The sequence below is a fragment of the Numenius arquata genome, chromosome 12 (assembly GCF_964106895.1).
Source record: "Numenius arquata chromosome 12, bNumArq3.hap1.1, whole genome shotgun sequence".
Classification (NCBI taxonomy): Eukaryota; Metazoa; Chordata; class Aves; order Charadriiformes; family Scolopacidae; genus Numenius; species Numenius arquata.
The window spans coordinates 6,681,972-6,752,479 of record NC_133587.1 but is presented as its reverse complement, the minus strand read 5'-3'; the positions used below and the strand labels follow the sequence as shown (position 1 = coordinate 6,752,479).

The 70,508-nt window shown below is 42.2% G+C and overlaps 4 protein-coding genes across 5 annotated transcripts; 3 read left to right on the top strand and 1 right to left on the bottom strand.

Annotated features, from left to right (window-relative positions):
* The first annotated feature begins 19,486 nt into the window (after positions 1-19,486).
* On the top strand, positions 19,487-28,702 carry FAM210B (family with sequence similarity 210 member B). The gene is made up of 3 exons (XM_074156797.1): positions 19,487-19,690; positions 23,847-24,019; positions 25,421-28,702. The coding sequence occupies exons 1-3, from the start codon at positions 19,520-19,522 to the stop codon at positions 25,635-25,637; spliced, it is 561 nt and encodes a 186-aa protein (XP_074012898.1). The 5' UTR covers positions 19,487-19,519; the 3' UTR covers positions 25,638-28,702.
* A 505-nt stretch (positions 28,703-29,207) lies between these two features.
* AURKA (aurora kinase A) lies at positions 29,208-35,574 on the bottom strand. The gene is made up of 9 exons (XM_074156795.1): positions 35,549-35,574; positions 35,160-35,247; positions 33,779-34,058; positions 33,102-33,180; positions 32,203-32,394; positions 31,692-31,830; positions 31,157-31,305; positions 30,528-30,702; positions 29,208-29,916 (listed from the first exon to the last, which is right to left on the bottom strand). The coding sequence occupies exons 2-9, from the start codon at positions 35,211-35,213 to the stop codon at positions 29,725-29,727; spliced, it is 1,260 nt and encodes a 419-aa protein (XP_074012896.1). The 5' UTR covers positions 35,214-35,247; positions 35,549-35,574; the 3' UTR covers positions 29,208-29,724.
* A 671-nt stretch (positions 35,575-36,245) lies between these two features.
* CSTF1 (cleavage stimulation factor subunit 1) lies at positions 36,246-45,300 on the top strand. Its single transcript, XM_074157330.1, has 7 exons — positions 36,246-36,902; positions 37,519-37,689; positions 38,305-38,500; positions 39,896-40,173; positions 41,003-41,200; positions 41,789-42,179; positions 43,684-45,300. The coding sequence occupies exons 1-7, from the start codon at positions 36,783-36,785 to the stop codon at positions 43,941-43,943; spliced, it is 1,614 nt and encodes a 537-aa protein (XP_074013431.1). The 5' UTR covers positions 36,246-36,782; the 3' UTR covers positions 43,944-45,300.
* A 6,041-nt stretch (positions 45,301-51,341) lies between these two features.
* On the top strand, positions 51,342-70,270 carry CASS4 (Cas scaffold protein family member 4). Of its 2 annotated transcripts, XM_074157430.1 has the most exons (7): positions 51,342-51,353; positions 60,163-60,591; positions 63,389-63,493; positions 64,552-64,701; positions 66,478-67,815; positions 68,604-68,663; positions 69,373-70,264. In XM_074157430.1, the coding sequence occupies exons 1-7, from the start codon at positions 51,342-51,344 to the stop codon at positions 69,784-69,786; spliced, it is 2,508 nt and encodes an 835-aa protein (XP_074013531.1). In that variant the 3' UTR covers positions 69,787-70,264. The 2 variants fall into 2 exon arrangements, with proteins under 2 accessions (XP_074013531.1, XP_074013532.1); XM_074157431.1 differs by lacking the exon at positions 68,604-68,663 and having other exon boundaries at positions 69,373-70,270.
* The last annotated feature ends 238 nt before the right edge of the window (positions 70,271-70,508 follow it).

The window sequence follows — 70,508 nt, the reverse complement described above, 5'->3', positions numbered from 1 at the left end:
AATGAGTTTGGGTTTATAGTTTTCTAAGCCAGCTCCTAAAACAGTATGCAGTACTTCACTTTTAAAATAATTTAAGCATTACAATAGTCTCAAAATTCCCATTGCAATGGGGAAACTCTGAAGTAGGTATCTTTCCACTAGCATCAGTGCAATTATAGTTGCCCTGATACTGCCACAGCAAGTGTGGGGAGACGAATGTGGACCTTTGACTTTCTGTCTATTTGAAACCAGAGTTAAGTTATGAGGCCCCTTCTTCCTCTAAAAGCCTCAGGGAATTGGAAAGTTTTATGAGAGAAGTGAAGTAATAAAATGGAGACTTGTTAATCCCCTGACCCACTACCCTGTCCTACACACAGAGATAAAAGTGTAAGAAGAAAAGAGGTTAATACACGCCAAGGTGAAACATATGTGCACATCTTCTAGGCATTTCTCTCTGAGGTTTCCTTCAAGGTGGCTCTGCGTCCAGGATACTCGCCACTGCTGGCAAGAGAGCAAAACTCCATGGACATCATGTGGGAAAACTGGGTTCCTAACAGGACTGTAGATTCTTCTACAGGAGCCCTGAAGTTTCTAAACTCACATAAGAATGATTGGACTATCCTTCTTCTCTTAGTGAGGCTAAACAGTCTTGCCAAGAGCAACAAAAGTTATCAACAAAGCCTCTAAAAGCAATGCTAGATATTGGTTAAATATTTTGCATTATTAGTGAGGGGGAAAAAAATCCCAGTTTCATTTAATGTCATGGCCCAGTTAGGAAAACGAAGCAATACACAAAGATACAATACGCATACTGCCTGCTGCAAAAGCTCATAAAAGAACGTGCTGTGTCCTGGTTCTGAGTATAACATGGGATCTGCGTGAGTTTGTATAAACTGCCATTTTGCCATCTTGTCACAGTGTCCGTTATTCTTTTTGCAATACAATTGATCCTTTAGCTGCATCCAGTGCTCTGCTTTTATATGCTGTCCCCTGGCTGCCGCAGCCTCCTCTTTTCCCCACAGAGTATCCTTAATTAAATTACTCTGTGTTGTATCCAGACTGCAAAGGGATGAGGAGCTAGAGCTCGTGCACAGCTTGCATTCAAGCAAGGGGGAAGCAAGAAACAAAGAATGGCTCGTCTGGGGAGTGGTGCAACTCCCATGCAGTAGGCACAGGTCTTCCTGTGGGAGAAGACAGCCTCCAACCAGAGTACCTGGCTATAACTAACCTGGGAGCAGGACTAGGCCCAACATATCCAGCTAAAACAAAAAAAACCCTTTCTTATCTGAAGTATTTTTTTTTCATATATAGGCAATGCAGTATTTAATCCATTTATTGGCTAATTTAACATGTTGCTGATAGTTAACCTTAACCTAGCAGTTCACTGAGAATAGAGAAGTTAATTGCTAAACACATTTCCCCTCCTTTTTTTCTACTGTGTGTGCAAAGGTCAGACACGGAGTGTGGAAGGCAAAACCAGTGTAGCTGTGTCACTTTTCTGTAGTATGTTACTAGTGGGTGCTCCGGACATCACAGCTGGACTAGCAAAGCTCAGAAGCAATCAGGAACGTTTGAAGCATTTTGTTGGTGTTACAAAGCAGAGTAGCTTTGTAACCCAGTATGACAACAGTAACACGTAAAGCCACTGTCCTTTACATCTGCAGTGCTATCACAGGTAGACCATGCAGCATCCTCTCTGGTAACCTGCCTCCAGTTAACAGCACCGTGAAGCTCTACATGGCGCAAACAGCAGTTAAGTACAAGAGCTGTCCTTTGCTTATAACCATGTCTGCAAAACTTTAGCATAACAAGTACAATCATAGTACTTACAGTCTAACTAGAAGATGTGTGACATGGGGAGGTCATTGGGTACAGTCCAAGCAAGTGACCAAGTGAGCTTTAATGCTCAGCCACAATTCCCATAATTCCTAATTTGTTCTTTTGATTGCTGTACTTCTATTTTTTTATTATTACTTAATAAACAAACTGTTAATAAGCTTTATAAATGGATCTGGAAAGGGAGAGCTGAGTCACCTCTTTAGATAAGACAAACACATTATGTGTTGATTGGAGTCTTCTGGCACTCAGCTTCATTCTTTGCGCCCTACCGACCGCATGGAACCCTTGTTCATATGACGGGAAGAGGACACGAGCTAGCAGGAGTGCCTTGTCAGCCTCGCCACTTCTGTGGCAAAAGCCCACCACTGAGAGCTCTAGTTAATTCTGAAAGAACTTGTGCAATCTTTCCTATTATTTAGGAAATTAAAAATAGGAAATTAGAATTTTTCCAGACTCAGTAAGGACCTGCTGGGAAAAGGCAGCTAATCAGGGTGACTGTTAGCACAAGCAAGTTCAAATCTGCTAGTTCAACCCATTTATTGAGCTTCTGAATGCAAAGCTGAACTGATTTGCATTGATTTGCATTAACTTATACTTCTCAAGTAATTCCCAAATTCACTCAGGAAGTTCAGTCCTATGACTTAAAATATCCTGTTCCATTCTCTTGCTCCTCCCACTTTCCAATAGCTCTGCCCTCATGAAGAATTGGATTGTATTGCTTGAACTTTAGCAAGAGGCTTCTACACAGATTTAAAAAGCTTCTGAATTAAATCAATCAGAATGAAGGAGATAAATGGAGATAAATGAGACTGAGCTCATCAGCTTAATCAAAATAATAATTTACCCACATTACAATTCAGACAGAAATAACGCCCAATATGTGAAGCAGTATATAATTATATCTACTTTCAAGTAATATTGATGTTTCTAACAATCTGGTTAACATAACTGCTTAGTCATTGATGTATGTAAATTTGATGGTTCTATTCACATTAATGAATTTTCACAGGAAGTGACAAAATAAGTTAAAATTAATGATATACAAGGTAAAATATATAGCACTGACTGCACTCTTACTAGCCTAAATTAGAGCAGACACACAGATTCAAGCAAGATCGGTCAACTCTTGCACATCTTAGCAACAGAGTTTTAGGAATCTTGCCTAACCTAGGAAAATGAATGGGGTTTGGTCCTCATTTGCACTGAGTGGAGTCTGAACTACCTGATAATGGTTTAAGATTCCTGCTGAATCCCAAGTATGGTCAGGATTTCACATCAAACACCCATTGCTGGTTTTCAGGGAAGATGGGATTAGATCTACAGAATATGATGTTCCCAAAGGGTGTTCTAAAAAGCAATACAAGAAATCCTTCATATTTTTAAAGAGCAGGGGAAAGCAGAGGAGAAATAAATTCATCAGACCTAAGATGAATGTACCATACACATAAAATAAACTTCACAATCTGATCATCACATAAGAATCATCACAATGGAAAAAAGCCTCAAAAATAATTAAGCCAATGCACATATCAGATTCTGAATCAAGCAATTTTGCTGGACTAAGCTTAGAATTGAAATGATCTTGTCTGTGTGTGACTAAAGGTTACTGCTCTCACAATTCAAATGGAAAAATGTATTCATCAAAAACATATCTATTAGCTTCACAATAGTAAGCACTCTGTGAATCCAAAGAAGTTTCTTAGGAATAGGTAATACTGAAGGCTTACCCAGAAACCAGATAGCTGCCAATTTTCAGAAACAATTACTCAATTTGCTAGCAAACATTTCTTCCTTTGGTGCTTTGGAAGGAGAGGCTGGGTTGTACTTACACACTAATATCTATGTTTGCAGCTCTATCTACTTAAGTATTTTTAATTTTCTGGTAATTTGTTTTGATATAATTTTAGAAATTCTATTAAATATTTCATATAGCATCCCATTTTAAGTCAATCTCCAACATTACGTGCTATTATTTCATATACATCTTTTTCTTCAGCTCAAAAGCATTTCAATAAAGCTCTAAAAGCACCGGCAATGACAATATGCGATGTTGTGCATCACCATGGTAATGCTTCAGAAAATAGCTTTGATTTGGGGTCAGAAAGATCAAACATTATAATAGATTGAAAGTACAGAGTTCATCTTGATACAACCTAAAACTATCGTGCTCTAACTATCATGTTCTCATTTCCTGAGATTTGCGCAGAAGGCAAGATTCAGCCAAGAAGAATGCTACGAGATGCCAAAGGGATTTAGACCTTCAGTAAACAGGACGCATTCAGAAAGTCTGGGAGTAGGGTTAAGGTCCAGTTTCCCAGAGCTAGGCTTTCGAAGTTTAAGCTAACCTACATCAAAAGGCATTATACTTCAAAAGGATTATACTTCAAAAGAAGAAATTATTATGGATCATCTGTTACTTCATGTATCACTTAAACTATCCAGCTGGACTACTCTAAGTGGTTATAGTAAAATCTATCCTACAGCTAAGTAAACTGACATAACTGAGGTCAAGCATTTCTCTCAAGACAGTGAAACCTGGAAGAGAACTTTGATTCATAAACCTATAATCTCCCTGAGGAGAGCACTGCCCTGAGCTCTGAGGATCTGCCATACTGCAAGTGGACACCTTACAGAGATGCACTGCGTAGGGAGCTGGCACAGCACTCTCATAGCCTCATGCTGTGTTTTAGCTAGTAGATCCTGACCCTGGGCTAGGATAGCCACAACACCCAGCATTCAAGTAGCTTCATGTCCTGCCAGTTTAAAACAGCCTGCTGCAAATGATCCTGCAGTTGCAGTTGGAGGATTAACTTAACCAGAGATAACTCACGTCTGTCTGCTCCTGCCAATGGTGATATGTCTTCAGTCCAGCATACAGAATCCCACACCTGTACATGCAGAATAGCTTTGGGATTGGAACTTCTGCAGAGCTACCCTGCTCAATACCCAATCTCAACAACAAGCCAAGTGTTTATCCACTAATTTTAATAAGCCTCCAGCCCCCACCTGGTTTATCAGACAACATGGTAAAGTTTTCAAAGTACATTCTTTCGGTGCACATTTCAAAGGACATTCTTTGACCATAATTCAAAGAGCAAAAGCAACAGTGTACTGCCACCTAATTGGCAATCAAATTAGGCATCTCAGTTTGAGAAGTGCTCACGATACGTGTTTTCACTCACTGTAAATCCATGCAGGATTATGATTTACTTTGTCAGTCTTCCTGTGCTGGTGTTTCTGGTCTCATTAGGCATAACTTGAAATTGGATGATTCACTGTCTTTACTACAAATCTATAGTGTATCTTGAGAAAGCTGCTTAGCCTTTACTTGCTTCCCCACCTATAAAAGAGGGTTAAAGATTTTACCCACCTTTAAAAAGTACTTTCAGAATTATAGGTGAGAAAGGCTATTAAGTGTTGATAATAAGCCGTGTTATTTGGGGAGAGGGCTGTGAAATGGTGCTTGCTTTGGATGTAAAAGTCATCTTCCTCCCTTAGAAAATAAGATGTTATATTTGACACTTTTGTTGATCAGTTCATTTTTCTTAAAAAAAATAGGCATGTTTGGGCTCACAATAAAACAAAGGGTTTCTTGGTCCGGAAGAGTCTTGTTTTGCAGTTTGCTTAGCATTTATCTCCCTTTCCTCTTAGTCACACTGGTGAGCTTCTCCACCTGGTGGAACAGAAGAGAGTGACAACTGTGTCTGGCTGCAGTACAGGAAAGCTGGGCTTTTTCTTTCTAACGTTCGAGATTTGACAGAGAACAAGTACACCATTATTATCACGAGCTGTTTATCTCGCTACCTTCCAGATTAATTGAGGGAAATACAACATAAAAGAGTAGTGTATCTTGCAGACCTCTACATTAAGGAATTAATTTAGTCTTGCTACCAAATTAGCTATGCAATTATATGGTAATACATCATATCATTAGAGGACTGCCGAGTTATTTGTGTGACTGAATTGACATGATGCCCGATGTTCTGTGTGTATACTGACTGCAGCACTGAGTCATTTAGCAGCTATATTTTCATTCGCTTCACCCACTCTTGTCACCTCTTGACTCAGTCCTCTCTGCATAGACCATGGTTGTTGTAAACAGCCCTGGTGTGGCCTGGGCAGTGCCTGGATGTGGTTTCTGGTCTCTTGGGTGCACTCTCCTGAGCAGATTCCCATCTGAACGCTTCTGCGATTCAGCCCTCTGAACTCCCAAACCGACACAGATCTCCCCCAAGTTTTCAGCTGCACTGTTAATCTCAGCCCTAGAAAAGCGTAACAGCAAGAAAGTAGGTGTTTTATTAGAGCGGGTTACTCGAAAAGTTTTGTATGGTGTTTTGTTGTTGCTTTTTTTTTTTAAATCACAGATTGTTTCTAAAAAGGAAAGTATAAAAAATAAAAAACCCTGTTGTTGGAGGCAGGGTGGGTGGAAGAAATCCAGAGATTATTTCTTTCTTCTTTCCTCCTCATCTGTTAGGGTAACTTCACCCCTTGATTCAAAGAAACAGTCATCGCTTCGAGTTTAGTGACATTCCTTCCTGCCTTCTCTCTTGATGTCCATGGACCGGCCCCTCTTCATGGGAAGGATCACTCTTCTGATTCTTCCCTGTCGCGTACAGGGCACCAAACCTCAATGTCCCACAGCTTTAAAGGGCTGCTGCTCTGTGCAGACAGGGTGGTAATCAAGGAGTCAGTGGCACAACTTTCTCTCAGTCACGCAAGTGATTTTTAAGCACTTTTCCAGAATTGGCAACCTGCTGAGGTCAGCTTTGTCATCACAGGGTACAAAAGCACAGGCAGCACAGAAAATGGAAGAAGGGTACAAAAAATGGATGTGGAGGAGGCAGAGAGTCATCATTCAATAGTTATATCCTACTTGTGTGTTCTCTTATGACTGCTTAAATTTTAAACAAGCAAATACGAGAAGTGAGAAGAATTCTCTATGTTAGTTTGGTACCAAGGTAGCCACCCTTAGAGAGCCACTGCAAATTTTCATCAGTGCAAGATGAAAATCAAAAACAACAGACAAAGAAACAAAGAATCTACAAGTGATACAAGGGAGAATTCATCAGTATTATTTCACTTCAGACTGAGAGTGATTCAGATCCAGAATATGTAAAAGAGAGACGTCAAGTTCCTGGAAAAAAAAGCATCACATTAAAATAATCACTGGTTCTTCCAAAAGCTTATAAAGCTTCTCATCAATGTATTCCTTTATAAATACAAAAATAAATAAGATGGTAAGAATTACCTTCAGCAGTATGAAAAGCTAAGAAGTAGAAGTAGTTTTAAGAGCACTTTCCATGGTACATGCTCATCCAGATACATCAAGTGAGACATGAAACTTCTCATCCATTAATGTCAGCTCTGTAAGTTGAAGAGATGATTTATTTATTAATACTCTGTAAGACTAGGACTTCTTCATGGAAAAGCTAGGACTTAATATGAGCTTTGCTGTGAAGAGAGCTGCATGATCAGACACTCAATTTGTTTCCTCCCTCAAGATATTTTAGGTGCACAGAATATCAATAAATAAACCACTTATTCACCTTACTTATTCCATTATAAATGAGTAGCTGTTTGTCTGATTTCTGACACGATGGCAAAGCTGACAAATCTATTAAAGAAAACATTTCTATCTAAAGCCAAAAGGGAAAGAAAGAAAAACCTTATTAGTGAGAAATCCTTGAAAATAAATGTCAGGGTCCAAAGCCATGTAAAGTCCAGTTATTTCCAATTAAAGCTGTTGCACCAGTCCACAGATTTTCTTGACTGCCCTCAGCACTCAGGCTACCAGCTCTCTCTGCTTATTGGCTTTTGAATGTTAAAACCCAAGACATTTTACAAAACTTAAGTTCTAACATCAACCATTAGAAGATAGTCCATGCCATTTTAATCAGGACACAACTGATGAAACAGAAACTAAATTTAAAATCAATAGATGTCAAGCCACATTAGGTGAGCATCTGCTCATTTTAAACATTAAAATAAGTCCAAGAAATGTTTGTTCCATAATTATTATTTTTGAAGGGAAAAAAGAGGAAATGTTAGGTTAAAACTAACAGCCAGATATACCGGTCTCAGCCTGCTACTTTGCACTCCATTAACAAAGAAGCTGGAAAGCCCATGTAAGTGCATGGTAAATCAGATTTCCTCATGCTTTGCTTCCACTGAGCAGTCCAAAGCAGACAGATTTTTTAAAAGGTTGAAAGTGTTCAATTAACTTAAAATACTTTCCTCATTTCAGCACGAAGTTCTCTCTGTTCTAGGAGATTGTTTTTTTGTCTTCAACTCACTGTATTTAAATCATTTCAGCTAAAGGCAGGTTATCTGATAATGGATGAATCACCTCTAGGTCATTAGCAACTATATCTCCAAAAGTTCACATTGAACTCAAAGTGAATTTTCAAGGAAATTGATGTTTTTCTCCTTCACCTTCTGGTCCTGGTGGTAACAAGACTGTGTTTGTGCTAAGCCAGGTCCTCAACATATAAAACACAGCGTGAAAGTGGCAGCTGCCTTCCACAGAGGCTTGAGTCAAAAGCCTAAAGGTACAGCCAGGCTTCTGAGGCTCAGCCACTACCAGATAATTAGTCTTTCATTAAAGTTCAGGATCTGCATATTGAATTAATTCTCTGAAGCAGCTGGCCAGCAAGAAATTGCCCCACATACCCACGTAAAGCAGCAGCTTGAAAGCACCTCAGCACTATAAACAGCCCACAGTGCACATTATAAAGACAACTTGTCTTTTTAAATAAGAATAAAATTTCATATGAATGAGGAAGCAACTAAGTTCTAAACACCTTACAACAGTGGACAAATATTGTTTTGTTTTTTTACAGAACCCCAAACACCGCTATAAAGTACTTGCTCACTGATATAATTCTTTTTATCTTATGTGCTTTAAGAAATGTCAAAAAGTCACCAAATTCCTTTGAGGTACAATGAAACATCTGCCTGAGAGCACACAGTAGTCTTGCACTATGGTTTAAGAAAGAAAGTGAAGAAGAAATCTGCATCCTTTTGAAAACAGAAGACGACAAATCTGTTAATCAGACTTTTTCCCATAGTCACACACAAAAAACCTCAGTATTCATTACAGGCTATTCATCTAGTTTTGTTTTCTAGTTGCCAAGGATCTTAACCTTTGAGCACGGAAATGTGCAACCTTCAGGCCCTTTCATATTAAGGCAGATATGGGGTTGGTAATGTTACAAATTCTGTCATATTTATTAAATGTACAACTATCTGTTCAGAAGAGAAAAACATTTGGCAGTGTTCCATGACCTTCAACAAATTTCCAGAAAGTTGAATATATTCCCTGCTGGACATTCTTACACCCTGCTAATATACAAACGCTCCAACTGCAGAAACAAAATATAAAGTTTGGTAGTCTACAGCAGGAAATAACAAGCTGGAAAAGGTGGGGGGTTTTAATTATCATTAAGTATTTTTCCGAGTAACAAAGGTTCCTTCCTTCATTTGGAGCATTTCTAACTACAAAAATAAAAACATGCAATACAGGTCCTAATTTGTGAGCACATATGGTTGCTGCCTCAGAAATGCAATTCAGATGTTGATAACAAGCTAAATATAGTGTAGGTTCCAGAGGAAATTATTTCAATTTTTATCTTCAGTCAGTTCCACTTAGAAGATTTCAGAAAATCATCTTTAACCATTTTTTTAAGCTCCAGTGGCTTATGCAAGAGCTCCTATTGTTAACCTACATGGAAACCATTTTTCTAGCTAGCATTTTACATCATTTAATAATAACAAAAAAAAAGTCTATTGCCGAGCATGAATATACAGCTTAGAATTTCAATTTGATTGGTATTGTCCACTGAAGTACATCCTGTGAACTGATTATCTCCTCATTCCTCTAAATAAAGATCTGAAAAGTCTGAAGGTTTTTAAAGCATCTCTTGAAGCACATGCTGAGTTTGCCACAAGGTCAGACCCTAATTGCCCTGTTTGTTAACCCATAACAACACAAATGTTAGCATGTGCTTCAAGGATCACATTTTTCTATCTGTTCCATTGTAAAATGGAAACTTTCTCAAATGAGTGAATTTTCCCTGGCCCAGTTCCAGCCTGATGGTGGTGCTCAACCCAGAACAGTTCAAACGAGCAGGAAAGAGGTGCTGCCTGCGTGGCTGAGCATGGGGAAGCTGGGCACAGCCAAAGCTGCACCTCTGCAGAGGTAGTCCTGGGCCTGCACCCTCTGACGGCTGGGGAGAACATCCTATTCCAAGGGAAATAGCCATAAGAGAATGGGGTATCGCGAACTCAAGGCTATTTCTTTCCAATCTCATGTGCAAAGTTGCTTCTAGGTGGCTCAGAAAACGTATAGGGTAAGTTATTGATCCGGAGTCTATCACCTCCTAAAAATTAGTGTCTGCCAATGGTGTATAAGAAAGTCTATTCAAGTATCACAGCTGGATGACACTGTCACTAATAGTAAAAGACAGCTGACCTGGTTCATGATTAACTTTCCTAGTTTCTATTAGTTTCATCATATCCAGCACTGATGATGATATTGCACTGGAGCAACAGTGACCCAATTCAAAATGACACTGAGAAAGCATTTTGCAGATCTTGTTGAAATCATCATTTACATTTTCTATTAGCTACTATTCCCCAGCAGCCTGTAACAAGATTCTGCTTCTCAAATCGATTCTGCAGCCTGTTCCCACCCTCTTCTTTCCCTTTCCTGCACCCCACGGTTACCCATGGTAAAAGCAGAGTTACTCAGAAGGGCTGCACAGGCTGGATTTCCCTCTTTTTGTTTACTGTTTGTTTACACGCTGGTTTATAATTCTAGGGTATTTGTGAGTGCTGAATGCCCTGGTTTGTTACTCCTGTGCCATCTCCTCAACTTCAAAAAAAGACCAAAGACTTTATTTTTTCTTTTCCTTCTAAATTCCTGGCTTTATTCTGGTAACAAAAAATAAGGACATTATCTGAACTAAGCCTGAGCTCTTTCTGTTCACTGAGAATTAAACACTAATATCAAATACTGGTTTAGGAAAGACTGCAGTGTTCATCAATACGATTCCCCAGCACATAAAGTGAAGGTAGAGCAGAATTATAAATGTTCATATAATTTCTGTCTGCAGAGTGTTTGCCTGTCACAAGTACTTATAAATACCTTACCGCTAACAAAAGGAGAATTAAACGTCTCTGTGCACCATTGTGTCAGCATGTGAACTGCTTCACATGAGCCTTTAGGATCAATTATTTTGGCATAAAAATCTACAAAAGATGTGTTCGGTTTTCTCTCATTCTTTAAATGCTATTTAATGCTATTCCCATGGAAACTGCTTACAACCACATGCCTAATGTTTGTGGGTTCAAGCATTATCCAGGAACAACTCCAAATCCCAAAGGCTGCATCAAAAAGCTGAATCCATATGGACTGTTACCAGCAATTGACAAACGCTGATTTTTATTTACTTCATGGGTCAGCAGAAAACAGAACTGCTTAACCTGGTGAAGTTTTTAGCAGACAATGTATATTTTTAGATCTTTTTCTCCAACACAGTTACTTTGCCTACAGTCCTGTCGGAGGCAACAGAGGGCTTTTCTAAGATGAGAAATACCTTATTTTCAGGCCAGCAAAATTCAGTTCCACTTTGACAGCAGAGCAGCTTCCCCAAAACCATTGTCTCTTGGTTATCTGTGGTGCGTGTTGCATCCATTAAAAATGTGACACTTCACAAATAACTAAGAACAAAGAAGGTAACACCATAGGATGCTGATTGTTTCTGATTATTAGCAAAACCTTCAGATTTTCAAGGGTTCGATATGTCTGACGCTCAATTAGAAGCAAAATGGCCAACCGTTTTATTATTTTTCTTAATTATCTTGAAAGTATTTCTAGAAGGCAAGTGACCTATTCGTATCTGGGGGATGATGTACCATGGAAACCACTTGGAGTTTCCATAGGACTGAATGTGCTGTCATGGCAGACTGCTAATTAAGGCCCAGATCACTCTTTTAATTTATGACAGTTTTATACTATTGCAACACTATTCACTTCACTTAACTGCATCCAGCTCAACAAAGAGTGTTATCAGGTTGAGTTTCTTTATGAGCTTTTGGAATTGGGTTATTTTTTAAAACTCGTCCAGGCTTCTGGAATAAGAGGATCTATTCACAGACAAGTTTTCTTCTAACCTTCCATTTTTTTCTGTTTCTGCTTTTCTTTGAATGCTTAATAACCTTTGAAAAACATCCAAGATCGTTATTGTTTTCAATTTTTCAGCTCTCCTTTCTGATTCCCCATTTAAATTCACATTGCTGTATCTCCTTGTTCTTCTCTCCCATTTTACAAACTCTGGGTTTACAAGTGTAATTAAGAATTTGCCTCAGTGAGCTGAAGTGAGAAGTAGTCTATAATAAACAGATACACTTGCTAAACCCATGAATAGTAAGTGAATTCTCATGTACTATCCCATAGGATTAGAAATAATGAAGAATGTCTTATTCATTATTAGTGAGAAATTATGAATAATGAGAAGTAATACAGTGGAATGGCTTTCCTCCCTCTTTCCCTGGTGCTGAGGTTACCTTCTGAGCCCTCCTTCCTCCAGACTTGCTACTGTAGCAGATTTTATACAGTGGTGCTTGAAAGCACATTTTGGCAACTGGATACATATCTGAAGAACAAGAACCATCTGCAGCAGTAAAAAAACATTCAGCAATTTAGTTGGTATCTGTCCATATTCCCAGCAGATATGCTCATACTTGGCAGCGGCTCCAAGTTTTATTAGAAGTCAGGTAACCAGATTAGCATGGGATCGGGCCTGAAATAATGCAGTTTTTTCTCAGCAGAGCTCATTAGCTCAGCACAGCACAGACCAGTTATATGACTTCTGGTTATCTCAGAGCCCAAGGAGGTTGAGCTCCTCTCCGTAAAATGTGCTGTAAGCCTTCCCAATAAAAAAAAAAAAAATCGCACTCTGTTTTCTGTACCCACATAGGATAAGGCACAAGCAGCCTTTTTCCTAATGAGAACTTGGGAGTGATGAATGAGGACTGTCTGGGGACTCAGTTACGTTTCCCTAATAGAGCTCCTCGATGGCCCACAACGTCTACTCCCTCTTTGTTCCAAGGGAGTTGGCTGCATGACTACTACTGAAGTAACCACTTTGCAATAGCAAGTTTTCAGACACGGTTTAAACTGCACAATGAGTCATAAATGCGTTGCACAAGCCAGTTCCCCAAACTAGCCCAGCTGTGAAAAGCCAGCAGTGCCATCCATTGACTAAACTTTGTAAGGCATGTGCTTGGCAGGGCAAGAGTATCTTATCAGTGAACAAGCAACATCCCTCCATTCTGCCTTCTTGCTATTGCAGATAAATTGTCAAAGAAAGACTATATACGTTGGACTCTGATCCCAAACAAGTTTCTACAATGTCTGCTGTCAAGCAACAGCTGCCAGACATGTTAAAAGACTTCACTCATACAGACAGAGTATCTGCGTTAACACTTGCGGACTTTTGATGGATGGGTGCTTGTGCCAGCTAACTAGTGTCACAAGGAGAACATGACAAGTCATAAGGTGATCACGTGCCCAGAGCCCAGGAAAAGGCTCCTTATTTTGTAAGATCTCAAAGCTGACAACCCTATACAGAATGATTTTATTTCTAGTGGTCCTACTTGACCAAGTCACACTTGAAAATAGGACATAAATCTTTTATAAGGGATAGGCTAGATGCTTTGAAAGAATATTTCCCATTGTTAAGGACTGTTAGAAAGGTCAGCAGACCAAAAGGCTGCTTATAACCGTGGTTTGTAATCTGTGATGCTCTCTAGCTCATATTATAAACTACTCACACCTATCAAATGCCTGTATCAAGTAATAGTATTATTATTTAAGGTTTGGTCATTCAAAGCAGTTATAATTTTGGGTGTAACTGAAATTCTGGCTGAAAAAAAAAGAAGACAACATCAAATGAAGGCATGCTCTCTGCCCGCACCTGCTCCTCTCTGGTCTCAAGAAACGTATTGATGCAATTTTCCTGATACAAGAACAGAGATGGATACAAGCATGGGGACCTATGCTTCTGAAGGCCCTCTTGTCGCACTGCTCCCGAGTGCTGACTCTGTAGCACAGGCAGGAGTTAAGGACCACTTTGGGCCCTTTAACCGTGCTTTTAAGGAAGTTCACAGAAGGTTGTTCTTATCAGAGTATGTATCAGAGAACAGACTGGCTACGTCACTACTTTGAGAGGATGTGTCCCAGTGCAGCAGAATAACCAGCTGAAAGATGTGGGAACAATTTCCAGTAACCTCATACAAATAGGGGCTAATGACTGTGTTTAGTAATTCACATCAGCCTTTTCCGAGTACACTGCAGATTGAATATTGCACTGCACTGAGTTGTTTGGCCAGAATCTCATTACGGCATTATGAGCTGAGAGGTAGAAAAGAGGGAATCTGGCCTTGACTGTTACTTGTTTCGTCTAAATAAGCTGACAATTTGCTTTATAGCAATATTGGTAAGGAGCAAAGGGCAGGCAAATCTGCACTTGAGAATCTGAGTCATGGGCTGCTACAACAGAATGTTATCAACTATTTACATAGCTTTTAAGCCTGAAGGGAAAGAGGACAACTGGCTTTTTTATTTGTGAAAACAATTTGAAATTGCTGAACATTTAGAAAAACAAACACAAAACACATCTCTTGCGTAATTTTTTGTAAGTTCTCGTGAAGCTAAATTGTGACTGGTACAGTAGTGAGACAAATCAAAAAAATAAATCTAAAGGATGCTGTGCAGGTTTGAATGTCCGTGGGAACTGGAAGAGGTGTAAAACAGCTTGAAGAGGCAAAGCACTTTAAACATTCAGCTTCCAAATTTGGCCCCACAATGAACATCATAATTTGGCATCCCTTTCTGTGTTATACTCATCAGCACAAGACACTGCACCTTCACTGGGCTAGCTGACTTCATCTGTTTTAGAAGTTTGATAGCTGTTTTTCCAGAGGTAGGGGTCTAAAGCAGACACCTCTCCCCAGAGTGGGTTGCACTGAATGATAAATTAAATAGCCAGCTGAAATCTTATCCAAATGCCAAACCTCAGGAACCTGAGTGAATTGTTTACACTTCATTGCAAAATAAATATCAGTCTAAAGGTAGAAGATGGTAACTTCTTCACAGGCATGAGGAAGGGAAACTTTGCTAGGTACCAAAGAAGGTGACTTGAGTTAAATGCTAAAGCCTTTCTTCCAAACTGTGACTGGGTACGTCATAACACGTCTCAAGGAACTAGCAGTGGATACAGCAATTATTGCTGCTTCAATTGTAACCCAGGTTAATACTTACGGAAAAGTGAGAACAGCCAGTGACTTCCATGAAGAAAGTTGTGTGTGTGTTCACTGGCAGCGTTATTACAGAGACAGGGCAAAAAGGCCAAGAGCTGTTTGGACATGCAGACTGAGTTACCTCCACGTTAGGGTGAAACACATTAGTGGGTGCCAAGGAAGCTGCTTCTGCTGCCGCTCCTTGTAGTTTATCTGTTCTGTGAAAAACTAACCTTCTTGCTTTGCTGGGGCTATCAATCCCACACCCAGCAGGAGACATTGTATGTGATTTTCACTCACACATCCAAATGGCTACACATCACACCATCCAAATGAAAAAAATGTCTCATCAGAAGATTACCAGAGAGGACTCTTGTGGAGAGTAGAATTAATGCTGCTGACTTGTTGTATCAACTAAAGCGCAAAGATCCTGAAAGAACTATGCTTCCATGAGAAAAGAGAGACACCTTCACTACTCAACAGCAAAAGTCTGCTCAGCTATGTGCATGCCAAGGATGGGCACATGAAATCTTCAGCAGGTCACATAAATACAAGCAATTTGGGTGTTTTCACTTCTATTTTCTTCTGGTTTTACTTTACAGCCCTTTTTGCTTAACAGGACTATGGGGTCAATGGGCAAAGAGCAAGATCTGCTTAGTAGATGAAATTCATCTTTGTGAAGAGGCTCCCACAAGTCATCACATAAACTGCCAGATTTGCTTTTCGAGGGATTTGGGTTGAAGCCATAGTTCCACTTGCTTGGATAACCAGAGGTCCACAGTGGAAGTTCCCACACATCTCCAGGGCATGGGAATGAAACAGGGTCACACAGCCCCATTCTTCAAGGATTTGCAGGTAAATAAAGCAAATCATTCCTTTTTTGCTATCCTGTTTGGAGATTTTTCTCACCTTAAATTTCTCTCACAGACAAAAATACCTGGGCTGGCTTTCTCAGGATTTAGTTTTCCTAGCAGTGCAGTGTTCTCCCATTGAATAGAAGATACCAAGTTTTAATGATTTTTCAATGGTTTTGCTTGAGAAGGAAGATGTCCCTGAAATCTAACTGTAAGTACTCAAGTGTTTATGACACAGAAGTTTCCTACAAAATATGTTTATAAACTGCATATGGATTCCTCAAATGCCAGACAGGCACTGTGCTGTACTTTGCACAGATACAAATTTTAATTTCAAGGAAATAATATTTCCTGATATTCCTTTCCTGATATAATTTTAATTCATGTTCATCTTACCAAGTACCCACATTAACTCACTTTCATAATTTAAGCTCCCTTAGAACATGATGTGAAAAAGCCAATGTACTCAAGAACTAGACCACTTAAAACTAGTTCACATGCCATGCCCTTAATTTACTACAATATAAAAAAATCTACCTTAGCTTCTTTTCTGAATGAGGTTCATGATCAGTTCCCAGCTTCTCTCATTATATTTATGTACATGGCATTACTACATTTGTAATAATACTAAATGACACAGCTTCCATCATGCATAAGCAATTGCCACCCACTCTCATACAGGAACTAATTCCTACTTGCCCATTAGAAGGCATTATATTTTGGAACTATCACATTCACAATCTCCGAATTATTTGTAGATTAAATGATTTGAAAAACGTGTAATGAATTTGCTCTCATGCAATTTATAAAACTTAGAAGACTTCCAAGATTTCTTCATTATCAAAACATCATTGTAGTTTGACTAAGACATTATTAAAAGTAAGCTGTTACTGAATTACTAATCACATTTATCCTTACAAATGAACTTAACTCCAGAACTAGCTCATTGCAGGGTCCCGTAAGTACCACCGGTTGTACTTCGCTTGCAGTCTTGGCAAACCACAGATTGAACAACTCTGCAACACGGATTTCTAGTTACAGAAATTTCATGTTATAGAATACCCTGCACTTGGGTCACAACAATTTCAGGCAGTAAATAATGAGATGGAAGCCAGCCCCAAGTCCTACTACTACTGCAGGCAGAGAGGTAAATGTAGTGACACATAAGGAGTAACCATTGATGGACATATTACAGAAGGACCTGCACACCCAGGATAACACAAATGTGTGTCTGTGCAGAAGCATTTTCTTGAGCTGCCTTTGGAAGTTGTATCTTCTCATTTCTGTCTTAGTTACAGTGAGCAGAATGGCGCTAATGTCTTTTTCCCTGCACTTGTAAACTATCTTCACATTAAGATATCCTAAGCCAGATTGTTTGCTTGTTTTTCAATGACCATTTGATGTTTATGGTATTGTTCCTTCCTGCTTCTAAGCGAAATCTTCCACTGAGATTTTGGAGACAGCCAGACCATACATATAAAACTGCCAACTCCGATGCTTTTATGCCTCATTAACCGACCTCCTGCTCTTTTCTGCACTTGCCCAGGATTTCTAGACATCTAGCAGCAGCATAACACATACACCACCGGAGAGCTACTCTGTGCTCTCAACCATGCAATGGCTCTAATGGGTCTGCCAAACAAATACAGGGAAGGGTTCACTATGTATGTGCAGAGCCCAGTGCTGTTCCATGCCAGGGGAACTTGACTGATACCTCCTTTACAGAGCAAGACCAGAATTAACTCCTGGGATTTCTTTTAGTCAGAAAAAAATGACAAAGTTGTAGTGTGTTATGATTAGAGCGTTGCCATGTTATCATCTGTCTACTCAGGTGCTGCTGATCTATACTCACAGAAAACATATTAGCAAATTGCTTTGGCACACTAATAAACATAATAAATATGTCAACATAATAAATACATGAAATTGCGTTCCAAGAAACTATTCTTCTACAAAGCATTCCAAGAGAGACTAGATTTATAAAGCAAGAACTAAAGGAAGAGTAAAATCCTAGAACTGGCAGTGCTGTTTGTTATGCCCAGAACAGACTCTATTTTAATGCACGCAAAGCTCTCTCCCTCTCTTCGTCCAAGATACTCCTTGAAACCAATCTGTTCTGTAGTGCATTGCACTTAACGAGAGCCACCCACCATGCCGTTTCAGCATTGTACCATTCAGTGCTGTTCTGTGCAGTCCCGGCTTGTGCTCCTAAAAACTGCAAGCTCTTCCGGAGGGAAAACCTCCTATTTATCTGACACAGTTCTCCTATTGTACTCAGCCCTGTGTGCTTACATCACTGTAAAAACAACAGTATGCCTGAAGAGGAAAGGCTTAGTAATCAGGAAGACAGAAGTATTTTATGGCCGGAGCTTAGCATTCAGATGCATTGTCTCAATACATTAATACAGTTATGCAATATTTACCCTCCCCCCGCAGTGAGCAGCCTTGTCTGTGATGGCAAAGAGCCACCATTCCAGAACGCTGCAGCGACTGCAGTTATGAAAAGCCTTGGCATCGTGCAGGGTAGCTGTCATCTTGCAGATATTAAACCCTGTTCAGTAGCATTAACACTGAATGACTGGAACACCACAAAAGGTCTGGAAATCACCACAGTTACGCACTGATCCTGAAATTTACCCAATGTGGATAGAACTTTCCCAGCAACCAACTTCCCAGAGGACTGGGATTCACCCACCAGGAATATCCCCCCCGAGTATCTACAATTCTCCCACAGTGATGTTATGCTTCAATGCTATTTTTAATTCCCAATTTTCCTGTTGTGGTTTTACTATAGGAAGAGTGCTATAAATGGGAGACATTCACGGTGTTTGTTGGAAAGCTTTTGGTCTCAGAGATGCTATGAACCCCTTTGGGACTGGAAAAGCTCTGCCTTTGCACTCTGCCCTTGTAGCATGAAGTCTTGGCAAATTATTAGAGCTCTTCAAGATAAAGTCAGTAATTAAATGACCTGCCGGCACTGCGAGTCCATGCACCAGAACTGAAGTAGTGATGACACTTTAACCACTTTAAGTGCAGACTTAGGGAGCACTCTGAAAAACGACAGGCATTTTACCTTCCCTCCACACTTACAGGCCCTGAGGGGACTGAAAAAAGACAACTCTCCCCACATGGCGAGCTACCTGGAAGGCCGCACAGAAAAGCTGCTGCGCTCAAGCTCTTACAGCTCCCTCCAGAAGGGCGCTGGGGAGGGGGTTTAACCAGCCGAGACGAGACAGGGGACTGCCTCACACCGTCCCGAGTGGCAACACAACCCTTCTAGAAACTTTTTTCCCTCAGAACAAAAGCGCCCGGCCCCCTCAGCGGGCAACGCCGCCTGATAAGCGCTCTCCCTCAAATAACCGCCAGCCCGCCCGGCGGCGGGAGCCCTCCTCCTTAAAGGCGCAGCGCCCCCTTAAGGGGGCGCTGCGCCTTTAAGGAGGAGGGCTCCCGCCGTCGGGCGGGGCGGGTGTTCGGCTCGTCAGGTCTGATTGCCCGCCCCGCTCGGCGCGCAGAGTTGGGGGCTGCGCTGTTGTTGCGCCGTTGCTATGTACCGCCTGGTGCGCCTGGGCCCGTTACGGCCACTGGCCATCCCGCGCAGCCCCCCGCTCGCCACCTTTCCCCGAGCCTTGGGCTACGGTCCCCGCCTCGTCCGGGTTGGTCTCAGCCCGCCGCTGCCTCTCGGGACGCTGAGAGCCGCCGCCGGCACTTCCGCCAAGGTAAGGGGGGAAGAGGGGGTGGGTGTCTGGGATTCCCCTGTGAGGATCTGGGTGAGGGGACCAGGTGCACCCTCAGTAAGTTTACAGATGACACCAAGTTAGGGGGGAGCGTCGACCTGCTTGAGGGTAGAAAAGCTCTGCAGGGGGATTTGGACGGGCTGGATCGATGGGCCGAGGCCAATGGGATGAGGTTCAACGAGGCCAAGTGCTGGCTCCTGCACTTGGGTCACACCAACCCCCTGCAGCACTACAGGCCTGGGGAAGAGTGGCTGGAGAGCTGCCCAGCAGAAGGGGACCTGGGGGTGTGGTTCAACAGCTGGTTGGATATGAGCCAGCAGTGTGCCCAGGTGGCCAAGAAGGCCAACAGCATCCTGGTCTGTATCAGGAGTAGTGTGGCCAGCAGGACTAGGGAAATGATGGTCCCCATGTACTCAGCACTGGCGAGGCCATACCTTGAGTACTGTGTCAAGTTTTGGGCACCTTACCACACAAAAGACATTGAGATGCTGGAGTGTGCCCAGAGAAGGGCAACGAAGCTGACAAGGGATCTGGAGATCAAGTCTGGAGAACAAGTCTTATGAGGAGCAGCTGACGGAACTGGGGTTGTTTAATCTGGAGAAAAGAAGGCTGAGGGGAGACCTTATTGCTCTCTACAACTGCCTGAAAGGAGGTTGTAGCGAAGTGGGGGTTGGTCTCATCTCCCAAGCAACAAGCAATAGGAGAAGAAGAAATGGCCTCAAGTTACACCAGGGGAGGTTTAGATTGGATATTAGGAAAAACTTCTTCACAAAGAGGGTTATCAAACTTTGGACAGGCTGCTCAGGGAAGTGGTGGAATCACCATCCCTGGAGGTATTTAAAAGACGGGTCAACTTGGTGCTGAGGGACAGGGTTTAGTGGTGTTTTTGTCAATGGGAGATTGATGGTTGGACTCCATGATCTGAAAGGTCCCTTCCAACCTAGACAATTCTATGATTCTGTGTCTTGATGGGGAAGTGGATCATAGCTTTGATTAAAGCACAAGTTGTCCTGGCTTGGGAGTGTTTTCCAGTTTTTGGGAGTGTTTTCAAGATGAGGGGTTCAGCTGGCCTGCACTGCCCCAGTGGTGGGGGTTGTGTGTGTTTCCCTGGGGGCTGCAGGGTGTGAGCACTTCAGGTAAATCATGAAGAATAAAAGCAAAAAGGGGTTTCAGTAATTCATGCAGACACAGAGAAGCCTGGGTGTTCCTGGTGGCTGTGGCTGAAAGGGTTTTCTGAAAGTGGCTTGGATTTCAGCCCCTGAAAATGGCAGCGGGTGGCAGACTGGCAGGGTGCCTGCAGAGAGAAGTCCCAGGCCTGACTCTGCACCTTTTTGTTAGCTGAGAGATAAAATACGAAGATGCACCCAGTTAATTATGTGTTTTACTTTGCTTTCTACGTTCAGCTGATTTTTTGGACATGGGAAGGAAAAATTTGCATGAGTTTGTACCATTTCTTGTTTTGGTTTTAATTTTCAGTTGAGTCAGGGAGAAAAGCAAATGAGGGACTTACACGTAACTGGGTTTTACATTGCAGTAGATTATTAAATCATGTTTATGTTGGATTTCTGTAGGAGACAGAGACCTGCTTTACACCTGCTTGTGCCAAGATTGTGAATCTGAGCTTTCTATACAAAGCCTCATTTTACAGTTTAATTCCCACAGCTTAATTTTCAGGTTAATTTTTGCAGCCTCGTTACAAAGCATAACATGATGTTTCAGATTTGTTTTCATGCTGTAGTTTGTCCAGAAGCTGAATCTTTGTCTAAAGAATGTGAATAAAACTTGCTTTCTAGCAGAATTAAATGGAAAATAGGTGACTTGCTTTGTTAACTTGTACGTTATTCAGGACATGACCGTACTTGGTAGCCCAAATAATATCTGTTGAAGTGGTACTTTTTTTAACATCTTGCTTCAATACCATTCAGAAATTGCCTGGTGGGTGAGCCTGAGAACATAAGTGAATTGAAATGTACTTGGATGATGAGAACAAGTTATTTTTCAGCCCTTATTTTTTCAGTCCGTATGATCCATCTTACAAGTGTGGCTGTAAGACCCAGGGGTCCTCTGAGAATTACATACCTCTGTAGATTGTCTGCTCCTGTTTTCATGGTAGCTATCTGAAGAAAATCTTCATATTAGGCTCCTTAAATACATAATGATCATCTTCGTTTGGATGAAAAACTCACTATAAGCTATTAGATCTTAAAATACCATTCAAAGCACACTTGGCTTTTAAGAAAATCACACTGCTGAATAAATGAGTATTCTTGACTAGGCATGCGATGTTGATCGAATTGTTAGGACAGCTTTTGGCAGAAGGTATTATGAGACTGTTTTGTTCAGTTTATTAAACCAGATCCATTCAATAACTCAGTATTTAAATTTTTACAGACTGGGAGTTACAAGAGCATTCTCTTCCTCCCCCCCCCCTTTCTGTAATAAAACTGAAGAGTAAGAGAATGAGTTCTAAAGCACAGTGAAATAGCAGCCATGTAGTACAGCCATGTGTGGAACCTAATTACTTCCAGTGGCTGCAAGTAATTATATTATCTAACTATTAATCCATTCTTTAGCTTAATGAGCTTGCTTCAAAAACTATGTGTTTGAATATTTTTTCCTCATTTACCTTCTAGTATTAAAACTGCTTGATTTATGTCATAAAGGATTTCTTTTTCTACTAGATGTTCTTCTTTCTTAGTCAATTTTAGTTTCTACTGAAATATTGCTTTGGCTTGTGAGCCAAAAAAAAAAGTAACATTTTTTAAAAATACAAGAATCAGAGTAAGTTGAGCTACACAGTTCCCCAAGTATATATTTGTGGATCAGCGTCATTTCCTGTCAAAATGAAATACAAGGTAACACAAATTATAATTAAGAAAGAGAAATCCAGCAGTGAACATAGTTTTTTTTAGGGAGACCGGGGGCTAGTGTGGTTGGTATGGTTAAAATCACTGATTAAAGTGAGCTCATCTTACCATGAATGTTGTAAGAGGAGCCTGTCTTGTATCCTAATGTACAGTCTCACCATGTCCAAGGATTAATGAAAAGTATTTTTCTTATAATTTGTGTGCTTTGACACTGATCTTCAGTAGAACCAAGTGGTGCCAGGCACTCGGTACCTCTACCTGTCCTGTGGGCAACAGTGGTCTTCAGTCTGGCCGTCATATTGTCATGACTGCTGTTGAATTCAGCTGAAAAGAAAGGACTCTTCTAATCTTTCCTGACAACCACTCACTAATTACAGAAAAATCTGAAGTCTTTGTGGAAACACTTTTTTTATCCAGTTATTAGTTCTTCTGTGGCAAGTATGAGAAGGTACCCAATGGCTGACTTAGCAGCCCGTGTGCCCTTCTTTGCCTGCATTGCATTATAAGATTGCTTTGGGGTATATTTTAGTATGAAGTTCTGCACTTTCAATTTACCCAGATAAAAAGCTGTCAGTAAATTTTACTATGACAATTTCATTGTAGTTGGGCTATCTACACTGGCAGTGGCATGTTTGCATAGCTGTTGTCTGCATCATGGCAACAGTATTGCTTGTTGCTGTCAACAGTAGCAGTTCCCTGGTTCATCCTTTTTTCAGCTGATCTACAGAGGGTGATTTATAGAAACTTAAATGTTGGACCTCTTCTACCAGGAAGCTGTTTGTAAGCCAGCATCAGTGTGGTATCATGTAGGCTTCCAGTGCCATCTGCTGCTCTGCCCATTGAACAAAAAGCTACATTACAAGAGTTCGCTGTGTAAAGCTGAGCAGTGGGAGTAAGCAAAGATCTCTTTGGCACCTCAGTCTCATCTCTCAAGCAATTGTGTGGGTGTGCCTTGGCACATGTTTGGATCAAATGGAAGACTGGGAGTATAATAACTCTCTTTAATTGTGCAACTTGCATTGTGTGAGAGCTTGCACCAAGCTCAGTGCATCCCTTCGATGTGAATAGTTGGGAAAAGGGAGCTTGCATGGGCTCTGCCACAAGCATCTGCTATCATGATGCAAAAGAAAAAAGTGTGTTACTATCTTCCCAAAGCATTCTGAACAACACTGTACACAAGCCACTTATTTCAGATTGGTTCAACTGTCTGGAATATGATATTGTGCTTAATGCTAATAAATACTTTTAATTGTTTGTTGTTTTTTTTTTAGGATGCAGGTGTATCCCCTGAAAAGGCAGCCACGGATCCCTGTGATGAAAACAAGAAACTCAATAAATCCCAGCAACTGAAACAAGTTTTTAAGGAATACGGTGCTGTAGGGGTTTCATTCCATGTTGGAATTTCGTTAGTATCTCTAGGAATCTTCTACCTGGCTGTGTCAAGGTGAGGTTTGTGCTTACTTCTGGAAGGAAATATGTACTTTTTGTCTGTTTGATCCAGACAGAGTAATCTTCTGAATTTTGAGTATAGATGGATCCATAAACGGACCTAATCTCCCATCAGGCATGAGAGAACATAGATGTACATGGTCTTTTTGCATAGGTTCACGATGGGCCGGTGAAAACAGCAGAGTAGAGACTGCACCAGAGTAACTAGCCAGATGAGAGAGTTTATTTTTGTTCTGCAGAGATATCTTTTGTTCTCAAACACTAGTATGGTCTGTAAAGATAGAGCTGTACAAAAGTTCTGAAGCTTGGAGATAAGTTTATTTTTCTGGGTGTTGAACTCAGTTTCTGCAGTTGAAAATGCAGAAGGCAACAGCCACTGAAACAGAACTAGATTAAAAAAGAAAATACTAGATAGCCACATAGGAGTCAGGTTGGAAATTATGTGTCTTCTGGTGGGAATGCATCAGTTATGGATATGTCTGTTGAGCATGAGGTATTTCAACCAAGGAAACAGAGAAACACATTGCTTCTCAAAACATTCCCTCCCGCTTACGCTTGATTTCAGTGGGAATATGTGAATGCTTGATTTCTCTCGTTTACTACATGTGGCACAGGGAGACAATGAAAATACTTTCCTTCAGGTATGATTTAATTCCTAGTTACAAGATACTATGCTGGCAAGTGAAGGGGGAAAAGTTACAGTAACAACTTCTTTTGGAAAATGACTTCCAAACATAAGAACCTTGATGAAAGCTGCTATGACTATAGAGAATTAAAATATTAGTGGATTTGGTGGATAATGCTTATTTGAGACCCACAATATTTCCATCATTTGCTAGATTTGAGATAAGATACCATTTTAACAGCTTTGTATTCTTCTGTTAGAACACTCTAAGCCTAGCAACAGGTACCTTATTTGGTTTGGGTTGATCTGTATTTATGTGATAAATTTCATTAAGACACAGAATAAACTTTATTGTAAATTTTGGGAAGATGGATTTCCAACACAAATTCACAAATTTCTAACTTTTTTAAAATTCAAAAGCAGAGAAATAGGTTCTTTTATCAGAAGGTTGATCGTGGGGCTGAGTATTCTTCTGCAAATGCTGCAGCTTTACGGTTGTAAAACTAAGAACATATTTGACTTCACAGGGAACTTGTCAATTTAAGAAAAAAAATGTACATCTGAAAATATTGCATGTGCTGTTGCTACATAAGTAACTTGAGCTGTTACTGTTTGTTGTTTTTATTATTTAACAGCATCTAGATTTAAACATAAATTCCAGAGCTGGAAGTATGCCATGTTAAATTCCTTGAAACAGTAGCACTTTTAATTTATATTCTTTAGCGTGCAACCTTAAAATAAACTAAAAAGTCTTGTTTTCTTTTTCCCCAGTGGTGTGGATATGACTGCAGTTCTCTTCAAACTTGGTTTCAGTGAATCATCGTTGCAATCTAAAATGGCTGCTGGTACAAGCACGTTTGTGTTGGCATACGCTATTCACAAATTGTTTGCCCCAGTCCGAATCAGCATTACTATAGTTTCTGTGCCACTTATTGTCCGATACTGCCGGAAGATTGGTTTCTTCAAACCTCCTGCCCCAAATCCATGATGATTTCTTACTGGTTTTTACTCTGTTTTTTAAATGCTCTATACCCATGTAGCTTTTCAGATTGCTAAATTTCTTTGGAGGACTTATTTGAATTCATGTTAATGCTGACCTCCTCTTGTATTTCTTACTTGTTCTTTCAGGTAAATGTTACACTGTGAAAAGTGCTGTCCTCATCTCCTTTCCCTTTTGCCACCTCCTCTTTAGAAAAACCTGGTAAAATGGTATCTAGTTTCCACTGCAAGTGGTAACATAAATGCTTGACAATGAGCAGTCTCTTTAGAACACTCAATTCTAGGTCTTTATTTTTGGCTTCTTGGGCCTTAATTTTTTTCTTGTCAAAATAGAGTGGCAGCTTTAGTTTATTACTGTGCAGTTGAAAAACAGAGTAAGATTTTCTTCCTAATAGCCTGTGGAATAAACAATATCCTACTACATGAATAGTTCTTTTGGTAAATGTACGTATTGGAATCTAAGGTGGCAGGTGGGTGTTTCTTTTCTTATAAAAGGCATATATGGTGACCCTGGTCTTGCAATACAACACACATGCTGAACTAACTTCAGTGGGAGTTCCTGTATGCTTAATTATTGCACAGTGATAGTTGTTTTAGCCAGAGTAGGTGATGCACTGTTCTGAAACTACAGCTCCTTTGTGGTGCTTCCATGTTTCAAGATTTCATTGTTTGAAAATGTGCTTTATTTACAGGCTAGGAACTGGCCTTACTGAAGTCCTTTTTCAAATATTCTTTTTTAGTATGCCTATAGAGTCAGAAGGAATCCTGACTCTACTGAATCAGCGTAACCAGAATTACCTCCTATGTGAACATATTCCAAAGATCATCATGTCAGAGGGAAGGCATCTGTGGGTTTTTAATGAATTGAGATCTGTCTTTGTACTGGAGACACATTTTTATCTGAAAATGAACCCTGGGAGCTTTCTGCTCCTGTGAATGAAACTCAGATCTGCGAACGCTGCAATTTATAGCTTCACAAGAGCAATTCCTGTGCTTTTGTCTGACACTGTTATAAGTACAAGTTAGAGGTACTTTTCATTTCCTTTTTTGGACACTATTCCTATTAGAATGTAGTTGCACATGCATATATTCCCATACCACCTTTCAGTTCACCTAAAGACTGGATCCCAAAACTTAGGTAGTCAGTATAACATTCTGTAGTAAATCTGGGTTTCAGACTTAGAACCGTGCTTCTGTGAGAGAGCTTGAGCCAGACCCATCAGTCTTTTGGACCTGTTCCTTCTTCCAGTTCCGCTCTTTTTACGTTGTCTTTCTCTCTTTGTGCTTACACTTACCCCAAGGTGGCTCTGACACAGATCTGTTCATATGGGAATCTGATTAAAGTAAAATAACAGGAAATTACCCTGGTGATCAGGGTAATTTTATTATTTTTTTTCCTGGAATTTAGTGAAGTGAGAGGAAGGAATCATGTGGTTAGGATGAGCGTTGGCTGAGGGAGGGAAGGAGGAGCAAGTACTTTCTTTTTGTTACGAGCAACCTATTAACCCCACTCAGCCATAACATTAAATTGCACCCTAACTCCTTTCCCATTCAGAAAGTCCAGTGGATGCTCTGAGGATTCTCAGGCTCACAAGTGAGTAGGCAGTTTGTGCTCTATGAAGATGAGTCATAGTCAGATATATCCTTGTACCTCTCTATTATTGCTACCACTTGGTTAATCAGAGGTTTTCTCCAAGACAGGGAAAACTGGAAGAAATGCAGTTTACTTCCTCTGCCCTGTGGAAGCAAGATGTTATGAGTCTGACCCCTAAAAACAAAGAACCCCTTGACAAGGGCTTGGTCTCAGTGGGGCTGTGCTATTGGCCCAAATGAGGGTTTAGTGTCTTAACAAGGGAACAGTTGCAGCAGTGAGAGCAGGTACACATGCTAGAGGCTTGATGTACAATGCAAACATAGCCATACATGGTATATATGCATGTATGTAAAGATGCATCACATTGTTAAACACTGCTCAAAATACCATCCTTAGGAGCAGGACATACTGAGAATCAGCCTTGCAGCATAGCCTGCTTCCATGGGTGCCACAAGCTGCATCACAGCTGCTTGGCTTGCTTATTAAATGTGGAGCCAATGCTCTGCTCCTTCATGTACCAAGTTCATTTTGACTAGCTGCTTATTTAAAAAAAAAAAAAAAAACACAAACTGGATTTTTCCTGTTTCATGCCTGCTTTGCAGTATGGCTGCTAAAGCTGGCAGCTTGTCTGAGCCAGCTCTAATTAGAGCATAAGTTTCAAACCAGCTTGTCCCTTAAGAAAGCTTGATTAATCTGTGTGATTATTATACCTGTGATGTGGATGGAAGCTTGTTTGCTGGGTAATTTGATAGGTAAAAAAAACTATAGTATCTACACAGCAGCTGAGGGGTTACCAACATGCAACCAACACTACCGTAGCTTTTTATGACCTCCTACTTTCTAAGACAGCTTAGTCTTTTAAACTTCAATGAGCAGTCAGTATTTCTTCATAGAAAGTTCAACTTGTGCTTGTGGTTTTTCCAGTTCACAGAAGCCTTCCTGCATTTTTTTCCTATATGCACGCATTCTTCTTATGAGTTCAGGGCAATGTAGGATAACAGAATTCCAGAATAATCATGAGGCATCCTTGTTTTCTTCATTTAATCAGTCATTTCTGATAAGTATGTTTTGTCCTAAAGTTGACAGAAAAGGAATATTCAAATACTTTCAAACCAATTTTCTGTAAAGCAGGAATCATTTAAAGCAAACACACCTAAAAGTTATTAAGAAACATCAATACTAACCTAACTAGAGACTTTCTTGCAGTAAAGAAACAGAGCTTCATTTAAATTATGACCAGAATTCAAATTACCTATTAAGATAAATATGGTTGTATAAACTACTGGCAATTTGTTTAGATGAAGTTTTTTGCAGAGTATATTTTAAATTAATTTGAGAATATATTTTGAATTCTAGAATCCTTGCTTGTAAAAGGATCGTTTTTTAAAGTGGTTTGTAAAATAGTGAAGATGACCATGAAGTCTTACAATGAAAATACAATAAATTGCTTTCTTTTAGTTTGCTTGAAGTGTTTTACTGATAAATGGTTGGTTTGTATTTTTTTTTGTTGAGTGGCCTGACCTTTGCTACATTTTAGGGAATTACCTCTTAAAACACTAGATGTTAACATTAATTCCTGTTACATTTGGTAACAATACTTTCCAGGCCTTTCTTAGAAGTGCTTTCAGATGATCTTGTCTTTGAATAATTGCATTTAAAAACAAAAAAGAAGCAGCAGACCTATGTTTCACTGGTTGTAGAAAAACCACAAGATAAGTATCACCACATTTGGTACTTACCTTCTAATCCTGTGCTGTGACTGTAGAATAGTAAGTGACCACACCAAGTGTGTTGTACCAGCACTAGAGCAAAATATTTATACCAGCTCCCTTTTTGACAGAGGTGGGAAGTAAACTTATTTTGTGATCATAAACAGGAAGTCAAGATGTACTGGTGGAAAAAGACAAGTGGTTATAGATAACCAGTGGAAGTGATAAATGCCATAAGGAACCTTACCATGCTGGTGGCAGTATATAACAAGTATTTATTTAAAAATTTGAGTGCTCACATTTAAGACAAAATAGACAAAAATGTACACATCATTTTTAGGACACAGAAATGCATTCACCTCACTCAGTTTCAGATTACACCACAGTGATGATACCCTTAGCAGCCCAGTAAGTTCAGAGGCAGGTATCTCTGGGATATTGCACTGTTCAATAAGCTAGAACCACAACTTCCTCTTGTTGGAACAATGAACCATTACCAGGACAGACCACATCATAAGAGCCTTGAACAGCTTAATACTTCAAAATCAACAAACCTGGCCCACATGTAACTGGGTTTCAAGTATATTAAGTATTCCACAAACTCCAGCTAGAAGTCAAATAATTTTACATTGCAATTAGAGTTTAAGACGATGGCCAACCCAAAGATTTGCATTCCTATTGCCATTGGATTCCAAGACCTGCTTTTGCTATTGCAATTAGTACAGTAGTCACAGTACAAGACTCCTTTTGTTGATCCCACGAGGTTGCCCCTGCTAAGACTGCATCCTGGATGAGACAGCATTATCACCCTTTGTGCTGTCAGGCATCTTTGTAGAGTTTGCTGTAATCCAGGGATGAAGTAGTACATCCTTCAGGGGCAATCGATGGAATGGGTTATGCTTCAGAAGCTTTGAAATTAAATCCCTTGCACCTTCTGACACAAATGGAGGAAATTTGAATTCCACCTAAGGAAAAGACAGGACACTGAAGACACTGCAAGAATTCTTTGGTAATAACCAAACTAGAGAGACAAAGGACTCCAAGGTACATCTAGTAAGGAAAGCTGTGTCAGTCTTGTAAACTATGCACCTTATGCCTAGTGAGGTAAGATTAAGTAATTTCATCATAATCCTGAAGAAAACAAGGTTCTCACTGCTTGTAGAAGTTACACTAAGTGTATTTTTCAGTGTACTTCAAGCAAGATTAGTTCACTCGAACCTTTCTAGGGTATGCAACAGGAAAAGTTAAGGTTACTTATTTTTAATAACACCTTGAATGTTACTGATTCTACAAATTAGAAGAGAAAGATGTGGAGATTAGTCACTTTATGAGAGAGCTAGGAGTTCAGATGGAGACAGAAACACTAGAACCAGGGAAGTCAGGCAAGGTGTCTTAAGGTGTCTTCTAGTCATTCTACCAAAGAACTGAAGAGAGTTTTAGAGATCTAGTTTTATGCATTATGTCTTGCTACAGTTCTAATACACACCCTTCTTCAAAATGATTATTTGTTAAGCCTCAATAAGACAACAGAACAGAAAGGCAGTACAGTTCAGCTAGTCCAAGTGTTAGCACCTACCCTGGAAATAGCTCTGTAGGTTTCCTGGTATGTTTCTGCTTCAAAAGGTGGTTTCCCTACAAGGAATTCATAGCACAGAACTCCCAGGCTCCAAATATCCACCTTTTCATCATGTGTTCTTCCCTCAATCATTTCAGGAGGCAGGTAGTCGAGTGTCCCACAGAGAGTTGTTCTCCTGAAGAAAAGTTTAAGTTAATCATTTACCATTATGGCAATTGTAAGATCCATTTCAAGAGCCAGACAGAAGCTAATGCTGGCAATCATCTTACCTCAGTGCAGTCTACCCTGGATAGACTCAGCACCACCAGAATACCTGGTAAAGAAGTTCTAACAGTAAATTTTCTACTTCTGCTTTAAAGCATCTCAGTCACTGTAATCAGTCTTATTCTTCAAGTTTGTACTACAGAAGTTGGAAAAAAACCAGCATAACACCACTCCATCTCTGCTACACCAGATGACTTAAGACTTGTGTTGCAGCAGCCCAGTTCTTAATGGATTTTTTTCTTCCCCCCCCGCCCCCATATTTTAGGAAGTTCACGTTTATCTCCATTCCATAACTACATGACAAGAAAGCTAACATTTTCACTCCAGAAGTATTTAACTGCATAGGATATATATTGAATCCTCACCTAGAAGATGGAGCATGCACAGACCATCCAAAGTCAGCAATTTTTAATTCTCCATTTGAGCCAAGCAGCAAGTTTTCTGGCTTGATGTCTCGGTGAATCACACTCTTTGAATGACAGTATGATAGGGCATCTGCTAGTTCTGTGACATACTGTATTTAGAAAGAGAACAAATCTTTAAAGTATAAGGACATCATCACTCTAGCTTATCTGGCTACAGATAAGGCATTATAGCCTTTTCTAGGCATAATTAGTAGTTTAAGTTAGAGCAATTATTCCTTAAACCCTTGAAGTCTGGCAATACAGGCTCTGCCTGAAATGACCAAGCACTCGCTATAAAGTGATGCTGAACATTGTTGTATTAGTGCTGTGCAGTAATTTGTCTTCCCAACTTATTCCTTGTTACAAGTGCACAAACAAACTAGCATCTAAGGAATTTCAGTTTCATACAACCAAATACAGAATATTATCTAGCTTTATGCTGCAGATATTCCAGATATGAAGACTAAGTAATGTGTAAGAAGCTCAAACAACCTACAGTAGCAGTTCTTTGCTCATCAAACTTGGTAAGCTTCTGAAGTTCTTTGTAGACTTCTCCACGAGGTGCATACTCTAGCATAAGGTAGACTCTTGTAACATCATGGAAGTAGCCGTATAATCTGAGAATGTTGGGGTGCCTGCAAAAAAGATGTAAATATTCTTCTGAACAAGGTATTTGTCCATATAACTTTAGTTTCCCTTTCTTGCCTCCCTCCTTTCAAGACAAGCATAGAAACTACAGCATCTTGTAAAGTATTCCTTCAGCTCACAACATATCCCTTGAGAGCTTCGTAGCAGATACATGTTTATCACAGCAGCAGGTTACTTCATTGCAAGGCAGACAGAAGTAAATTTTGGTACAAAAAGCCAAAAATCCTAACCAGACATTTCAAGGTGTCCTGTGTTTAAAAAGAAACTTTTATGTTCTTCAACAGAGTATGTTATCATAAACAACATTGCTCTGCTTATTTGAACATAAGCAAAGAGTGTAGTTGGTCACTATACTTCACCTAAGATGGGACTGTATTTCAACTTCTCTTCGTAGTTGATGTTCTACACCGGCTTCCTCAAGTTGTGTTTTAAAGAGCACTTTCAATGCAAGAATAAATTTACTCTTCTTTTCTCGTGCCAGGTACACATTTCCAAATTTTCCTTTCCCCAGAGGACGACCAATTTCAAAATCATCAAGAGACCATTGTCTTCTGCAGGAGGAAAGAGAAAATTACAAAAGCTAGATTCTTGCCTGGGCTTTGACTCCTGGGTTTACAATCTCTAATGTTCCTGTTCAATAGATACTTGGTGATCTGAACTAGATTTTAGTCTTTAAGAGAACACCAAGAGGATAAAATATATATTGAGACTTTTCAAAAGGAAGTTGTAAAAGCTAGTCTCTTCTTCCTAAAGTTTACGCACAGAGATACTAACATCAGCCACATTACTACAAAATCAAGACTGCACACCAAGCCATGCTCATTTCAGTACATTTAATGCAGCTGTATTACTAACTGTGTAAGGTGGCCACACTACAAATCCAACTTCACCCTTAGTTACATTCCAGTCTCTTGCACTACAGAGGAGGCTTTGTTTTCAAGTGTACATCTTGTGATTGGAGCAGCAGCTATCAGTGTTCTCCCACGGGAAGAGTTATTACTCATTTACCCAAAAGTTTTCTTTAGATTACAGGAAGTCCTTGTTCCTGAGAATTATCAGGACAAAGTAAGCTTTCCCAGTTTCATACGCTGTCTCTGTGTAGTGCCACTGGTCTCCACAACCAGGGAGCTCAGCTTCCAGGAGCTCAGCTTAGCCTTCAGCTTAGCTGCAACTGAGTCACAGCATGAAGTCCTAGAAGTTAAAAACAAGCCTAATCCAACAGGACTCATTAGCTGAACAATTTAGACATAAAACTTACTTTTTGGTGTCTTCATTTTTCTTTTTAGCAGTCTCTTCATTTTTCTGTTTAGAGGTGCTTTCTGCTTCAGAAGTTTTTGCTACGTATAGAGAAGCAGATCAACTTTATGAACCAGACCCATGAACACAATACAAAAATTCACATGGGGAGCAAATCTAATCTGTGCAGTATCTGCAACAGTTTTCAGAATACATCCAATGACACTTTAAACAACCTAGCGTAACTTCACTGTTAGCAAAGCAGCATAGCAGCTATCAGTGCTATCTAAATGTAATTTTAAAAGCTTTCTTAAAAAAAAAAAAATCAAAAAACCATTAAGCTTTCCCCCAAACCCAGTGAATTCTTGTGTATAAGAGATTAACACGAATACTGGAAAAACCATGATGTATGAGTGCCAATTACATTAACTCACAGCTGACTAGCAAGCATCTGGAAATTTTTAAACACCCATATTGGCTGTAAATGGGAAATCCTGGCAAGAAGGAGAGTGCAATAACGTCTCAGCTGAAATATGTGCTGCTATTCTGCTTCGGGGCACAGCCAAGTACTTCTTTACAGGACTGTCCCACATCATCAACATCAGCTTTAGTTCTTCTGCACTGCACTCTGCTTCACAGAACACAAGTATCCCAAGTGTCACAACTGTATAAATACATGTACAACATCTTCAGAATTACCAGGTGCTGCAGCCTGTTGAGGTTTTTCACTGTTCTTGCTTGGAACTTGAGGCCTAGCAGTCGCTTGGACTGGAAATACTGGTCGCTGCTGCGTTGTCTGGTTATTAGACAGTTTTTGGTTTGACAGTACAGATTTTTGTGACTGCACTGGAACTCGCTGGGGAAGGTTTGAAGGACACAGAACACGTTGTGCTTGAACTCCACTTTTCTGTAACCGGCTCGGGGCAGAATGCTGAGACACAGGGACACGTTTTGGGCCATCCCCAATGGGATTAGCAATCTTTAAAAAGAAAAGATTAGATGTTAATTGTAGAATAGCATATTATAATCTTTATGGCCCCATTCAGTAGACCAGGAAAGAAACCGCAAAACACAATAACAAGAGATGTTGAGGTTGTCCAATCTTATGTTTTATCAATTAAAACATCATTAAATTTCTACATTGACAAGAAAGTTAACAGTTTTCTGCAACAGCATACTTATTTATGGCTAGCAGAACTTTTACACGCATCTGAAGAACATCAGCCAGAGAAATTAAGCCAGCAGATCATTACTATAAAAACATACACTGCTTTGAGCCATTGCTTCCTTTCATCTTGCTATACCTTGCACTGCAATGGGAGCTCAGCAGAACAAAGCAAGTCTATTTGGTAAGGTTCAGCTCTCTGCTATAGATTTAGGCTTATATTTTAGAAATTCTTAGTTGTTCTAGGATACTTTGCCTACAGTTAAATTCAAACGCTAATGATTAGCTTCTCACATTTTTGACCCTCTAATGATACCTATGCAACAGTTTGTACTTTTTTCTTTCCCTAGATATTATTAGTCTTCTGATTCAGTTCACTAGAAGTAACATATTGACAGCTTGATTAAAAAGAAGCTTTGCCCATGCTATTCCAAAACCTTACCAAGATCTATTTGGTTTTAAATTAAAACTGAGAAAGTACCTGTGTTGCTATATAGCAAAAAATACATGATCAGGGTGATCTTGACTATCATGCACAGGCATGTGAATAGTGACATTAACACAGTGCTCACTTTTGAAAGCCATATCTGGATTAAGGTGGCTACACGCATTTGCTCACTCTTTAAATGATCTTATATTATACTTAAAATATAAGCAAGGTTTCCCAATTCGAGTATAACATACTAATACTAGCAACTAAAAACAGTAAACCCTGGACACTGTTTTCTCCACGAGAGAGCTACCAAGAGACAAAATTGGCAATTGTTTCCTGCACGTAGAAGACATTGTTTCAAGACATTTTTTTCCCCTTTTTTGCTATTTAGCTCAGCTGATAATTACTACAGACAGTTTGAAACCTGTAGCTCTTGTGCTATCAATACAAACGCACCCACCAAAACCGAACAGGTCACTTACCTTCGTAGCACGACTGGGGTATCCGGAATGGTTCTCTTTCATGTTCTTATCCATAGTGCCTGAGAAGAACAGCTACATACAGCCTAGCCTATAGATAAGACGTAGCCAATTGGAGTCAGTTCCACAAAAAACAATACGTCTCGGAGATCTTTTTCAAAACATGCTCCCCCCTCCCCCCGTCACCCTCCAACACCGGGAGGCCTCAAGGCCTAGCCGGGCCTGCCGTCCCGCCGCAGCGCGTCAGCTCACGCCCCTGCCCCACAACTGCCAGCCTGTGCCCGCAGCCTCCCACCAGCCGGCCCGGGGCCACCCCTACCAGCAGCTCCAGCGGGCAGGGCCCCCCGGGCCGCAACCCCACCATCGACCCCAGCCGCCTGCTCACCCCTAACCTCCGCTCCCTCCGGCCGCCGCGGCTGTTTGAATTCAAACCGCCCTCCCTTAAATACCCCTTTAAACTGCCGCCGCTCGCCATTGGCCCCTCTCCCGCCGATCGCGCCCGCTGATTTGTTCGTTTTCAACCGGCCCGCCCGCCGATTGGCTCTCCGCACGCTCCGCTCGTTGCGAGGCCGAGCCTCGTCGCCGCCGGCCCCTGGGGCGCATGCGCAACGGCAGCCTGCTGCGTATCCCGAGCAGGGCCGACCCGCCCGCCCTGAGGGCGGTGTTTGCGCTACATGCGTATTTTACGTACCGTCCCTCCGCCGCTGCCTCCTTCCGTACTCCAACTGCGTGGATCGGCGCCCCGCTTACACACTTTCCTCCGCAAAGTCGCTGCCTGGCCGGGTCTTCTGTTACGCAAATCGCGTACGCCCAGACCACCCACCTGTGGCAACGCTACAACTCCCCTCCCTTCCTCGCAGCCACCGAGGCCTCGCAGCGTGCCGCCGCCGGCGGGGGAAGGGCGCCAGGTTAGTCCCGCATCCTGCCAGGCACCGGCCTCTTCCCTCTCCTCCTCCACACACGCACCCGCCGCCCCGGGCCGCGGCAGAGGCGGTGCTGCCACCTCGCGTGGAGCCGAGCGCGAGTGGGGCCGGGGGCCATTGTGTCCGGTCGGCGAGGGAGGTGCCCCGGGTGGCGGTTGGCAGCCCCGAGGAGCGGGAGGACGGGCGGAGGGGTGAAGCAAGGCCTCGGCCTCGCCCGTGCCCGGACGTGCGGCCCAGGGCAGCGCTCCACGTGCCGGCAGCTCTCGAGGACAAGTGCGAAGGGGACGTACCCCCGGCCTGAGGGACCTGCGCCAGCCCGCCAACCCCTCGCGTCGCACCAGCGGTGACCCGCAGCCCCCCGCAGCTTCCAAAACCGCCACAGGTTCTTGAGGAGACGCTGAGCGGCCGCGGGACGACGCCACTCAGCGAGTGCAGTCTGTGAGTAGCGGCGCAGGAGGAGCGCGGGGCTGCCCTGCTGTCTCAGTTGCCGGTTGCCCCAGTGGTCCTGCTCACGCCCGTGAGGGGGACCTCGGCCGCCGAGTGACAAGCGGCAGCCGAAACTCGGTTTCAGTACTTCGGGCCTGTGAAGAACCGTGCTTGAAGGCAACTTTTAACTGTCTCTGCGGCGCGGAAAACAAGTGCGAAGGCGACCCTGGTTGTGTGTGTTGGTGTTTACAAGTGGTACAGGATAGGTAAAAAGAAGATGTCGGGTCGTCGCGTGGCTGCAGCGTGTGATAGACGTCAGCTGCCACGGGGCATGGGTAGCATGGCATCCCCCCTGCTTGACCCGCGTCCACTTCGACTGCCGTTTCTTGAGGCTGACGTGAGTAGGACTTTGGGGAGGGTGGCGGTGTGCTCCGGGCACAGGCGCTGGGCCTGCTGGGGGACCCTGCAGCCTGGCCGTGTGAGGGGCTTGTGGCTGTGCTGCCCGAGCGGCCGGAGCCGTGGGGGAGGCCTGTGGCAGGGAGCAGCAGTGCCTGACGCTTGTTATTTCACCTCCCCGCGTCTGGGGATCCCGGTGTCTCGGCGGAAACAGCCTTTCGCAGCTTTGCAGCTGGGACACAAAAAGCCCCGGCCCTTCACATCCCATCAGCTCCCCCCGCCCCCCCCGGCCTCCCGCCCGCTGGGGGCCGGCTCCCCGGGCTGATGAGCCGGTTGGGGCCTGCCGCCCGCAACCCACCCCGACCGCCGCTTTGCCGGCCGAGGCCCTGACCTCCCGGGAGGGTAGAAGGGGGCGAGGGTCTCCCGGAGGCGGTTGGCTGTGACTCCGCCCGCCCCGGCCAGGCCCCGCCGCGCCCCCCTCCCCTCCCCCCTCCCCGCCGCTCGGGGGCTCCCTCGGCGCGTCACCGGTCACGTGACACGGGGGGGCCCTTGCCGGCGCCCAGGCGCGCGCGCCGGGCGTCACGGTCATGTGACGCTGCGAAATCCTCTCCTTCAAGAGTCGCCTCCAATCGATCTGCGGGCGCTCGATGCAGCAGCCCTCGCGGAGGAGCATTCTGCGGTCCCGGCCGCCGCCGCCGCCTCCGCCCCTACCGCCGCCGCCGATCGATGCGCTCAGGGCTCCGGTCGCCATTTTAGGGGGAGAGCGAGGGAGGCAGAAGGAAGGGTCGGTAGGTACTGCCGCGGCCCCGCGCTTCTGCTCGACCCCGGCCCCGCTGCCCGCCCCAGGTCTCCTGCCCGATGCCGCCCGTCCCCTGCTCTCCGTGACCGCCGTGCTGCGGCTCGGCGCTCCCCGCCTTCATTCAGTCCTGCTCCCCCACGCCCCCTCCCCGCCCGGGCACTGGTCCTGCAGCCGGGGCTGGGCGGGAGGATGCGGCCTCCCGGGGAGGGAGGGAGGGCGGGACCGGGCCGGGCTGGGTGGGGGTGGCGATACTTCCCTGCACGTTGTACGTTAATGGGCTCCCCGGCGCCCAGGTCCGCCGGTGCCGGCGAACGGCACTGGCAGAATCCTTTTGCTAACCAATGCCGCATGATTTCTGCCTTCTCTATTGCTCCTTAATACATTTCGCGTTCTATTTATCGGCCACATTTTCATTTCCACAGCAAACGAGTGCAACAGGTTTTTCCTTTTTCTTTTTTCCCCTTTCATTTCTCTGTCTTTCATTCTGACCTAAAATATGGTAGTATTTGGTGTCTGCACTGAAATTCTGCAGGATGTGCTTTATTTGAAGGTTGTGGTTGTTTCATGCAACTCTCTTGTATGTGATTTTTCTTCTTTATTTCAGGCCCCTCCAAGGCATTCCTTGCTCACAATGTATAGAACAAAAGTCAGTTTGAAAGACCGTCAGCAACTTTATAAACTGATAATTAGTCAGCTGCTATATGATGGATACATAAATATTGCCAATGGCTTGATAAATGAGATAAAACCACAATCAGTCTGTGCACCATCTGAACAACTGCTGCACCTAATTAAGTTAGGTAAGCTGGAAAAAAAGCTAACATAAAAGTCCAGTTTCTACATCCCTAGCTTAAATCTCTGTGAATTGAGAGCTTAGTATTACTGAAAAGACATCTTTTATGCAAAGGTTATGTCTAGTAATAGCATAACATTTTTGTATATGTAGATACAGCCTTTGCTTCCATGGCTTTTTTTTGAAGGGCATTCTAGTTCTGTGTTTCATTCCTTAGTATGGATTAAAAGCAAAAGAGATCACTGAGTATTGTCACAATCTGTTTGTTTGAACTTCTGTAACATGTAAGAATACCTGCTCGGGGCCCTGGGTGACTGGCAACCTTCTAAAACTACACTCCAGTCAACAGGATCACCGAGTCCGCGGACCTAATGGAAGACTGACCCATGCAGTTCTCTGCCAACTTTAGAAATATTTTCTATATGGTTCTTCCTGACAGACTTGGAAAGGGAGCAGGCCCTTCCATTGTCAGTCTTCACTGGCTTTTATATATCAGTCTCAAGAAAATAAGCTTCACAGTCTAGGGTCTCAGCAACGGTATCGCCTGTTTTCTCTCTGTGTATCTTTCTCTCTGAGAGTACATCAGTGCACTCAAAATACCTGAGCTGCTGTTGAAACAGGCTGACTAAGTTACTGGAAAAGAGGTCTAGCCATAACATCATGTCTTCTCTGTATTGTGACTCAACTGGTTCTGCTGCCTGAACTAGTTGAGTTCCAGCGGTATAAATATGTGAAGCCTTGTGTCTGTTTGAAATAAGACTGCTACACTTGCAATTTGTAGATGAAAGCAACAAAAACATTTCTGTTGCATTTGATCAGTTGATGATCACAGTTGGGCATGTACCTGAGAATTCTTGCGTCTGCCCTGTTACCTCTTCCAGTGTTGAACTGTCTTTGTTCTGTAGATGCAGCCTGGAAATAATAATAAGAATTAAAAAAAAGGAAATCTGTAGAGTGGGTGTGAAGAGGAGTAAAAATTTTCATTTTTACTGCTGGGATATTTGTTTGTGGGTTTTTCTTCTTCCATGCAATAAACCAGAAAGGAACAGAATCAATAAATGCTTCAGTTTTTTAATTCAAATCTCATGTAATATCGTTCAGGCTTGTTTCTCCCTCTGTGAAGAGCTGACTAGAGGCCTGTTGACGGCTTCAGTAACTGACTGTCAGTGCCTTTATCAGTACTTACCACCCTACAATACTTGCTAGTTGTATTTTCACCGTTAATTTTAAGAGCTGTGTCACTAAACCTGCTCTGCAAGCTTAGCTTTGTTCAACAGGGGCTGCCTGTCTTAAAACCTGACTCCTGGCTGTTGCAGAAGTCTCTAGCGTAGATCTGGCCGCAGCCTGTCTGTCTAAGGAGAAGCTTAACCTGTTTTAAGTGCATCAACTTCTCTCTTTTCAGGCATGGAGAACGATGACAGTGCTGTTCAATATGCAATTGGACGGTCAGATACTGTAGCCCCGGGCACAGGAATTGACTTGGAATTTGATGCAGATGTACAGACCATGTCTCCTGAGGCTTCTGAATATGAGACTTGTTATGTCACATCTCATAAAGGACCGTGTCGTGTAGCTACGTATAGCAGAGACGGACAGTTAATAGCTACAGGATCTGCTGATGCCTCAATAAAAATTCTTGATACAGAGAGAATGTTGGCCAAAAGTGCTATGCCTATTGAGGTAAAATATGACTTGAATCGTAACCACTTTGTGAATTCTTGAGGTGCTGTCTGTTTGCCATGTCTGTGCCTTGTGGCTGGCCCGGTGGGTTGGACTAAATATCTGTCTCGCCATATTTCCTACTCCAACAGCGGCTCATAAAGTACCCTTGAAGAGAAGGAAGAAGAAATAGGGCAAGTATACCTGTGTAACGTCTGGCAGCAGCCTAGAACGTTGAGCCAGATATTGCTTCTAATAGTTGCTGATAGTTGCTATACTGTATGAACACAGTTCGTTTTTGAACCCACTTACACTTCTGGCCTTTACAGCCTCCAGCAGCTGTGTGTTTCAGAACTGTTCCACAGAATACATATTTATTTGCTTCAATTTTTCTCCAATACAGTTATCAGATAGCAATTTAAAATTGGGGTTGTTTGGGGCTTGGGTTTTTTTTGGCACAAAGTGCAGTGCACACCAAATTCTCAGCAGTGTCCTGTCTGAGTGAAAGTTGCAGTTTTCCCAGTTGGTGCAGCTTCCCTTAATTCTTGCAGCAAGACAGTATTTTGATTTGGACTGTTTATGAAGAATGTGGTATGTTGTCTTGCATCAGTTCTCTGCTACTGAAACTAGTTTGTCCTTGAGCAAGTCAGTTGACCTTTTTAAGATACAGGGAGCTTGTCTGATAACAGTTTATAATGGGCCTTCAAATAATTAAGATAGTGATTATGTGCCTAGTCGTGTGTCAGAAAGGTAGCTGTTGTTTCCCACTTGGGCAAGTATAAAACCTACTTTTCCTGTCAAAAGCATGTTCCATTTTCTAACACTCTAACTTGTTGAATGTTCTTTGTAGGTCATGATGAATGAGACAGCACAGCAAAACATGGAAAATCACCCTGTTATTCGGACTCTGTATGATCATGTGGATGAAGTTACGTGTTTAGCTTTTCATCCAACAGAACAGATCCTAGCATCTGGTTCAAGGGACTACACACTAAAATTGTTTGATTATTCAAAACCTTCTGCCAAAAGAGCCTTCAAATATATACAGGTTAGATACAATACCAGTTCAGAGCAACCAAAGCTTGAATGTATACATACTGAGGTATCAGTGAGTGGAATTGTGTCTGAGTTCCTAAGTGGTTTGGTATGTGGAAGTATGCAGCTACAAAGTATGCAGACATTATGAAAATTACATGTTAAGAGTTTGTGCTTAATGGATACCTATATTCCTTAAATCTAGTGCTTGTCTGCTTTTTTCTAATCTAGACCAAATCTAATATGGGTAACTTTGAAGTCAATTATGTTATCTTGGTTTTGGCGGAGAGTTTGGGATTATGTGGTGGTGGGTTCTGGGATGTGTGACTGGCTGCCAAAGTCTCCTGTCACTTGTGTGCAATATCCCAGAAATGAGCGAGCACTGCAAGCTGCTCTAGGACAAAAACTACAGTACATCTAAAGGTAGCCTGTCATTTTAATCCTGTAGGAAGCATTTTCTATTTTGCAAAAACAGAACACATTGTGCTAACTGGTAACTTAACTAGGTCTTTTAGCACTTTAATACCACCAGAATTTACATTTCCATTTCAGACTTTTTTTTTTTCTTTCTTACACCAATTATGTATTTTTGATCAAACAGGAAGCAGAGATGTTGCGCTCAATCTCTTTTCACCCTTCTGGAGATTTCATACTTGTTGGTACCCAGCACCCTACTTTACGACTGTATGATATCAATACTTTCCAGTGCTTTGTGTCTTGCAACCCTCAAGATCAGCACACTGATGCTATTTGTTCAGTAAATTACAACGCAAGTGCAAACATGTATGTGACAGGAAGTAAGGATGGATGCATCAAACTGTGGGATGGTGTTTCGAATCGCTGCATCACTACTTTTGAGAAAGCACATGATGGAGCTGAAGTCTGTTCTGCTATTTTTTCCAAAAATTCAAAGTATATCTTGTCAAGTGGAAAAGACTCTGTAGCTAAACTATGGGAGATATCCACTGGTCGAACACTGGTCAAATACACAGGTATGTGGCAGGTCACTTTCTAAGTACCTTCTTTTTCAGGTACTGACCCACAGCAGGGGTGGTAATACTGTCAGAAGAATAGTAATTCTTAAAGGCAATGGGAGACTGCTGCTTTCAGGGTAAATTGCCCCAAATTTTTGAAAACACTTCATGTGAACTAATTCCAGAAGAGGCACTATGATTCTTGTATGTCTGTCAGTGTAAACATACTTAGTCTGAGTAGATTTTGGAGACTTCCCTGACATCATTACTCCATTGCTTTGGAGGGAAGTTATCACTAAATTAGAGAAAAGTAAAAATAAATGCTGCCCTAAAGACTGGGACATTTGCACAGAGGGTTTTGTTCTCTGGTTTTGCTTTAGTGTGTTTTAGAAACATTGATTACTAGAAGAGCATCATCACTTTTCTTGCTGATGATCGTTTTGATTTTGTGACTGCTCGTTGCTAGAGAAGGGACACAGTTTAAACTGGAAGGGTCAAAACCAACACTTAATCCATTCCTGGCGAGAGTGGGCCACTCTCCTGCAGAGTACTCACCTGGACAGGGGGAATTGAACGTAATTTCGGGCAGTTGTTTTAACCATTAGACTCGTGCAAAAGATAGCTCTAGTGTGCCCTGCCAATATCCTGAAAAATAAGTGCAGCTGGTTTGTTTCCTTTTTTCCTTTTTTTTTTTTTCCTTTTTTTCCAAGGATGCAATTATGTGCAAGGTAGTCATGCTCACAGCATGCTGACAATACCATGCTTTAATCTCAGCAGGATTTAAGAGCTGGTGAAGGATATGATAGCAGCTGTGTGATGGGGAGGCTTTTGGGTCAAGCAGTAATGCGCTTAAGCTTTAGGAGTCGTAGCATGAAAGAGGAGAGGATGTTGAAAATTTTGCTTATCAGCTTTTGGGATGTGTTTGGTCCTTTTGTTGTACGCTAGCTCTATTTTGCTCTCAGCCAGCAGGGTGCAGCACCTCCTTGATAAACTTTTGCAAATTATCAGGTAGGAGGCAGGTGTGTGCAGTGCCAAGTAAATGCCTATGTGTGAAACGCATTTTATTTGAAGGCTGTGGAGGAAAGTATGGCCAAGGTAGGTTATACAATATGCCATATGATACATAACATTAAAAACAAAAGTTGTCACTGATAATGAGAATCTCTGTATTCTATCTGTGGTCTTTCCCCTTAGTTACAGCTGTAAGCCTCATACCAAAAATATAAGGCAAAAGTATTCTTAAGTGGTTGCACTCATACGGAGTCGCTGAACTTCACTGACCCAGTGGGAGTATTTAATCTTTCTGTCCTCTGTGAAATTTTAGAATATACTACGTATATAATTACCAAAAAAATCTCATTATTGATAGACCTGTTGTATGTGGAAGTGATAGACTAGCTGAGAAGATAAGGCTTTTTCGTAGAGTGCAGAAATTGATACTTATGAGATGTTTATCATTAGGTCTTTGGAACCTTTCTAAAACTGATCCTGTTTGGGTTAATATTTTGCTGCACGTATTTAGGAGCTGGTTTGAGTGGACGACAAGTACACAGGACACAAGCTGTCTTCAACCACACAGAGGATTACGTGCTGCTTCCAGATGAAAGGACCATAAGTCTCTGCTGCTGGGATTCAAGAACTGCTGAAAGGAGAAATCTACTTTCTCTTGGGCACAACAGCATTGTCCGTTGTATCGTCCATTCTCCAACCAATCCTGGCTTCATGACCTGCAGTGATGACTACAGAGCTAGATTTTGGTACAGAAGGTCAACAACAGACTAAGGACAGCTTTATAAAACAGCGATTACCCAGATTGGTTATATCATCTTGTATTGATTGTACTGCCAACAGATGCCTAGATGAAAGCCGTGCTGTGTCTGTTTTTTAATTCTGTCAAATGTGGCAGAAAAATGTCAAAATACTGAGACTAAGTTTTGCCCCATGCTAAATTTTTTTATTAGCGTGTGTGGCATTAATTTTTGTAAGTCATCTCTAATTGTACTCAAGGAGGGGGGCAAGGAGAATAAAATGATCCTTGCAGGAAGGATTAAACTTGTTCTCCCGTCCTCCTAAATCCCGCGAAAGATAATGTGACTGTGTCTTGCTCAGACTGGGCACCGTGAGCCAGTTTTGCTCTGCGTTGTATCTGTGCAATCCCACCGAAGTCTGTTTAAAGAATGGATTACACAAGTAACAGCAGAACTTGGCAAATATTTTAATGAAGCCTTAAGCTGCCTTCAGTTCTGATTGATTCTTTGTAAAGCTCTGTTTTGTATCTTTTAGTCTGGGGGGGGGGGTTGGTGGATTTATTTTTTTTTTTTTTATTGGCCGAGTGGACCTTCAATTCCGAGCCAGTCTTGTGCCATAAGAATCTCAAACAGGATTTTAAATTGTTTAGATGAATTCAAGAAATGGTGTTCTAGTTCTGGTATTAAAGCTCAGACTTGAAATCTCGTCGTCTTTTGAATTTATCTTAACAAGTGGGACCCCAAAGTAAATTAATGGTATTTTCAAGGAATATCCATGTTGCAACTGTAAATGTGACAGTGTGTCAGCATGTGAAAATGAGAGTAATTTTGCCATGGAGACCTGTATTGTCCTCTCAAAGAAGGAAACTGTTGTGCATATTAATTTCTGTATATGTACCTCAGAAATGTCACTTTGCTTCATTTTATTGAGAAATTTTCATCCTATAGGTCTGTTACACAGCACTTGAATTACATTCTTTTTATGATTCAAAAACCCAGACCCACTGTTTCTTCTCCCCATTATCTTTAATAGTCCAAGTTTCCCAGACCTCATTCTATTCAACAGAAGTACAGATCACTAAGAAACTCTGTGCTTAAATCCTCTCTAAGGTTGAAAATTCACTACCTGTTTTTACAGATAGTTGCCTGTGCAGAGTTTTAAATGTGTTCATTCATCCTTGTACAGTGCTCTGGGGCTGCTCCTTTGGGAGGCTTCCTTCACTCAAAAGTTCAGCACTTGCTTTCGTGAGGATTTTTAAATGTAAGATTGTTCTTACTGCTGGGTTAACTTTCCATTACCGCTGATGAAGTGTCTTGTCAAGGGCTGATGAGGGTACAGGTTTTGTCTGTATTTAAATAAAGATTACCTTTTTAAGAGTTATTTAATATATAAAGAAGGAAATGTATTAGTTTTCTTTTCTATATAACAAAGGAGAAGGGAAGATTGGGGATGTGTTAAAGCTTGAAGAATTAGTTTGTTGGGTCATGTCTGAATCAGACATAACTATAGAGTGTAGAAAGTAGGGTGGGTTTCTGAAAGAGGTAGAGAATTAAATTTAGTTTTCTTCTCAAAAGGTACTGCTGTGCGAAACATTTCTTAGCCTTAGCAACCCTCTCCACTCTTCTTCTGCCTCCCTTCCAGTTTCTAAAACTTGAACATGGGGGGCATGAGGTAGCAGTTCTGGTGGCTTTGTTGGTGGAAAAACAATAAGAACCAGAGGTTGGTGGGAGGGAAAAGGGAAGTATTGACACAATTAATGTGTGCTCTTCTCCCTCGGTGACAGCAGCCCCCTGCTGTTACAGCCAGCCCCAGCCCCTAAACTGATAGCAGTGGCAGGTTTTTTTGGAATGTCACATTTTTTTCAATGCTGTTAAAGAGGCTGTTCATAAGTAACACATCTGCTACAGGTGTTTGAACTCTTCTATTTTTAAAACACTATTTTGATGTTTTATGTATTAAACCGCTGCTGTGGTTGCTAAGTTAGCAGCGTGTTTTCACCTCAAGCTTCCGTAATTCTGTGGTCTTTTAACTTTTATTCTGTTAATGCAAAAACGTCCTGACATGGGCACCTTTCTGTCGTTTCTTTTTTGCTTGAGGCCAGAAGTTTGGGAGTTTTCTGTTTTAAGATATAAGGGCTGGAAGAAACTTAACTCATCCTATTTAGGTAGATAACACAACCCCAGAGTGAAAGAGCTCAGTACTACACCATCCCAGTGGTACTCTGGTGGTTGTGGTGGTTGGTCGGGGACGAGACTGGGGGGGTGAGGTGCTGTACAGCGTTCGGAGCCAGCCCGCGTGGAGGTACAGTCTAGAGGAGCTGTAGGCGCATCTCGAAGAAGCAGGTTGTGTACACAGTTGTCCAAACGCACAAACATCTGTGTGTTTGACCGCAGGGGAATACCTCCTCTCACTGGGCAAGTCTGGAAGTATCTAGTTAAACGTTCTTCATGCGATCGTGCTTCCTGCCACAATCAGACAGGCTTCACACCTAGAAGCTGTGTTTCATCTATTAAAATTCCATCGCGGTCACTTGCCCTTCACAAGTTTTGCAGTCGGTGGTAGCTCTTGGTAGCTACATCCCAGCGAGCTGCTCCGCTCAGGGAAGCTCTGTCATCCTCGGGATTTATCACCTCCTCAGGAAAGTCTCCATCACCTCTCTGAAGGTCCGTTGTATCCATCTAGCATGTAACCTTCTCTGGCCTCTCCCCAGAAGATGGTATCACGGAAGCGTGGGGAGGTGATGCCACAGCTAACACCTGAGGCCAACGAGCCGTGACGCCCTGACGACAGAGCAGCTTTGGAGAAAAATCATAATTATGGTTTTATATCTTTCAGCCTTCGGCATTCCTTGACTCTAGGGAAAGTCTTTCCTAAAAGGCCATTTCTGGAACTAGGCTGGTTCACCACCCACTGACACAGATTCCAAACTTTCTACTTAACAGGGGATACTAGTCTGGGACAAATATTACCTGGACACGGCGGCTGTCCTTCCACCAGAGCTGCCCTGTGACACTGAATCCCAGGCAAAACTGAAGTGCAGTAAAGGAAAAGCAGCTCAGGTAACTGTAGTTCAGGTTAGGAAGTTCTCTGGGTGGCTGTAAGGGACCCTTCAGACACCTGCAGCGTAACTCAGCGGGGTGCTGCAGGGCAGGAGCTGAAGCCCACGCATCTGCTTGTGTTCGTGCTTCAGCCTTGGTGCAGCCAGGAGGAGTCTCACCCAGCATTCACCCACCCCCAGGAACGGACGGTAATACTTAAGGTTTTCACAAAACCCCTTTATAACAAAAAATGGTATCGGTGCCGTAAGCGTTGAGACAAGTTTGGAAGGTGTGAAAAATGTTGGCTTCAAAATCCTGAATGGAGACGCTTGTGGCGGGTTTATTTCTACGCGAGGTTGTGCCAGCCTTGTGGTGCGTAGTGCTCTTGTATTCACTGCGCTGCTAAAAGAGGAAATGCAGGAACACGCAGCAAAACAGAAGGGTAACACTTCTGACTGCGGTTAATTGCGACAAGTTGGTGACAAGAGAGATCAAGGAAAATTCCACTTGCAGACAGACTTTTTTTTCTCACTTTTAGATGCTAATAGGGTTTTTCTGTTTTGCATCCTGTTGTTTTTAATCTTACCTGTTGTCACAGAAATTATCTTTCATGAGAATCTTTTCTATAAATTCCTAAATGCTTTTAGGAGTAGAGCTGTCAGATGTGCTTTCTTGAGACGTAGCTCCTAACACACAGTGACTGCGCGAAGCTGAATCCTCTTCATCCTGCCGTAACTATCTCTATTGCTCAAAGTGACGCCGCCGCTGAATGACAGCCATGGATAAAAACGTAAGAACCAACAGAACTGCAAAGGTATGTCTGAGTTTGTTTTTTTTTTAAATACGGCATATTTACATTTAAGATAAAAGGGTCCTAGGGTAGGTATGGTGTTTGAGTTCAGGCTGATGCTCGGGGATGTGGGAAACATTTGGTCTTCTCGTCTCGAGGTGGACGGAGGGCTCTCTGTGATGCTCAGGTACCTACTGTCTCCCTGCACTTTTTGTTGCGACAAAACTATTAACTGGAAAAAATGTCTTCTTGGAGAGGACTCTGAATAAAGCAGGATTCCTAAATAGCAAATACCTGTGAATAAACACAATTATGAAACAATAAATATGTAACTTCAAGGTTCCACCTGAGTTGCTTCTAGACATTAGAGACACGGGTGTATTGTCAGGGACTTTCTGTGACAGTCCAGGTGACCTGTTGGGTGACAGATAATTTCCCTACGTTACACACAAAACAGAATGAATTTTGAAGTGCTATATTTATTTCTTTTGAAAGACTGGAACTAGTTTATAAGGTTTTTTACATTTATTTGTATATTTGTATTGCATCTAGTATAATTTTATATGCATGCATAGATAAAATACCCTGCTGCAGCTGTAAGGGTTAGAGAATGCTGAAGTCTTGATCGAAGTCAGCGCCTTGATTGTCCTACTCTCTGCAAGTCTAATAAGCAACGTAATGGAATTATTATTTTCATCCTGTTTCATCAATGTTTACCGTAAATAAACTGCCTCCTGGAAATTTGATATAACGTAGTGGGGGAACAAAGCTGAGTACTAGCTTCATGAGTCATTTTTTTGCACTCAAAATTTTCCGTTTTGAGGAAATGATAAGAGGACTAATTTTTACGTTTTAAAAAATTGATGCAGGACACTTCATTTCTACACAGAGAAGAGTTTCTATTTCTAGAATGATCTAGGTATGACCTTTTCAGTTTTCTTAAGTGGATTGCCAATGGCTAAAGAAATGTAATGGTAGCATGTTGGTTTCCTGTTCTGCTGTGAGATCTTTAGACACAGCCATGGCACACCCCGTCAAATTCAGCTGAAATAACAATTGAAAAAGTCAAATTTCTTTCTGCAGTACCATTTTTGAACTGTTTATAAGGTTCATACTACCCTAGGAATACTGTTTATTGTAATATTTGTATGTTATACTTAATATGAAAATAGTATGGATGTGTTTTTTCTACTACCTGGACTTCTTGAAAGCACCGTGTGCCAACCATGAGTAGCTTTACCGTGACAGGTAACGCTTCGCAATTACCGCTGTGCCCCAGCTATTCCACCTTCACCAGGAAAACTGTTTCTGAAAACGAACCCAGCGTATGAGCACAGCCAGAGAACTGATGTTACTTCTTTCTTGTTGCATACACACCTGCCACAGGGTCTGCACAGGAAACATTGCACCTCTTGGTGCAATTTAAAACACAGTTAGCGTGACGGGTTGCGCTTGGGAAACAGTTCTCGCGCTGTTTGACAACATTTGCTGTGCTGTTGCCAAAGGAAAAGAGGAGCTTTTTTTAAACACACATTAAGTTGATCTGAACTTTGTCCATCCTTCCAAAACGCCCAGTTTACATATTCCCATCTCGTCCACAAACACCTGCATGAAGGACAGTGAGATGTGCTTCTGTGAGCTCCTCTGCAGCCCGGGGGTGAGCACCTCCAGCCCCGTGGCTCTGGGATGCTGCTGCCACCCCCGGTCTCCACCTCAAACACTGTTTGGGAGCAAATACGTGCCTCAAAATAGGATTTGCCAGAGCTAATACATTGAGCAAGGAGTTACTCAAATAGCCAAGAGGAAATACTGGTGAGAATGGTGAAGTCTCCGTTTTCCCAGGCCTCAGACACTAAGTTTGGGGCTGTTCTCAGGGATGCAGTCGGGTGGAAGCAGATGCGATGCCCAGTGTTCCTCGGCAAATCTCAGAGGTAAAACTTTAGTTCTGTCATGGACAAAATGGTCTCAACCCAGAGAATTTTCATCTCATGTCAGTTATTGCCAGTTACCACAAATTTCTAATCACTGATTTGGGTGATTGAGAAAGAATAAACCATAAACAATTAAGCAAGCACTTAAGTAAACACCTTTCCTCCCCCTTCCTAGTCTCAACTTACCTTATTTTTGTGCGGGGTACACCCAGTGCACCCCAGTTCCTTCAAGGAGGTGACAGTGGCACAGGAGGTTGGGGATGGGGAAAAGGTCTCTGGATGCTGCTCTGTGATTATTGCCCAGTTTTCTCCACTCCTCCCTCCCTGTCCCAGCATGGGACACCCATGGTCTGTGGAGGGTGTCCCTGCCCCGGCATGGCAGGGGTCCCGTGTGGGATTAGTTCAAGAGAACATTTAATTGTATTTGAAAGTAGTTTTGTAGCCACAAGTTGTGGCTTTCTTACTTGTATTTCTGTGTGGTTTCAAATGCTCGTAGCACCTGAATAATTCCAGGGTAGTAAGTGACGGGCTGTTCCTTATCTTCTGTGAGGAGTGGTCAAATTAGTAAAACTGCTGGTTGTAATAGTAAAAAAAAAAAAAGAGAGAAGAGAAAAGAAAGAGAAAAGAAAACCCCTGAAGGCATTCAAATGAGCTGCTTTGTGCCAATGTGCTTTGGACAATGGTGTCGCTGCTTGTCTGCTCCCAGCCCCAGCCTTGAGGTGTAGATTTTGTTGAGAAAGCATTTTCAATTCAGCATTTTCTATTCAAGACGCATTGCTTTTCTAGTTACATGATTGTGGGTTTGGGAGTGAGTGTCTGATTTCATCTTGAAGCTACCGTGGAAAGAGGAAGGAAAAGGCTTTTGCCAGAGAAAAGGCAGCAGATAGAAAAGCACAACCAGTAAAAGTTTGCAAACCCCAAGATATTCACAAGTACAAAGCAGTAAAACCTGTGTATTTGCATAAGCATGACCTGGGCAGAGCTGTTGCTGAGCAAATAGCAACTATGGATAATTTTAAATAACACTGTTATTTAATAATATTAAAGAATTTTTTTAAATAATCAAAGAAACAAAGCCCTTCAGCTGCCATTAACGTCTAGCTTTCCTCCTCTGGTGTTCTGCCCCTGAAGAGTGTGATTATTTTGCAGTGGTTTCCCTAATTACAAATGAGATCTGTTCAGTTTTCTAGACACCTGAACATTAATATTTCAAAAGTGTATGAAACCACTTTTAAGTTCAAAAAAAACAGGAGGAAAAATGATGCTGCAAAAATGCTTTAAAATCCAATCCTGGCTTTCTGGTTCCTCCCGGCTGCCCCGGGTTTTCCTGGTAAGATGCAGTCACAAAGCAGAAAAGGCATTTCCCCGGGGGTCTCTGCAGGAGGGACATCTGTGTGTCCTGCACCAGGCCCTCATTAGCATCAGCAGCTGCAGGCCAATTGCACCCTGCAGATAATTTTGCTACGTAATTAGCTCCCTTCATCCCCAATAGCTGCTCTCCTCTGGGGCTCCCAGCAAATGCAGCAGGAGGTGGAAGGAGGCTGGGCATTTGCTCTCCAGGCTCCCAGCCAGATCCTCCAGTGCTCCTGCCTCATCTATTCAACTGGGCTGGGGGAGATTGTCAGCCTTCTCCTGAGGTGATGGAGTAACAGGGAAGCAGGTAGACGACAAAATGAAGGTCAATGTAAGTACTGGGTTACTTTATTTCTGTTGTTGGTTTAATGGCTTTGCTTGTTTCATTTGTGGTGGACGTGTATATAGCGTAAAATCTGCATCTGCCAGGAGGATCGCTCTTCAAAGCGTGCCATTGACCTTGTTTGCATGTTACTAATAGCACATGGTCTTAATTTTTTTAATACAATCCAAGTTGTTAAGCTGAAAAAAAAAATGGTTTATCAAGAACAACAGTGTGGTTAAGAAGGGTAAGGTTTTGTACTGTAGATATTAAGCAATAATATGCCTTATTAAAAAGATTACCATGAATGACCCTGGCTGGCAATTAGGATATTCCTTGCCTTCCATATTTTCTTGGAAAAAATGAGGTTAAATAATTAACATTTGAGTTATACGTGATCTCAAAAAAGATTATGGGTTTTTTACACTGATTACTAGAAAATGCGTATGGAAATATTTTAACAACTTGAGTCACTCTTTGATGAAGAAAATGTCAAGTAATTTCAACATGAGTCGTGTGAGCCTGGGAAAGTCTGTGCGCTCTAGGATAATGATTGAGCACGTCCTGCAGTGCTCTTTGCAAAGAGAACTGAAGCTTGAAAGAGGAAAGGAGTGGTAGCAGCGTTCATTTTTAGGAAATACTGCTCTGCTCTGGGAGGAGGGGGGAATAAGCGGATGGATCAAATGGATTTTTATAGTCATATGTTGATGATTTTGCCCAGATTTCCAGCACACACGGGCACCCAGCATTAGCTTGCTTTGTGCTAAGCAGGACTGATTTGGCTGTGAGGCTGCCTGGGTCTTTCAGGCTGACGTTACAGCTGATCTCTGGCAGCTGGGACTCGGGGCAGGGTCTGTGTGGTCACCCTGTGCCCTGCCTTAATGACAGGGGAAGGGGCAGAGTCCAGCTGCTGCCCGGGAATGGTGATGCAGCTGGGGATTAGGGCAGGGGAAAAACCACCCACTTCTCTTCCAAAAGAAATGTTAACGTTTCAGATAAATGAAGCTTTGTGCAAAAGGGTGGTCTTAAAAAAGAATTAACGGTTTTGGACCGATAACTGCAGTGAGAGAGCTGGAGGAAGCGGCAGCGTTTGGGAGTTGTGGTGTCGCTGATTCATTATGAATCAGAGAACACCCACCCCTGAGCCTCTGCCTCTTCATCCGCTGTCACTTCTGCCGCGTCCAGGGAATGAGCAGAAACTCCACCGCAGGTCAGATGGGATGGATGCAGGGACAGCGTCCCGTCACGCTTGTGTGCCCAGGAGGAAGAATATACAGCAGTCACTGCAAATGAAAAATTTGCTCTTTGCTCCCGATATCCCTGTCCTGGGAATTTCTTGCCTGTTCCCTGGGCAAGCAGAGGAAGGAGAGCAAGGACTCTGCTCTGACGGGTCTCTGTGAAGCAGCTATTGCTTGGGAGGCAGAAGAAGGAAACTTGTACTCGTCAGACTGTTCTATATCTTTAAATTCATGTTTAGAAATAAATGTTGTAGTAAAATATAATTAAGATACTAAAAGGTCTAGAAAAGTCAAAAAAGTAATTTGGTGCACATGGGCAAAAACTTCAGATAGCAGAAGGAAACAAAACCCAGAAATACATATATATTCAGTTTTTTAAATATGAGAAATGGCAGTTTATTTTTCCCTGGACTTGGGCATAAGAGCACACATACAAAAATGCTATGAATGGGAATGAAACCCAGATCACACTGAAAACTGTTGGATTTAACACAGCTAGAACTTGATTAACTACATTTGTAGAGAAATGGGAGTTAGGGGAAAATGAACAGAACTGGCTTGTAATTCCCACCCCTGCAGCACTGCCTAATGTGTAGCTGCACAATTTCCATCGAGGTGGTTCTGCCTGAAGTTTAGAAACCGATTGTTCTTTATTTTATCAGAAACTCACTTGACCATTCAGAATTTAAAATCTCATTATTAGCACCCAGTTCCACCCTCCAAAAATCGATTAACCCTTTGAATAGGCAATAAAACCAAGTCCTGACATCCATTGCTTGTTGAAGCTTGTACAAAAAGATCTGAAAATTCTGTATAACAAACACTTATTTTCCAAAATACACAAACAAACAATAGAGTAGAAGGACCTTCTGCAACTCACAGAAAATGTTGCACATCAAATGCAAAGCCCACAGCTTGAAGGAAGGCCCATGCAAGTAATAATGTGAGCGTTTCAGGTAAATTCTTCCTTCTTCTGTGTGTGTTGACCATGTAAATTCTCTCTACAATTAACTGAAATGGGCAAAACTTAAATTGACTCAACTTGGCCGGCCGTTTAAAAGGGACTGCTCTGGGAAGTGTGTTCCTGGCTCACCGGGCAATGGAGAATGTTTATTTCTCCAGCTTTGTTGGGAGGTGAAGAGATTAACTGGAAACAGTTCTGTAAACATGTCAGAGGGTGTCATTGATGCATGAACATAACTGTTTAGCAAACACAGCCCACTGCCTTTAGTTGTATCTTTTCCTTCTCAAATATTTAAGTCCCATTTTCCTGCAGTAAAAGTGCTTGCAGATATTTTTTTCTTTTTATGTGCAAAATGGAGCTGAGAATTATTTATCTTCATCTACAAAAACTCCCATGATAAAAGCTCTCTTTTCTTTTAGATTACTTCAATATGTTTTTTAGAAGCAAGTTTAAGACAATAGAGGAAAAATATTATTTTATTATTTGAAGTGCTGTGAAGTACTACAGCACCTACATATCACAAGAAATAATACGTAGTAGTGAATAGTATGTAGGAGTTTCCAAATGCAAACTGAGTGGGAAGAGAGGAATACAGAAATTATTTTGGCAGACTTGCAGGCAAGACGCTCAAATTATCATTTGATAATCGTGAAGGATTTTTCTAGCGTCATTTGCATCTATTTTATGAGGGTGGGTTTTTTCTGTTGCGAAGTACTATTGGGTGAGGATAAGGATTGGGACAGGAGAGGGACCAGGAGATCTTAGTACTAGTGAGGTTTCTTGCCTTAGCACAGGTATTTATTGTGTATACAGAGCGTTGGTGTCAGTCTGTGTGAGTACTCCCATTCTGAGCTTATACAATTTTATATTATAGAATTGTACAAATTTGTATAATGATCAGCTTTACTGACTTAATTAAAAATTTCCCTCTCTTCATTAATAAACATGACTTAACAGCTTTCATTCTGAAGACTCCCAAGGGCTGCTAGGTTTTGCAGTGGGACCGTTGCTGGATAAAGATACACAAACTATAAAGATATAAAAAGTCAGATTTGTAGGGAGAGTCACTATCGTAACATCTGATCTGCAACCCAGTAAAAGAGGAGACACTTCCTTCTACACAAAAGCTTTTCTTCACATCTAAGTTAACTGAGCCTGTGTTACCAGAGGTCTTGTACTGTAAATCCATTCAGTAAGGTTGGCTCAAGATACATGACTAATTTGCATTGCTCTAACGAGGTCACGGACTCTGTATGGGGGAGAATAGCGTCTCGGGAAGAGGCTGCAGAGTTTTCTAGGTCTGTGCTCTGTCATCGTCTTGTTAGAATCCGCTCAGTGAGAGAAGAGTAACAGCGCTGTCTGCCGAGGTGCTTTCTCATGGGGCGATGAACTGGCTTTTAAGATGTTCTTTGTCTTGGGAGGCTTTTTTCAGGGCTGCTGACTGGGAAGAAGCAACAAATGTCAAAGAAGGAAAAACCACTTTGATCTCATCTGTGTTGCTTTAGTACTTATTCCATGTTGGTTATTGTAAGGACACATTAACGAGATCACATAAAATAATGAAGAACTATACACAGCTGGCCCTGGATGGCATTTTGTGGATGATAGTGTTAGACAGACAGTTTCCGCTCCTCTGGTAATAAAGTAAAAATACAGATCCCATTGGCCCCAAAGCACAGTTTCCTCCTAGCTAAGCGTCCCATAAGGTCTCTGCGATCCTGGGAATGCAGAACTTGTTTATAGTTAATGGCAGGTCAGAGATGCTTCTGCTTACATGATAGAAAGGGGCTGCCACAGTGAATCTTTACATATGTCCTAGGCAGCTGGAAGTGTAGATAGGGCCTGATTTCTGACAAATAGCTCCGCATTAGATGAGCCGGAGCCTGAGCTACAAATAACCTCGCTCCGGGTAACTGGAGATAGACTTGGTAGACCTTGGCTATCTCTGCTGCTGGACCAAGCGCTCAGCTGTCATAAAGCTCCTGTAACTTTTGTCTATAAAATTGTTCCTACTGTTACTGGAATCACAAAATCCACAGCCTGAGATGAGTTCTCTTAAAAGTGTCTCAAAAATGAGATTTCTTTGGGAAGCAAATTGGAACAGATTTGGCATCCAATGGCTCCCCAGTAACTCTATTTCTTAACATGAGCAGATGGAGCCCATGGGACACTGGCGGTGGGCTGGGTGTCAGGAGGGGACAGGGCACAGATGGGAGAGTGGTGGTTCCTTGCCTGACCTTGCAGTACTTTGCTTTACTCAGCATGGCCATACCCTCCTGATGGGAATATTGTTGGGGGTTAAACTCCAGTGGAACACAGACATAACCAATCTAGCTTTCCTAACTGACCCAGGTGAGTGGCTCCAGCAGGTTCTTCTAGCACCATGGGGTTCAGTACCACTTCAAACTCCACTAGAAAATCAGCTAACCCATAGCAAGCTCTTTGCTGCTGGAGCTGCAGCGCTTCCTAGTACCAAAGCCAGCTAGTTCTATGCTTGCTTTTAAGTATATCCTATAAAATAGCTAAACACATCAGCATCTCTGATGCTAGGCATTGCTGTGGGTTTGTTCCAGTTTGTTTTACCAATATTAGACTGATTTTCAACATCTGCTTCAACATCTTGGGCTAATACTTGTTGAATCCACAGCTGGGACTCCTAAAAACTAATGAAGCTTATATGAACAGTATTGCCTACATTCCTTTGGTGATAACGCTACATAAAAGAAATGTATGTAAAAACAGGTATCCCCCACACCAGCCCGGGTGTGCTCAGGTCCTGAGAGGCTGGGTGAGCAACCAGAATGCTTGGAAAGGAAACAAGAAATAAAGGGGACTTAATAGTCCTCTAAATAGAGGAGCAAAGGAGAACAGGGCAAAATACAAAGGCAGACCTGTTTGATCTGTTGTTTTTACACCTTGTGAAAATATTCTTTCTTCTGTGTTTTGGGGGGGATTAAAATTCAGCAGAAATGAAGTTATTTCCTTCGTGTGGTGCTGCTTGCCTTGGTTTTTCAATGAATTTCTGCAACTTTCTGCCAAGCTGCGGGCACTGAAAATACGCAGAAGAGTCTGTTCAGGGAAGATGTTGGTGGGGTTTTTTTTGTTTTGTCTTAGTGGCTTGGATTTTTTTTTTTTTTGCATCCTCTTATTGCACTGCAACAAGAGGCTTTTATACATTCCTTTTATAAATTCTTTCAGAGACTAGTTCTAAGTCAAAAGGATAAGAAATCTTCATTAAAATACCTTCCTAAGTTTCTCTCATTTTTAAAAATGCACTGAAAAATGTCCCCAAGGGCTACAAGCCAGTTAGATCACTAATGCCTTTCACTGTCACCTGGAATTGTATCTGTACCAGCGGCTGGCCAGTTGTGCCAGTGATGGGCTGGTACTCCTGAAAGAAAATAACTGAATGATATTGCTGTGCACTTACACAATACTGAAACTGAGAGCAGATGGAAAAGATTTGCTTTCTAGGTCTATAATGCTGATCATCTGCCCTGAAACTAGTAATTTAATTTAGCGCTGCCTTAGGTGGAAGAACCTTTGCTTTGCTTTCTTTTCTTTCTTCTTCTTTTTCCCCTCCACTCTTTGAGAGCTCTGCTGACCTGCAGAGGTCTGACAAGCTTCTAATTCATTTGTGTTCTATAGTCTGGAGGTTGGGGCCTGTCTCCATCACTTCTCTATTTAAGGTCTTTAACTTTTTGGTTCCAGCCCTACAATTGGGATATGAGATGATCTATAAACAGATTTGTTGTTCCAGCCAGGTCAGGTTTTCCATGGTGTCCTATCATATTTTTTTTAATCCCCTACTTTTTTTGAATCCACCTTTCAAAATTGGAACCACTGTGTTCTTCTCTGGATTGGTATCTTGCTGAGGTCTACTCACCCTTGGATGTTTGCACATCTTTATTGGCAAACCCAACAGAATGCGTGCTGTGCTTCAAGTGAAGAGACCACTCTGAGAAGGTTTATGACTTTCACGATGCAAGTTTAGAATTTAACTTTTCATTCCGTGGAATGCCCCCGAATATACACATCTTGAATGAAATGTTGGTCAGTTGAGCTTTGACAACCTCTCCATGGAACACCTCTGCTGTTGAATGGAGCTTTCACTGACCTGGCTGTCCTCTCATGTCACTCATTTTGCCCCAAAGCAGAGCTAGCAATGTCTATGAAAAGCAATGAGAGAATAGTTGGAATTATTTCTCCTGCTAATACCTGCTGCAGTTGCATTTTGTTGTTGCTGAAATATCACTAATGGGAAGGTACCTCCTCACGTGCATAGCTTAGGTTGTAGTCTACAGTAATTGCAGAAATTTTCACTGATGTGCACAAGCCAAATGCTGACCTAGTGAAAATCAGTATATTTACTCTAAAACAAATGAGATTTGAAGTTAGACTTGTGTAGTTTCATACACTGATTAATTAATTAGCCCAAAATAATGCGTGCTTTATGCTGTTTCCACAAAAAAGAATTAGCTAGGGAAACATCAACATTTAGAGGTTTGTTAAAACCACACTGTGAACTAAATGTTCCTCTTATTTGTATTGGTGCAGCTGGGATGGACAGTCTTGTCTAATGCACTAAACAGGGGCTCAGTTCCTGTGTTTGGGCTTCCTGGCTATGCCACCAACTTCCTGCGTGCGCCTGGATAAGGCTCTTCACATTTCAGTTGCCTGTTTGCAGAAGGGGCACAGTGTCCCTCTGTCCACCCTCTTTGGCCTGAAGAAGAGGGTCTGTCTTCAGCATGTCTGTGTAGTGCCCAGCAAGAAGGCATCAAACGTTAAGCTGGATCTAGAAGTGTTGCTGATGAATAGCAGTGAAAGTTGGCTGTTTTCCTTTTTTTGCAATTGCAACAATATTGTGTGAAGCCCAAACGTACCCCGAGCTGTGCTTTGGGCTGGGATTCCTGAAGGCCTGACTTCCAACAGGTTCAGAGCATTTGGCATTGTCCAAACAGAAAGTGGGCTCCCATGTTCAAGGCAAGAAGACTGTTTTAACCAGGCTGGGACATAAGGTAAATGGGACTGTTGTCCATCTCTGGCAGCTGCTGATGGACAAGCCCATGTATCACAAAAGGGCCATTGTTCATGGCCACCCTGACGACTGCTGCTAACAACAGGCCACTTTCATCAGCTGAGCTGACAAATTGGTTTTCTTCTGCTGCAACTTCAAGCCAGCTGTTGCTTTACAGCAAATGCTCTGGACAAAAATACAAGGCATCACGTTTCCTATTTGGGTACTATCTCTTTGGACATTACTTGCACTTTCTGATAAGAAACTAATGCTGAAACACAGCCAGTGTCCCACTGACTGGGAAGCAGTCAGTCTAATTTTAAAGCTGGAAGCAACTGGTATCTCCTACTGAAAAACACTATGTTTACAGAGCTCTCTACCCTTTGCACAAATTTCTCAGGTGAATAAAGGTACCGCTGCTACTACTTTTCATTCTTTTAACTGTTATCTTGTAATGAGTAAGCACATACACAAAATAAATACACTAAAAATAAAATGTGGTGATCTACACACTCATGATTGATTGCCAGAAAGTTATGGGCTTCAGCTGAGACAGGTAGGGCAGGCCTGTGGTGAGGAAGCTGGGAAACATGAATATTTGCCATCTGTGATCTTAGAAAAGTCACTTACTCTACTCTTCCTTGGTTTCCTGTCTAAAAAAAAAAAAAAATACAATAAGAGCACCCTATGAAGATGCTGAAAGATATACTGGAGACAGAAGTAGTCAGACACAGGTGACATCTCTGCGATGGAGAGAAACACGGGCGCAGTTTTGGGTGTGCTTACCTGAAGATAAGTTCACAAGCACACTGATCTGCCATGAAGACTTGCCAGCCAGCAGTTGTTTAGTGCCACTGTGTGCATAATCAGATTTTTCCCAGAGCTAATGTGTCCCATAAACCATCAGCCTGGAATGCTCTGAATCAGTAGGATCCAACTCTCTAGTCTGAGGTGGACGTGGACACAGACAGCTGGGGTCTGGGTCTTCAGAAGCACTGCAGCCTACCTCAGGTCTTCAGCAGTGTTTCTGCCACTGGTGTTACTAATGGGCACTTAGTAACTCCCTTGGTGTTGGTGCTACTGAGAGGTCTGTCTTCCCAAGGCTCTCAGAGGGGCAAAAAAAATTAAAGGAAAATAAGCAAGGGTTTGGTTCTTTTTTTTCAGATAAGAAATAATTAGTCTTTCTCATGTGCAGCTGAAGTCCTCAGATAAATTGGGTAGCAGGTAGGGAGGCATGAGTTTTACTTTTGGATGGCAGATGCATTTTCTCTGCAGGTTCTGACAAAGAATTCACAGAATGGCAGTGGGAAAAATCACCTATTTTTCATATAGGGATGTTCATAAAGTCCAAGTAATTAACAAAGCTCTGCAAGAGCCTTGAAGGGAAAGGTGCTGAAGAAACATCGCAGTATTATTATTACCTGGAGGAATTTAAAAGATGTGCTGATGTGGTGCTGAGGGACATGATTTAGTGGTAACCTGACAGTGCCAGGGTAATGGACTTTATGATCTTAAAGGTCTCTTCCAGCCAAAATGATTTGATGATTCTATGATTCTTATTGGTGTTACAGTGCAATACCAATGTTTTTCTCTCTCCAGAATACCTTGGCGAAGGCGTTATACGACAACAAGGCAGAGTGCTCCGATGAGCTGGCTTTCCGCAAAGGTGACATCCTGACAGTTCTAGACCAAAATGTCATTGGCAGTGATGGCTGGTGGAAATGCTCCCTCCATGGCAGGCAGGGCCTGGCCCCTGCTAACCGCCTCCAGCTCCTTGCTGCCTCTCAGGCTGTCCTCCTGCCTCCTTCCACCCGGAGTGACTCTGCAGAGTCACCAGCGGGCCAACAAAACATCTACCAGGTCCCCTCTGTCCCTAAGCCTACTGTGTCATCGTCTACCTACGAGAAGATGGAGGGGTGGGTTAAATCTCCAGCCAGGGTCTCTACCCTGCCTGCCCAAGGAATCTACCAGGTACCAGCCTTGGCTGCGCAGCTGCTCAGTGAAAGGACCAAAAGTTCAACAAGCCAGGTAAGAATATAAAAATAACAAATGTTATTAAAACAATCGCTGGGAGCAGGAAAATAATAAAGGCTGTTGGCCTGAGCATTTCACTGGAATTTGCAGCAAACCATTCAAATAAATGATGTTTAGGAAACTCTCATCAATTCTACTACAGTTTATAGCATACGTGAGAAATGCTGCTCTGGGCAACAGATGAGAGACTCTATATTCTGTAGTCACTCATTTTTTGACAGTTTAAAGCAGCTGTAAAATAGGGCAGGAAGTAAAGAATATACCATTTGTTTGGAAGAATCTAGAAATGATTTACAAACCTACCCCACAGTTAAAATAACAAGACACAGAACTTTCTCCTCTGATCTACAGCATGTGTCCACCCAGAGTTCTCTGGGCACACGTGGGGTCCTTGCATCCATCTGCACAGGAAGATGATTTGTAATAATAAAAAAAAAAAAAAAACACCACCCAAAAATCTCTTTGCTGTGTGATTGCTGCCTTCAGTCTAATATATAGTATTCCAGCACCTCAGCGAGCTCACAGAGATGCTGCCTCTCTCTTTTGCTACTCAATGCTGTCACTGCAATTGCACAAAGTAGCAGCACCTACTTTAGACATGCTGGAGGGCACAGGGTTTGGTTGTATGGCCTGAATCAATTCCTCTCCCAGCCTGCTTTTGCTGCTGCTGAGACAGTGACCAGGGTGTATGGGACGACAGCAGCCACCGGTCCCCTGTGTGGGAATTGCAAACCTGGTTTTCCGGGGTTTCGTTACAGCTGCCTGGCAGGAAAGTTGTGGAAACCAAGGTGCTGGTTCCTCTGTCTGGCAAATGGATGCTGGAAAACAGACAAACTCGGTGCATCTCTGGTGACTGAAACCCAATTTTCAGCGCTGCAGCTGCGCATTCAGCCTTTGTGTACAGTCACTGTAACTGCAAGCTCAAACCGAGTAATGGCTAGAAAAGACCCTTTTGCGCTTGCTGATCTGATTTCTCCACATTCCTAACCCTAAAGAAGGCATTTGGAAACTGAATGTGGGATTGATACAAATTTTCCATGTTGTGCCAGCAAATCAGAGTGAAAATACCATCTCTTATTCTCTATCTGAATGAATGGCCCAACAGAGGAGCTCCTTGGCTGTTGCTGTGTGTCTGTCATTTCATCATTTTCTTTACCTAAGCCTTGTTTACTCTAACAGAGAAAGGAAGAAAGAAAAAAGTCCTAGCCTAACCTGCTTTTATTATTTAGAATCTCAGATTTGCCTGAGCTGCCTCTTGCACAGCGTCACAGCTGTCCCTGCACCAGCTGTGCCATGGTGTACACAGATGGATGGGGAGGCTTGCGCTGAACCCCCTGTGCGAGCACAGAACGAGCCGCAGCGCTCCCCACTGCTCGGCCTGGATCCTATGGCACAACTGGCAAAGTTCCCGACATTCCCAGCTGTCCTCTGAGCAGCTGGGGAAAGCCACTGTGAGTCTTTGAGGGAGCTGATTGAAAGCAATAAAACAAAACAAGATCCCTCAGAGCCTGTGGGTTTCCACTCTATAGAAAAGATTTGTCAATTCTTTATTTGTTGCCTAATACACAGGGCACCTTCTTGCTTTACTGTGACTGAAAGTATTTTAAAATAATTCGTTCTCAAAGTGATAGTAAGGTATGATATTCAGTGAGTTTCCTTCTTGCTATGTACTGAGTAAGATCTGTCCATCTGAAAACAGACCTGGGCTAAGGATGGCTTTCTTGATACCACTTACCTTTTATCCTTTCTACTCGGGAAAGTCTCTTTTCTGCCCCTGTTTGCAAGTGAGAGGGCTCATATCACAGAGCGCTGAGGGGATTTGTGTTCACTTATCGTTCCCTTCCTTCAGACAAGAGCTAAGCGCTTTCACAAAGACAAGCAAGCAGTTGTAAAGCTGGAGTCTTGTTCCTCTGCCGTATTTCCCCAAAACTTAGTCACTACAACAATCACTTGCATGATGGAGAACGCTACCTCCGATTTTACAGAATTTATCGTAATGCAGCACTGTTTCTGTGGGTCAGTAGTTTACAATATTCCATTTATAAAGTAGCTGTCAAGAGCTAGGCTAAATGAACAAAACTACATGATTTGAGGGTTCATTTTTAAAAACGTCCTTCCCCAACACTCGTATTTTGGCACCTTAACTAATTGTCCCGCAGATCTCGTCACAGCTCTTAAAATGATGTTTTAAGCAAACAGGAGAATTAGTCTGTAATTGACTCAATGTAATTCCCAGATCAGACTTCTCTGTTTATGGAGCTGGACAGGACATCAAGGTAACTGTTTACTCCTTCCAAAGGAGACCATTTTTCATAACTACAGAATAACGTGTCTCAGCCTGTACCCTTTTGCTGCTCTCACTCCCACTGAACACGGCTTGACCTAATGGCTCTGTGAGACTGCAGAAGTAGAAATTCCCCCTCTTGCTTTTTTTAGTGGTTCTGCTTTTGGGTAGTCTAAAGATTTAAGTGATAACTGAGCTGGATTTTCTCCAAATCTTTTCTCTCCCTTTGTGTCAGTAAGGCAGATTGTCTTTGATTTGTATGTGCCAATTTTTATCTTATCTGAAATAAAGCAGAAATGCTGTCAAAGGAGAATTATGGGGAAAAACCACCATGCCTGCTTGTAAGGTCAGTCCCTGTCTATCACCATCAGTGAAAAGCTGAAAGGGTTTTAATCACTTAAGACTGGTTACTCTAATGGTGGCCTATTCAACTAATTGAGTTTTCAAAGATGCCCTGAGCTTCCTACTCCCTGCAGCTTTCTCATTACTGTTTTTCCCCTCTAAAAGCACCTGCTTACTCTCCCGAGAGCGTGCCGGGCTTCAGTCCCAAATATCAGGAGTGAAGTGTACGACGTTCCATCCACACAGCGCCGGGAGTCCTTACTCACGCAGGTGAGTCCCGCCATGGTCCCCCCATGCAGCTGTCACCCTGTAGGACCACAGAATAGATGTTAAGGTAAACGCTAGTGTTTCCCTGTTTCTGTAAAATTTTCATAAAATTTGGCAGAAACTCAAATATTTTTTTAGGGAAGTTCAGAACCTGAAGCGGTTTTCTTTTGAATTTGTTAGACATCTAGAGAAATGTGTCTTGAATTTGGTACGTTTCTAATAGACGCTTTCAGTTTTACCATCACTGAGTTCCAGGGAACAGATGAACCCTTCTCAGTGTCAGCTTCCGCCTTGGTTTGTCCATCAGGAAATGGGCTTTGTCTCCGTGACATTTGATTGGGAAGATTTCAAGATGGTTACAGAAGAGTCAGTAGTGCATGTAAAAAAAGAAACTCAATGTCACCCACACCAACCGCCTCTTGGGCAAGAAAATGCAAGGGATTAGATCATGTAACCATGACGCACTCGGGGTGAGGGCAACACTTTGATTGCATCTACCGCTGAAGTCTCTTGTTACACGATCTTGCTCTTGATACCACGCTGCCCTGGGGAGAGTGAACGTTACCACGTTTCCTCATCGTCTCACTGCAGCCTGTGCAGGTCACCAGGATGGGACAGGCACCAGGCCCCAGCACCATCCCATCACCTACCACGCAAAGGTGTGTGTGGGACTGGAGCACGTCCATGAACCCTCCCTGCGCATCTTGCCCTCCTCGGCAGCACCTGGCAGTGCAGGGTTGAGCCTGCCCTAATTCATTTGTTATCAAGTTATCCTCAAACTTCTTCGTGTTACCCACTTTGATGTCTAAGTGGGGTGATCCCTGCTCAGAGCCAAAGCCAGGCGTGTAGGTGGTGGCTGCCTGGCACCACCTAGTGCCCACCACCCTCCTGTGCAGTGCTATGGAAGGTGCTCCAGCAGCTCTCCAGCCGGTTGGGTTTGACCTATGATGTCCCAAATAGGAGCTACGCGCTACATGGCCCCAAAGCTTTTGATTCCACCAAAGTCGTCCATGGATTTTAAAAAGGATTTAAGTCAACCTGATTTTTTTCCCTTTGACCAGAGTGGTGCCACTCCGCCCACCTCACGAAAGGGCTCTCTGCCGGTCAGATCCACCGAGGGTTTCCAGGAAGAGCAGAAGCAGCTTTACAAGATCCCGTCCAGCCCAGAAAAGGCAGGAGCTGTTGTCCAGAAAGACTCACCAGTGGGCAACGTAAGTAAGAGTCGTTGGACACGAGAATAAACTCTCATGACTATGATGCTGGGCATGTGTGCTGAACCTCCCTCAAGGTGATGGCGGGGATAAGACCAGCACATCTTTAGTCTCCCTCATTTGTCCCTCACATTGAAGAGAGAAATACTACCTGGCTCCTGGGTAGCCGGGGTACCTACCAGGACCAGGGGTACCACTGTGTTCGCATTTGCTTTTTAGACTGCAGGCAACAAGATGACAGTGTGAAAAGCAAATTCAGTACCCTACATTGTTATGTCTGTTTGTAATATTTAAGCAGAAAGAAATTAACTGTCCCCATTCCATGCAGCACTCCACTGCCACCTTTTTGGGGAGCACACCTGGGTTTGGGAGGGGTCAGGCTTCCCATCCTTTCCCCTCTATTTGACAAGTGCCACCCTTGAAGAAAGGGTTGATCTGAAATTTCACAACAAAGAAATTGCCTTGATGGAAACTCTTTATTAGTTGAGTGCCAAATATTTCAGGTTCCCTGCACAGTTTGAGGAGGCAAGAGAATTTTGACACATGGCACACGTGCCCAGGGCTCAGGTGCAGCATCTCAGGGCAGACCATCCCAGCACAGGAAATCTGAGGCCTCCTGGTTTTTTGTGGATTTAAAGAGAAGTGCTGTAGGTTCACTGGAGGAGCTGGTCTTGCAGAGCCTGCTCAGCAGGGACAGTAGGACTGGTGCCACCCACAACTGGGGTGCTGGCATATCAGTAATCGCTCATTGAAGCTGGCATTCCTGACATCGCCATGGCTGTTAGCAATTGTACCGACCAGCTGCAACAGCCTGGGAGCAGATTTCCTTTCGGAGACACGGTTTATCATTGCTTCCAAAATCAAATTTTCTTAGAATTCTTTGTCCATGGGAAATTTGGAAAATTCTGGCTTTGGTCTGAAACACCCTGGTCCGGGCTTCCCTTCCCATGCACACTTTCTGCAGATGGGGAGGTCTGACCTGGCCAGTTCTTTCTAAAATTTTTTATTACATAGTGGTACCTTCAGTTGTTTCTTGTTGCCGCACACTCCTATAGCTCCCTGCACTCCCTTATGCTTGTGCTTTGTGCTTGTAAGGCATCCAGGTGCCATCTGTCCCAAAATGCCTGTTAGTATCAGTCTGGATTTTCTTACACAAGAAGTGCTCTTGCATTTGCATTTTCCAGCTTATAGACCTCAGCTGTGCATACCCATATATTTAAGGCATTGGGCAAGATCTGTATCTGCCTTAGCAAACCTATATCAAGTAAAAATTTAAACTCATTGCAGTTATTTGAGAATGGTCAGTTGTGTCTGTTGGTGATTTTTTATTGTCAGGGCATGCATATGAATGTGGGTGGGAATACTGGAAAACCAAGTGTTTTCTTACGCAGAGGCAAATAAAAGTCTTTGCTCCTTCTTTCTGTAAAACTGGGTGTTTAAAATTACCCACTAATAAACTGGTGTTTCACTTTTCTTGTAGCCATTTCAGAAAACTATGAAAGTTTCCCACTGCCAAGGAGTCAGGAAAGAGCTCACAGATTTTACTGGGTGGGGACACTGCTGTGTGATTTAATCACCTGTGCTCAAAATATTTTAACCTTCATACGTACAGCTTGTGTATTTTAGAAAGAAGATAAAATTATGATCTAGCATTTTTGTGGTGCAGTTCCACTGGCATTACTGGAATTGCATACGTTTGCATGCTCTGAGGATTCAGTTTTGTTTCTTATTTCTTGTATAAAACACTGCTTTTAAATCCCGTGTGCTCTGTTGCAGTTATATGATGTCCCTCCCAAAAGAGAAACTGATGTTTCAGAAAATGAGTCTCAGAAAAAGTTATGGGGCCACTACAATACCTTGCCAAATCCTCGAAAGTCAGAATGGATTTATGATATTCCAGTGTCACCTGAAAAAGCAGGATTAAAACAAAACCCCTCTGGCCATTCCTTGGAGAACCAGGTGCTGTATGATACACCACCCACCAGATACAAGGTGCTTACAACAAATACTGAAGCCAAAGTTATAAATCCACAATTATATGATATTCCACCAACACAACGGAAATTAACACTTCCGGATATCCATCTTTATGATGTTCCATCCTCACGGGACGTGCTCCTTCTGCCACAAAACGGTAGCTGTGATGTACCCCCAAGTCTCCTGGTGGCTCCAAAGGCTGAGAATCAGATCTCTGAAGAGAATGTTTATGATATTCCAAAAGGTTTGCCCACCGCTTTGCAGTCCAAGAAAGAGGTGGAAAAAAACAGCGATAGCTCTGGAGACCAAGCATACAGTGCTCCTCCACAGCTCTCGAGAGATGCCAAATCAGAGCAAGACAGATTATCTGTGTCAAGCGTGGACAGCAGAAGCAGCACACTCTCTACATCCTCGAAGTCTTCTGCTGAGTCTTCTTCTACATCGTCCTTGGAAGAGCCTGCCAAAGAAATTAAACTGGACCTTGATGTAGCGATAGAGACACTAACTAAATTGCAGCACGGTGTATCCAGCTCGGTTGCAAGTTTAATGATCTTTGTGAGCAGTAAATGGAGATTACAAGAGCACCTGGAGAAAAGCATCGAAGAAATTCACAGAGCAGTCGATCACATAAAAGTATCAGTGGGAGAATTCTTGGCCTTTGCTCAAGTCATAAAGGTAAATGCCTCTTACCTCACTGATAACAACCTTCAGACCAGAATTAAAAAACAACTAGAAATTCTTATGAACTCATCCCAAATCTTAACGGAAACAAGAGAAGCTCTAAACAACTGCAACTGGTCACTAGAGGCTTTGATCCTCAGGAAACCTCAGAACAACCCAGATGATCTTGATCGCTTTGTTATGGTAGCCCGCACGATTCCCGACGACATCAAGAGGTTTGTATCCATCATCATTGCCAACGGAAAGCTTCTCTTCAGGAAGAATGAAAAGGAACAAGAAATGAAGCAACCAAAAGTGCACCCAGAATACAAAATGGCAAAACAAATCATAGTGCCAAGAAGAATAGAAATAGATTCACTTCAAAGAAACGCTCCTCATAAACCCAACCAAAGTCAAGTCTCTTCTGAGAAACGACAAGAAAATGCCACTGAGGACTGCGATTACGTTCAGTTACAGGTTAGTACAACCGCATTTTACTGTCTATATTCTTGATCATTTGCAGATATTAAGCTATTAGCACTATTTTATCTTTGCACTTGTGCCAAATTCAGTTTGCACAACTTCCTATTTTCCAGACTTTATGTGAATTCAGGATTTTGTTAGAGTGCTAGATGGCACCTGTAGAATGATCAGTAATTTTAAGTAATAAAGAGAACTGGCATTTGAGAACTTACCCAGGCAGCCAGCACTAGGAACAGATTTTTAGCTTGCCTGTTTAAATTGATTTGAGAGACAGCTTTTAGCTGGGGATTAGCAATTTGTTTCTTCTCTTTCGACTAATAGTTCCTTTCTTGCCAGTACATTTTGTTTGTTTGATGTGAAGGGATAACTGTCTAACTCGAGGTGTATTGGAAAGCATGCTTTCGTAGCAAAATTTGATTTAACAAATTAAACTCTTACTGTGAATTACCAAATATATTTGTTAGAATAATTTTTGTTGTGTTGAGAATCACTCCTTAGAATTACTGAAATGCCTACTAAGAATATAACTCTCTTGGTTTCACAAAGAAATGCTGGCCTATCCTTAGAATTTAGGAATTGTTATGTTTTCTTGATACTGGTTTCAGTCTTAGATCTTCCAGGATCCGACACTTTTGCTTTTAATAAATGTACCATTGTTGTCCATAACACGAAGACTGCATAGCAAGTAGTTGTTTCCCCCTGAAATAAGAGAAGAACACATTTATATTTAAAATATTTTATGTAAACCATTTCAACTTTGCTTTCATTTTGATTTGTAACAGGCACAGAAAATCATTTCAGGTAAAGAAGTAGCAAAGAAGAGTACAGATTCAAAACCAAAGGTATTTCTGATTTTGAAAACTATTACTTATGAGGACTTGTAGTCTCCGATTTCTGTGCTTGCTAAAACTCAAAATAATTTGCATTTGGACACACATACAGATCAATTTGTTTCCTCATAGTTCATTTTCTCAGAACTGGTTCTTAGAATTACTGCTTGAAAACCCGGCAAAACATTTACTTTCCTCAAATGTAACAAACCACTCTAGTTTAAAATCATACTATTTATTTGCTTGCCTTTGTCTACCATTTGGGATAAGGCTGTGAGAGTTAGCATTTCAAAATACCTTGTCACGCACTGGTATAAGGATATACTCTCTCGTTATTGTACAGTTTTAATCATTCATAAACCTCATGAAGCCTGCTCCATTAAAGATCAAGTCAGAATGTTTTGTACTATCTGAAAGCTTGAAGTCTAGACTGTAGAAAGGGTTGATGTTTAGCTACAGCACTTTGTGTGCTATCCGTTATTAAAATCATGTTGAGTGAAGTCTGTTTAGGGAAAAAAGGCAATCGGGAGAAAATACCACTTTGAAGTCTAATACTTTATAGAAGGAGAAATGATTGTAAGAGACTCTTGGACTGGGGCAATTTGTAGAATATTAACAAAACTCCCTGTAAGTGAAGAAACATGTGAATACAGGGTAGAGAAAATAAAGAAACAGTGTGCCGCCACACTGAGTCTACTTTTTTTTTTAACATTTTTTCCAGGTTTTGCCATCTGCAAAAAAGACTGTCACGCAAAGCAAGCAGGACTCTGTGAAGAAAATCACTCTCCCCGAACACTGTAAGCTGTGTTTCAGTGCACTTCACAAGGCAATTGGTGTATTTACTAATAGTCTGAGCAACAACCAGCCACCCGAAGTCTTCATATCCCACAGCAAATTGATCATTATGGTGGGACAAAAGCTAGTGGATTCTCTCTGCCAGGAAACTCAAGAAAGAGATGCTCGAAACGACATTCTCCACAGCAGCAGCCGGTTTTGCAGCCTCTTGAAGAACCTGGCTCTCGCCACCAAAAATGCTGCAATACAATATCCAAACACAAATGCCATGAGGGAACTTCAGGATCAAACTGAGGAGCTCTCGAAGTACACACAGCAGTTTAGAGCAATGATGGAATGAAAGACACTTTGCTGATTTTACACGTTCTCTACTGTTTTTGCTCCTTTGGCACATGGCAGCCAAGGGGGACAAAAGCAACTCAATGACGCCAGCTTTCAGTCACCTCTAAGAACTCCTGCCTGGCAGCTCCCTGGGTGCTGGTGTACTTTTAGCGGATGAAGATCCACACAACAGCAGATGCAGAAGAAGATTTGTACAATTAAATCTGTATTTTCTTCTCTGTTGTTCAGATCCTACTGGAAACGTTGTCATCTTAATGGCTGGACAGGAATGTTTGCTGTGCATTAGAACAAAATAATTTTATTATCTGACTGATTTCTTATTTTTTAATTTCTATATAGGTCAGAGAAATACACTTTCCTTTTTTAATTCGGGTATGTAAAGTCTCTGCATTTTGCTGCACAATGTTCTGTAATTTATGATACCCATCATCAATTGTTTCCTGAGGACATTACTCAAAACCTGTAATTACAAGTTTTTATTTAAAAAAAAAAAAAAAAAAAAACAGCTGCAAAGCTTATTTTTGTTTTTAATATATAAATGTGATGAATGTATTACGGGACAAAATCTGGCAGGTACTATACGTAGCCTAGATGTTAATGGGAAATATTGCCAGAGGAAAACTGCCTTGGAGGAGTCCTGGCTCCTGGGAAATCTGTGGGGAGCACAGCTCAGTCATCCTCTGGCGCAGCTTGAAGCTGTTCAGAGCATTGCTCCAACTG

Coding starts and splice junctions, on each gene's coding strand:
- CSTF1 (XM_074157330.1), top strand. CDS start 36,783: ATGTCGGGTCGTCGCGTGGCTGCAGCGTGTGATAGACGTCAGCTGCCA. Junction 37,690..38,304: donor GGAGGCAGAAGGAAGGGTCG/GTAGGTACTGCC, acceptor TCTTTATTTCAG/GCCCCTCCAAGGCATTCCTT. Junction 42,180..43,683: donor AACACTGGTCAAATACACAG/GTATGTGGCAGG, acceptor GCACGTATTTAG/GAGCTGGTTTGAGTGGACGA.
- FAM210B (XM_074156797.1), top strand. CDS start 19,520: ATGTACCGCCTGGTGCGCCTGGGCCCGTTACGGCCACTGGCCATCCCG. Junction 19,691..23,846: donor CCGCCGGCACTTCCGCCAAG/GTAAGGGGGGAA, acceptor TTTTTTTTTTAG/GATGCAGGTGTATCCCCTGA. Junction 24,020..25,420: donor TTCTACCTGGCTGTGTCAAG/GTGAGGTTTGTG, acceptor CTTTTTCCCCAG/TGGTGTGGATATGACTGCAG.
- CASS4 (XM_074157430.1), top strand. Junction 63,494..64,551: donor GGGAGTCCTTACTCACGCAG/GTGAGTCCCGCC, acceptor CCCTTTGACCAG/AGTGGTGCCACTCCGCCCAC. Junction 64,702..66,477: donor AAGACTCACCAGTGGGCAAC/GTAAGTAAGAGT, acceptor GCTCTGTTGCAG/TTATATGATGTCCCTCCCAA.
- AURKA (XM_074156795.1), bottom strand. CDS start 35,213: ATGGATAAGAACATGAAAGAGAACCATTCCGGATACCCCAGTCGTGCT. Junction 34,059..35,159: donor ACCCCAGTCGTGCTACGAAG/GTAAGTGACCTG, acceptor TTCTTTTTAAAG/ATTGCTAATCCCATTGGGGA. Junction 31,306..31,691: donor ATGAGCAAAGAACTGCTACT/GTAGGTTGTTTG, acceptor TTCTAAATACAG/TATGTCACAGAACTAGCAGA.